Genomic DNA, 72,089 nt, shown 5'->3' on the forward strand with positions numbered 1-72,089 from the left:
TTGCGTGTGACCTGCGGACGAGGCACGTGCAAGCTTCCGTTTAAGTTGCGGGCGACATATACGTGCCCTGCGTGTTATCTATACTGCCAACCTGCGAGTTATCTACCGCCAACCTGCGTGTTACCTGCGTGTAAGATGCGTGCAAGGCGCAAGCATTGGGCAAATTGGGCAATCATCATTTCTATAGTAATTCCTATGAGTAAACATGCCTCGCGCTGAGACCATTGCCGATCGAATCGATACCGACCACGAGGTCGACGACTTGGATGCCACAGACAGGGGAGTCGCGAGGCCTTTTCCAGTGGTGGTGGGGGAGGGGGTGGAGGCTCTGATTACCGACAGATATCAGTACCGATTGCCGACGTTCGACATGTGGCATGGTAGGGTTCCTCATTAATATCAGTCACATTTTCTATCGTCATACCAAGGGACAGATCCAGCTCAAGTTATCAATAGAAGGGGAGGGGGCGGGAAAAAATGTTTCATCATATTTTCCCCGTTACGGCCGCCAAAATCTGATTTTTTTTAAAGGAATTAGTCCTAACTAAACTTTCATTCTTAGAAACAAGACAAAGTATTTCATGTGGTCTCAATAGAAATGACCACGTGAGCGCGAAGCGCGAGCTGAAAATTTTTATATTTCGACCTGAACATTCGATTGTAGAGGAAGAGGATAGATATACGATCTGAAATTTGGACATTATAAACACTAATTATGAATAATAACCGTTAATAACTAAACAATAATGTAATAAATGACTGTTTGCATTGACTTATGAATAGAATACATTTTTCACTAACCAAATAGAGTGAGTCCGAAGCGCGAGCTGACGGAAAAAAACAAATGCAGATATTCAAGTTGAAAACTAAACTGGTTAAGCACAGTTTAATAGATAACACAGTATATAAGCGAGTTGAATGTAATCATGAAGAAGGTGGGCATAGTACGAAATAACTTTTGCAAGCGCGAAGCGCGATCTAAAATTTCGTTTGTTTTAAAACCTGAAAATTTGACATTGTAAATAGTGTTTGTAATCATGAATTAAGTAATGCAAGCGCGAAGCGCGAGTTTTTTCTTCTTTTAGATTTAGACTTGAAATCGGACATTTCATGCAGTTTTTGTAATAATGAAAAGAAAGTGTATCAATGAATAATGCGAGCGCGAAGTGTGAGCTGAACATTTCTGATATTTTTAGTTGAAAACTTATTTCTTTTACACGAATTCTGCATATGTAGGCATAGTTGGACGCGAGCTGAAAGTATTTATTTACTGACCCGAACAGGAACCTTTAAAGTACTGTCCAACATTAAGGAAAATGTAAAGATGCTCCGAGCACGAAGTGTGAGCTCATTTTTTTTCACCTTATCCTGGAACATACTGTTGGATTAGTTGCGCGGGCTGAAAACTTTGATTTTACAACCTGGTCATTGAACATTCAAACACTTTTTTGCAATCTTGAACACGATGGGTATCTAATCAAACGAGTAATGTGAGCGCGAAGCGCGAGCTAGTTTATTTTAATTGTTATTATTTAGACTTAAAATCGGACATTCCATGGAGTTTTTGTAATCATGAAAGTATCAATGAATAATACGAGCGTGAGCTGATTTTTTTTTTATAATTTGACTTTAAATCTAAATCATTTACACGATTTTATATAAACAACAAACTCGGATATTCCGCATCTGTAATTGGACATGCTGTGTATCTCAATAAACATAATGCGAGCTGAATTTTTCTAACGCGAAAGGGAACTTCTGAAACACTTTGCAAAGACATGAAGAAAAATTGTGAAGAGGATATGGATCTTATTAAATATACATAGGCGGATCCAGGGGGGCCAAGGCCCCCCCCCCCCCCTATTGGCGGAGTAATAAAATGGAAAAAATGAAAAGAAAAGAAAAAAAGAAGAGAAAAAAAAGAGGAGAGGAGGAAGACGAATGAATAAAATAAGGTGAGGGGAAGACTTGGAAAATAAAAAAAAACTTTTATGTCATTTTATTAAATTTTCGCTCGCGCTTCGCGCTCGCATTGCCTGTTAGATGATTTGCATGTCTTGTTCAATATGGAGTTTAAATATCAAGTTTGGAAGTCAACATACAAAACATATTTCATCTCGGAAATCGAACTTTCATTATTTTGTGTGATTTACAAATTGATTTTAGAAAGTGCTATGTAAAAATGTTAGTTTTATGGTCTGAATATTAACTTTTTCTGCTCGCGCTCGCAAATTTTGACTTATCAGGTACCTATTATTTTCGTGTATTCCATAAAGTTTTCAAAATATCCCTTTTCAGATCTAATTGTCAAAACGTATCAGCTAGCACTGCACACTCGCATTTTGATTGGCAAGTTATGTATGTCTCAATATTGATTATACAACAAACTTCTTAAAATCCCCTTTTCATGAGTGTATACAAAATTTACGCTCGGAATTTACACTCGCATTAATGGTTAAAAATATATTAACTGATGCAGCCTATTTATAATTACAAAAGTGCTTGAAATGTTCAGTTTTCAGGCCATAATATCATCAGATTCAGGATAACAAACATTGCCCAGAATGTTCAAATTTTAGGAAAAAATACATACAAGATTTCCAAAAAATTTAGGTCGCGCTTCGCATTATATAAATAAGGATTATGATATTATATATTTTTGTTGATTTCTAAGAATAAAGCTGAGAAGTGACTATCAGGACTACCCCTACAAAGAAACAAACAAAAATCATTTTCGAGCGGCCGATCAGGGTAAATATGACTGAAACAAAATTCCGCCCCCCCCCCCATATTGGCGAAGGCTGGATCCGCCCCTGAATATATGATGCAAGCGCCGAGCACGAGCTGATTTTTTTTTATTTAGACCATTAACCTGGACAAACTAGTCATTGTCAGTACAGACGCGCGAGGTGAAAACCTTTACTTGTAAACTTAACATCCCCCTTAAAAAACCCAAACAAACTCAGATTCCTAATGTAATTGAACAAGCTGTGGATTTCATCCGCGAGCGCGAAGCGCGAGCTGAATTTTTTTATACCGGTATACATGTAGGCCTATACTGACCCGAAAGTATGCTTTTGAGGCTCTGTCCAACGCGAAGGAAAATTGTGGAGAGGATTTGGATCTCTATGAATCGGGCGCGAAGCGCGAGCTTTAAAAATTTTGAAATTAAGACTTCAAATCAGTACATTCTAATCAATGTCGATAAAGAGGGCTCACGTTCGCATCGCAAAAAATGACAATTTACGATAATTCGATTTGATATTTTAAGTTAAAAATACCGAGCAAGGACAAGGTACAGTTTTAAACAGCTTTGCGTTACCAGACAATTTGTCATTTCCCGACAGGCGTCAGTCCAGCAGCCCTGCGCTTGCGTAATAGAAACGAAAATTAAAACATATATATATTTCACTTTTCCAACATCTCAGCCACCGCATCCTTAGTTACACCGACTCAACGGTTTACCTATTCAAAACGTCGTCTACCCCGTCCCCTTCTCTTTCTAATGTTTCTCTTTTTTTCTTTCCTTTTTTTCATTTTTCTTTCCTTTTTCCTATTTTTCTTTTTCTCTTTCTCTTCTTTCCTCTTTCACTCTTCTTTTTTTTTCTGGCCCCCTTTCTCCATTTTCCCGATGGCAGCGCAGATTTACCGACGATATCCGGAGTAGTGGGGGGGGGGGGGGTGGCGCGCCCCACACGCCCCCCCCCCCTTAGCGACGGCCCAGGCCATGCACAGAGACCGACGAAATTATAAATTTCGACGAAGGTGAATCAGAAAAATGTCGGCAAGATTCAAAACTGTTTTATTATTATTATTATTCATCTCTCCATTAAATCAAGTATCGATCCTTTTAACAATTTTATTTTCAAAAACAAAATCATCTGCATACACTTTTACATAATTGGTTGCAGTATTGTGAACACCAACTATTGCAGACATAATTATATTCAGATCATGCAATATTGTTTTCACAATAATCGAGCTTGGTATAACATAAAAACACACTTTTAAAAAGAATTCTAACGTATTGTCCTAAACACAATTACACCGTGGTGCAATTTCTTAAAGTTCGTTATACATGTATATCTCAAGCTGTCCAATAAACAATCTCATCTTATAACTTTTAATTATTATTATGAAAAAATTAAATATTTCATTTCATAAATTGGCAAATGGATACCGACAGGAAGTAATTCCTCAAAAAGCTGTGAGCACAGGAATCGGTAGAATAGCTTTGCTGGAGTAATATAGGAGCGCCTTGAACAAGGTGGATACATGCGCCATATAAATTCTATATCATTATTATTATAATGTCCAATGTAGTTTATTTAAAAAAGAATGTGTCCAATTCTATTTAGAAATATCGGGTTAAATTAAATTTTATATATTTTTCACTGCATGTTTGTTGATATCGAGCAGAAATCCGCGGGCAATCTGCGGTATTCATGCGGGTGAATTGCGGCCGCTGCGGGTCTCCTACTGGTGTTCTGCTGGTGTGTTGCGGGCAGTCACCCGTAACTCACCCGTACAAAGTTTTGAGCATGTTCAAAACTTTTCTGCGGGCAACTCAGACTTGCGTGCGCCTCTGCGGGCAACATGCGTGTGAGATGCGTGCGAGATACTGTCAATGCGGGCGACCTGCGGGTAGCAAAAGTAGTTACCCGCAGGTCGCCCGCAAGGCTTGCACGGAACGATGTGACAGGGCCTTAAGGCCTTTAAGGCCTTTAAGGCCCTGTCAAACGCATGAAAACAAATGAAAGAAACCGCTGAGAAACTCACTTATCACCACGGAAAATAAGAACAGCGACTTTCAATATTGTGTCATTTTTCAACTTTTGAATTTTGACCTTGCCCCACATTTCAAGGCACCGCACCTCCATGTGAACCACAATCATATCATGTAGGGTATCATTTTAAAAATAATTGAATGATCCATTTATTAATATTTATTACTTATTGATATTCACTAAAACCGAGGAGAAATTATCGATCAAACTCAGATTTCCAAACTTTTTTAGGAGTTTAGTTGCCCGAATCTAGAAAAAAAAAACAAGAAAATTAATACATATCGAGTGATAGCAATTTACATCATATATCGACTTTTACAAAGTGCCACAAAAGTAACAAAACTTTAATTTGCTCCTCCATAACCTCCAATAAAAAAAATCTAAATTTTCTCACATTAAACACATTTAATAAAAAAATCTGATTAACAAGGAATCTGATTATAAGTTGCCATTCGCTCAATCACTTGCAAAATTCATACAAAAACATCAGGTTCCTTGTGAACTATCTGATTGTATGAACAAACACGCGGTCCTGTAATCAGTCCAGATTGGACCTTGGTGTTTGGAAGTTCCCTTTCCCAAAGCTAACATAGAGGACACATGTCTCCCAATCTCCACTCATGGTGGGGAGGGAAGAGGAGTGGATTGGCACCGATTAGAGGTTGGGAGACATGTGCCCTCTATGTTAGCTTTGGGAAAGGGAACTTCCAAACACCAAGGTCAAATCTGGACTATCCTGTAATATGTGGCGATCGGGGACTCACTTATCATTAGTCATCACAGAGGGGACGTGTGCCTGCATTTCTTTACACTCAGAAGTTTAAATTTAATCAACTAACGGGGCCCACTTGGGGACACTTCCTACCCCTTACACACAACTTGAAGTGATTGACCGAACATAATTATTATGCGCTCACTATATGAAATGGTTTGAAATGAGATAATGAATGTTTCTGGTCTGTGGACGTCCTCCATGGGTAAAACGTCCCCAGTAGAAGGTCATTACAAACTCGAACACCCACACTCTCACACTCTCCCTCGCATACTATGATACACACACGCGCGCCCGCGCTCAAAAAAAAACAGCTAATGTCCAGAGAAAACTTACAAGTAAAAAAAGTTGTCTAAATACCACCACCAAATAACTTATGTCAATACCGTCAACAGCACTATAAAATTACTTTTAAAAGTCTGCAAACCTTAATTTAATTAACAATTATTATTACTAAAGATGACATGCAACGACGAAGTCACATTATAGACATCACCTCAAAACCATTGTATGCCATAATCTAATACATATAGCACTGACCGGACTGAAGTTGACTGTTCCAAAACAGAAGAGAGCAATTCAGTTTTAGTTCACGCGAGATGGCGCTCTGTAATTATCGATACCAAAGCCATCAATAGAGAGATTACGGCCAACCCGGTTTCAATCATGGGTACACTGTTAAAAAAAACCTGATTTTACAGAAAAAAGAAGATTTTGCAGAAAGGAATAACAGAATCATTCTGTAAATTCATAAAGCAGATATTTTTCTGCAATTTAACAGAACAGGTCTGTTTAAAAAGGGAAAAAAAATTTCTTTAAGGAAATTTATAAGTTTCCATACACCAAATACCAATTTCCTGTAATTTTACATGATATAATGTAAGATAACGCAATCTGGTAAGATTATAGGTGTTCTCGAGACACTGCTACAGGAACTTCTTTTATTTTAAGGATAAATTTTCTAACAGTGTACCAACATGGCGCATAATGCTTTGTTAGGCAAGCCTAATTCAAAAGAAATTGTGCCACTTAATAATAATAATACAGAGTATTTCTAAAGCGCCAAATCCACATTGATTATGTGCTCAAGGCGCTACGTAAAGGAAATAAGAGAAAAATTACATGGAGCAGGAAGGGACGAAGATAAAAGAAGCACAGTCATGACAATGAAATCAAACTACTGCATGGAAGGCAATTTTAAACAAATGGGTTTTTAGAGCAATTTTGAAGTTATCGATATTTGAAATACTACGAATGGAATATGGCAACTGATTCCACAAGGATGGTCCCGCATGTGCAAATGACTTATCCCCCCATGATTTCTTGGATTTAGGAACTGTAAGCAACTTTGAATCAGAAGATCTTAAACGTCGAGGAGGATTGTATGGCATCAACAAATTAACATTATATTCTGGGGCAGATCCATGGATACAGTGAAAAACTCAGCTAACAATAATAACTTAAATACAATACGGTACTCGATGGGTAACCAATGCAGTGAGGACAGAACTGGAGTTATGTGAGTAGAGCGTCTGATAAGGGTAACAATACGGGCTGCAGAATTCTGTAATTTTTGTAAGCGTGAGAGTTTAGATTGTGGAAGTTGAAACAAAAGAGAATTGCCAAAATCAAGTCGAGATGATATCAGAGCATAGTAACCCAGTGAACCGGGTTGGCCGAACTCTCTCTATTAATGGCTCTGATCAATTCTGTAATTATTGATATTTTGGCTCACTAGTATCACTGATCATAAATATTATCTCCTCATCATTCTCCGCCTCGAGGACAATTTTGCAACCTCGTCATTGCCGATTGCACCAGACTACGATTTATTTTCCTTGGCATCGGATGTCTTGGCCTCGGGTAAAGGAGCTCGGGCGAGGCTAGGACTCTTGCTCGATGACCTTTTTTTTTCGATTTTGAAGACCCTGAATCGGGCTACAATTCTTAGACCTTTTTTTCAAAGATCTCTGAGTGTGCATTCAGAGCATCGATTCGCTACCCGAGACTTTCCCCTTTGATTTTTTTCATTGTCACCATTTCCGACGATGTCGATCTTGACTTGGAGGACGTCATCGAGGAGAGCCTACCAAAGCAGGGACAAGATTCCTTCCAGAGTATCAGGACACGCTTGTTGCAGACAAATGCAATAAATATGTAGACTCCTTGGAGAGAGTTGAGGATGATGAAGATATACCAGAGAGCTGTGACACCGGCGAAGGCAGCTATAAAACCCAATACCCAGGTGAAGCCAAGCAGAGTTGACATCTGTGAGAAGTTCAGGGAGATGCATATAGAGGGACAAATAAGATGACCACTAATTTTCAACGAAAATTAATCCCGACAAAGATAGAAACAACGGAAATATCCAGATTTATTAATTGGTGTGGTATTAGCCCCTGTTAATGCTCTGATCGGTCATTCGAGTCAACGGTGGTAATAAACGCTAAACATTTTAATTACATATTTCCATCAAGCAATAACAAAGAGGGGGGGGGTAAAGCATGGCAAGTACATTCACATATACCCCATCTCTTAACTTTATTACACATGTACCATACCTATCCCTCAAGCCCCATCCTTTTTGTAGCACATAGTGTTTAATATTTTTCCCTAAATGTTGGCCGTCATACCCAAAGCTTATGCAATTTCAGGACATTAAAAAAGTACTCACCTTTACATATATCACAAGGTCGGACGACAGTTTGGAGTCTTTGCTCTTGTGCTTGTTAACTGGACTAATTCTCATCTGATGAAGACCAACAACTACCATGACAAATAAAATAATATTGATGATGAGGAAACAAGCGACAGGGATTCCAAAGACATACAGATTGGCCAAACCATCACCGATCCAACAAGTTAGTGTACTGTAGCTGAGGGAGAAATGTTGAAAAGTTGTGCCAGTAAAATATATTCCAAGACAAGGACCGACCACAAGGACTGGGCACGCCCAAACAAATACAAGGAACCTTGCAAGTACCGAAGCGCCCTCATCGGTGTGGCCAAACTTTGCTGCGATGCCGAAACGACGTTGCAAATCAAAAGCAAGAGCTGTTGTATGTGAGAAAACTGCAATCCACATGTAGTGACCCATGATTGCAAAAGAGATGCAGATAGAAGAATTCAAGGCCGCTAGCCCACCAAATAAGATGAATAACTGGGCGACTATAAGGGTAATACAAAGACTCATAATCAAAATGTTTGAGGTTGCTTTCCGTAGAAGATTAAACTTGAGATAAGAAAGGAAAGTCAAGAAAAGTGCAATTACGGACAACGTAAGACCGACGGTACTTAGAATTGATTGAGCAGAAGAAAAATTTAGAAATCCAGAAGAATGGTTATTTTTCAATACGTAAGAGCAAACGAAAATTGTGTCGTTTCCAACTTCAAGATAGTCATTCGATGTCAATGTTCTGTTAAGAGGCAAATACAGGTAAGATCCATTGCCTAAGTCATCAAAAAGCGAGACGTTCTGTGATACCAAAGTACATGTTTCAGGTGGTACATTACACACTTGTAAATATTCTCGCTTTGAGTTCGTCTGCCCTGATATGATGTTATATTCAATGGAATAGATGGAATCGCGAAAGCTATATGCCATTTCTCCAACTAAAAACACCTGCCTTGTCCCGTTATCACGTGATTTTACGAAGTCATCATGTAGAACGACGTTGGGACAAATTTCTTTAAGGTTGCTGCATCCAATAGAAATTGTTAAAGTCATGTCACTACAAGTGACATTTCCGAAGTGGTTTTGAATGTTTTTGGACAAAATTACACTATCTAAATTTTCTTGAGAAACATCAACATTAATTCGTAGATATCCCCATATGTCCAGGCGTTGAGAACATACCGTTAAAGACCCATTCCCTATTGTTTCAGCTTGGAACTTACTAACCGAAAGATTACCAGATGTCATGTAGTTGCTATCGAATAAAGATATTATGTTATTGGGTAAATGCACATCAGGATTGCAGTTCGACCTATCTTCGATAGCGTACATGCACTCCACTTCAATAAGGACAGGAAGTCCTTCCTCGAACAAGCAACTCAAGTTTGAAGGAAGCCTTTGACAAGAGCTATTTATGAGACTATATCCCACTGGACACGAAAGGTTTAAACAAACGTTATGATATTGGTCATAGATTTTATTATCTCCACAGGAAATATCGAGTTGTTGTTCATGGCTAGGGAGATCGTTAACAGATGAAAAATCGAAAATGACAGAAATTGGATAATTCGGATAAGGGTAGACGGGCGCAATAATGGATTTATCAGTCGTGAAGGGTGGACATTTCATGTAAATCAAGTTTAAATAGATTGTATCGATATTTTGATTTAAGACCAAAGCGTTGTGACACAAGTAACAATGTGGGTTATTATAAACGCTGACGACACCTTTGTAGGACTCACATGCCTCAGCTAGTTGAACCATCGTATCATTGTCTTGGTCGACGTCGCATGATGTGCTTGGTGCATTATTACAATTTCTTCCAGCTGTTGATGAAAAGGGAGTCTCAAAGTTCCAGTCGCAATGTTTCATAATTCCAATGATTTGATCGTTATTGAAATTACTTCGTGATGTATTTGCGAACTCTGCAGACAGGCATGTTGCGTCTATTCCCCATGGTGTAACGCGGCTTACGTCATTCTTGAAGTTGCAAAGAACACAATATATATTTTTGAATGTGATGCTTTTCATGTATACTACAGGTATTAAAGTAAGTGAGTCTTCGCCCATCGCCTGACCTTCACATTTTGCTTTAGTCATGTCAGTCTTTTCATCATTCCATCGTTCATCACACTTGCTCACCATCAGATACTGATCATTATATTGTGGATTTCCTGCTGGTGTCACGCATGAGAACTGACTGGGATTAATGCCTTTGGTCGCCTCAGGGAAGTCATCATCAGCAAGATCTTCCACACATTCATTGAAAAAGTCGATACAACAGTCATTGAAGTAAAAGCAGTAAGGATCACAATAACACTGTCCATCTGAGTTGTACGGGGTAGTGGAACAGTTTTCACTGTTGCATGGTAACGAACGTGTACATACCGGGATCGTCCATCCATTTACGGTGTAATTTTCATACCATTCAACATCTCCAAACCCAAGTCCTGCAATCAAAGGAAAGCCAAATTATTCCACGATTATAATTATGCAATTACGAGAGAAATAAATTATGCGTTATTTTAATAACGCAAAATGCAAAAATGTATGCAAAGCATGTTCAAAGTATATGAAGAATGGCCCATTTCAATCGTTATAGGAGCCAATGGTTAGATCTAATTATAATTTCATGTCAAGAAACTGAGCTGAATCTCCACTTTTTATAGAGTTTATGAAACAAGATCTTCATTGAATGCATTTTTACAGGGGGCAGGGGGCGCGTCCCTCACTGTTTCAAAAAGGGGTACACAATATCAAATGCCCCCCACACTTTTTGTCGAAGGAGCAAAAAAAGAAAAAAGGGGGAAAGAAATTAAAAAAAAAGAAGGGGAAAGAGAGGAGAAAAAAGAAGAGGAAAAATAAGAGGAGGAAGACGAATGGATAAAAGAAGGTGAGCATGGTGAGGGGAAGACCTCTTTCATGCCATTATATAAAACTTTCGCTCACGCTTCGCGCTCTCGTTGCCTGTTCTCTGAGATGCATATCTTGCTCAATATATATATATAGGCTGATATGAAGTTTAAAATATCAAGTTTTGAATTCAATATACAAAACATTTCTCGGACATCGAGCTTTGTGAGTTGTTTATTGTTATGATATGATGTGATTAGATTTGGAGGTTACATGTAGTGTTTATATAAAGTGATGGAGGTGTAATTTCACTTTTTCATGTAATTGCTCAGGTATTTCAGACAAACAATTCAAACTTTCTGTTAGAGTCTTCATACAAAAAATGAGGCTGAAGTCATTGTCTTGTACAGTATAAACAATTTCGTTGTTTCATGCTTTTAATCAATTCAGAAGATTGAAAACAATATACATGTATGTAAATTACCTTAGGTTCTGATGATAATGCAGAACTAATTTGTGTTTTTTTTGTATTCCTCAATTTTATCTTGCCTTTGCACATGTTGCCATTTAAAGAAATATAAATCTATACTTTGTGAGTTGTTTATTGTAATGATATGATGTGATTAGATTTGGAGGTTACATGTAGTGTTTGTATAACCTGATGGAGGTGTAATTTCACTTTTTCATTTGTTTGATAAACAAATTGAATTTTTAGATAGTGTTCTTTTAATTGTGGAAATAAATTTAAATTGAATTGAATTACAATGTCCGTTTTATAACATATTTTGATTTATCGAGCACCTATTCTTTTCGTATATTCCATAAAGTTTTCAAAAGATATCCCCTTTCAGGTTTGATTGTCAAAAGGTATCATTTAGTATTGTGCACTCGCATTTTGATTGGTGCGTTATGTAAAACTATATTCTAACATACTTCTTAAAACCCCCTTTCATGACAGTTTATCAAAAAATTTGGCTCGCGATTTGCGCTCACATTATTTTTGTTAAAGATATATTAGCCTATGTATCCAATTCATAATTACAAAAGTGCTTAAAATGTCCAGTTTTCTGGTCTTAATATCAACAAATGTAACGCTCTCATTAGGCTTATTAGATCAATAAGTAAGATATTAACATTTTCATGAATTCCTACTAATCAAATTGTTCCTTTCGGAATATCGACAAGTTTCATCTCGCGCTTAGTAAGATGGATTGGAAGGCAGTCATCAATTTCATATGATGACAAAATGTACATAGAATTTCCCGGTCCTAGGTCAAAATGATAATTAAAAAAATCAGCTTGCGCTTCGAATTCGCATCATTTATTAAGTGCGATCCATATCCAATTCAGAATTTTCCTACACAGTAAATGAAATAGTGCTCAAATTCACTCCTTTTCCCCTTTTCAGATCGGAATATCAAATATTTTTAACTCGTGCTTCGCATTATTGATTTTCATAATTAAAAAAATTATTTAGAATGCTCAGATTCTAGGTCTAAATCTAAACACGCTCATGTTTATCGAGATACACAGCTTATTCTTTATCTAAAATGTGCTTAATTTATCCTGTTTCAGATTTTTAAAAATCTGCTCACACTTCGCGCTCGCATTATTAATATAGTTAGATACTCAATTACCCATCCTTTTCCTGATTAACATAACATGAATATCTGGTCCCGTTTTAAGTTCTAAATCTCAATTTTGATTCCGCTCGCGCTTCGCGTTCGCATCAATTGTATAGTTATATACCTATCCTGTCCATAATTACAAAAAGTGCTTAGAATGTCTAGCTTTTTGGTCAAAATGTCATAAATTTTCAGCTCGCACTTCGCAATTTGATTGTTCAAATATGTATCGTCTTCATGGGTAACTTCAAACAGTCCTCAACAGGTCCGTTTTCGATTAGGCCAGAACGTATGTTAAAAATTTCTGCTCGCAATAATTGTTACATACGCGCTTGTTCATGATCACAAACATTGCTCAAAATGTTCAATTTTCAGTACAAAAAACATGACATTTCCAAAAAAATTTACTCGCACTATTTGATTATAATACAATGAAATAGTGCAAGCTAAAAAAAAATTGGAAATAAAACAATATTGATATATTATATCAATATTTTTTAATAAGAATAAAGCTAAGAATTGAATGTATATATATAAATATAATTATATACACACACACATTCTTTTATATTTAAGAGCTACTACTAGAGATTTTTTTAAAAATACGTCATACAGCAACATTTGAAAGTCCAGCTACAAACCTGAAGTTTTAATGATTTCGAATGTTTTTAAACATGTTTGGATTTGGGGCTTTGGCGAGAAAACATTTTATGGACTCGTACTCTTCTTTTTCATGGAAGTACAATAATGGCAAATTAGCAAGCCGTTGATTGTGCCATCCAATGACCATGATGACAAGTCGGTACTTACATACTTGTACTAGTTCAACCAACATTTATTGGACTCTAATTTGAGCAATAATAATTTTTTTTGGCCGGGATGATTTGGATGGAATCTAGATACCATAATTGAGTAATTTTTAAGCAAGGATTTGTCTCATTATGAGCGCTTTTCAATAAGTTGGCGCTTATCCATACATATTACGTTCACTATTCATGAATATTGATGTAAACAATCATGATAACAGAAATGGGGTAAAAATTATCATTATTCATAATAACAAAAGCAAGTATTGCCGAAATATACCGTGAAAATATGAACACAGTACCCCAAACATATTGCGGGACAAAATGTGTCTTGAACGTCTCCACTCCATGACCAATGTGATATCCAAGTCTCATAATATTTGGGCGTAATATCTTGTGATTGTTATAGAATTTTTTTTTGTTGGGGGGGGGGGGGTTCTTTGCCTGATATAAAACTATACAATTTTTGTTCTTAAATGCATTAATCTTAATACAGTGAAACGAAATATGTCAACATTGAAAATAAAGTTTTGGATTCAGGCCCTTTTTAAGAATAAAATAAACATTTCAAATATATTTTTTATTCAAACCTCCTTAAACTCTTCGGCGTAAATATAGCAAGTATCAGGGCTATTTAACAGTTCAAAATGGTAAAAGATGGTTTAAACAAAAAATTGCAAGTAAACTATTCAAAAAGCTGTTGTACAACACAGACAGGACTGCCATGGGCCTTTGTACTGACACTAATCATGTTGATTATAGGGCAGTTTCTTCTTTTTTAAAGTAAATCCGACAGAGAGATTGTCAATATTTACTCATGATAACCTAACATGATGAAGGTCAGATGACTCGCCACATTTCCACAATAATCTGCCCAGAATAAATAAAACGTACCTCGACGGTGTTTCAGTCAAATATTAGCCATTTTCAATGTATTTTTGCTGACATGCTGACATATGAGGATAGAAAAGCAGTCATCTAAGCAAATCTATAATATTTGAGACTTTTTGGCCTCTTGTAAATGTTGGCAAATACTATACAAACCGTTAATAAAGATCAGAGTAAAAAGAAAGTCAAAGAAGTGACTGATCAGGAGAGATGTATGTTCTTTTTAGGATAACATGAATAAGATAATCAGCAGCAAAATAGATCAACTCACCGTTGGGCATGAAATTCAAGAAAAATAAACACAAAAGCACAATCCGAAGCCATGAAGCCATATGATCATTTCGATCTGCCATCCTTGGTCTGCTTTTCAGGACGGTCATATTGTACAGATTGAGATATTATGTAGCTAGAACACAAAGTTTAGAAATGCTTTGAAGCGACCCAGTAATATCTCCTTCTGTAGGCCGATGGATGCGTGAGCGATCGCAAAAAATAATAATTGTGCGGGGTTTTTTACATCTATATATTTCTTCCAACAAAGGCGTTTTGACAAATACAAAAGTTGTCATGGCCTTGATTTTTTCGCTAAGGTATTCAACTACAACACTGAAAATTCAGATATGTAAACGATAGTGACGTCACTTCTTTTGTCACTTCGAAACTACAGGCGAAATATAACACATAATAGAGTGGTTTCAAGAGCAATTACTCGGTCATGGTAGGAAGTGAGGGCATTGAAAGAGGTCAGGAGAGACAGAGAGAGAAGAGAAGAGAAGAGAAGAGAAGAGAAGAGAAGAGAGGGGAGAGAAAGGGAGAGGGTGAGAGATAGGAGGGGATAAAGGGGATGAAAAGAGGAAAGTGAAGAAAAACGTGATATGCCTATTTGTCTTTGCAATCCTTTTTACACTAAAAAACATGTACCCAATTTGGGTAAAATGGGAACATGCATGTTAATTGTTGGGTAAAAAGATACCAAATATTTTGTAAATTTTACGCAATGTGCCGTTGAAATTTTCCCTCAAACATGCATTTTGCCCAATATTGGAAGGAAATAATACAAGGCAAACATGCATGTTCCCTTTCTACCCAATATTGGGTAAAGTTTTACTCTCTGTTTTTAGAGTGTAAAGATCTCCCACCATTGATGAAACTCTTGATACTACAGAATACTATTATAAGAATATAGCTACTCAATTTTCCTGGTATGTCGCGACCGTGCAATATAGGTAACTGTATGATCTTTTGGTATATTACGGTTATATCAGGTAGCATGTGTATAAGCCCAGGGGTATAAACTTTCATAAGCTTCCCGGTTATATCCTGGGCGGAAGAACTTTAAAGTTGTATCAATATTAGCCAATTTCCAACTTTCGACAGCTATACTGCGTTACAATGATACAATCGACCCATCCTCCCCCGCCCCCCCCCCCCCGTCAACAAATGGTTTTATCTCATATCTTTGTAGGCTGTATATATTTCCGAAGAATATACAGAAATGTCTTATTTTTCAAGGAGGGCGTTTTATTTTAGCATCATCGAAATCATTGAAGAAGCTCTTTCAATTATGAAAGAAATGAAAGAGAAAATGCAGTAGGCTAAAGTTTCAAGAGAGGTTCCAGAGTGATGGTTAATATATTTTCAGTGGAGATGTCTTTATAGGAATATATTGGCTTCTGTCCTTTTTAAAGGACAAGTCTACCCTAACAAAATGTTAATATGAATTTTTAAAAAATCAAATAAGCATAACGCCAAAAAGATCATCAAAATCGAATGCAAAATATGAAATTTCACAATTTCACAATCATAATTATGCACAACCCCTTTTGTTTTGCTTGTCAGATTATTTCTTTTGTTTTGCATCCCCCCCCCTAAATTTTGGTTTGATAACCTTTTTTTTTTGCTTGTCAGATTATTTTTCTTGCGTTCCCCCTAACTTTTGGGTTGATAACCCCCCCTTTTTTTTTTGCTTGTCAATTTTTTTTCCTATGTCCAACCATAAATTTCAGGTGGACCCCTTCCCCTAAATTTGTGGGCTTCCGCCGCCAATGGTTCGTAGTTAAATCTGCCATTCCATTCTTGCACAAAATCACTCCTGCTGTAAACTCTGTTTCTCCAACTCTCCCCATGCACCCCCTTCACAAATACACGCACCCATGCACACCCCCACCCCCCCCCCAACACACCCTCACACAGACACACTTCTCATTTTTGCTTCAAACATCAGTTCGGACATAGACCCCAATCATAATTTAAAAATTCTAATATGTTTTTTTTTATAACAATCAATACTGACACTTGCAATTTGACAACACTCCAATGGTTGAAAGACAAAATATGGACGGATAAAAATATTGCTCATTGCTCAATTGTAGTTCAGAGCAAGAAACATTAACTCTATATGAGTGATCGCATTTGCCTTGTCATCCCCCAGTTGGCTACATGTAGGAATTTAAAAAAAAATCTTACTACATGATTTGTAAGTACAAACATATCTTATAGAATGGAAAATCTCAGTTGAAAACATGATTATAAATCAACATCTGCACTTCACGTGGAAAATGCCAGAACCACCCCCCCGCGCCCCCTCCAAAAAATAGATAAATATCAGTCACCATTGTACTGAAATAATGAAAACATAACGTAATAAAATTACATTCCTAGACATATTAACTGCACACATTGATGTTTGTAGAGAATCAGTTTTGACATCTATTGACACTATTGCCGTGAACGCTATTTAGACTCTACTTCGATTTTGGCTTTTTTGGGGGAACTCGGCGTGCGGATGTACAACTTCCGGTGCTTCAACACGGAATAGGCCAATCAGCGTTATTGTTCCCATCCAGTTAGTGGAGAGATCGGTGGTAGAAGTGGGTGGGGTGAGTGCGCTTGTGTGTCGGGATGTGTGCGTGTCCGCTCATACTGTGATATGTCTTTATTTCGGAAAGAAAACGTGGTAGGACAAACAGAAAGATATTTCAAGGCCTTTTAACTTTCGTTTTATTTTTTGTAAAGAAGAAAAGATTTTAAAAAATGGCAACTAAACCATGATCATTGATCAAAAACATCAATCCAGTCCAAGTTGGTAGCAGACCACGCGACCGAACCTAATATTGCAGTGAGGGAGAATTTGGGGAATAGGACCAAGCTGTAGTCAATCAAGTAGATAAAATGTCAATTTGTGATCAGAAAAGGGTTACTGTGAGGAGGTCCGGAGCTGGAAAAGAGATCGAGCTTTCAGAAGACGTCCGTCAATCATTATAATCTAATGAAAACAAATGCACAAGTTGACGATTGTAAACACAAAGTCATTAAGTATAACACATCAAAATATGAAATCTATTTCCATGAATAAAGTAAAACCGGGGACAATACACTTATTAGAAACGAAATATCTTGGCGGATAATGATTGATTGTGTGGTTATAGAGATCGTTCCGTGTGAGTGTTTTCATAGTTCTTTTCAGATTGCACATTCGCTCTGAATATCATTGGTTAGATCTGTATTATTTCTACACCTTCTACTCCAGTGCCTCCTTTCGTTTCGAGACAATGAACAGGGCACATGAAGTAATAGTTAAAAATTCCCTCGTTTGGCAAAGGTGGGGAGAAGATAAAAAAAAACGACTGTTCACTACTTCCTCATTTGAGAATATATTTGAGAGTATGTTCTGTGACAAGACAAGTCCATGGTCATATCGATATATTAATTCAAGAACATTCAAACGATTTAATTCTTCGATTCAAGATGGCAGCAAAGGTTCGCCTGCTGTTCTTGCTCATATTGGTGTTTCTTACACCTAGCGGTGAGATTTCAAACCCTTCTTAAAGTACTCATTAAGAATTTCGATATCATATTGCATTGATTTTGAAAGTATAATGTATTAGTCATTCCCAGCAATCCGATATGGATAAGGATTGAGTAGGGTCATCCAGGTCACAGGATGGAAGAAAATAAGAATGTCTATACATCTAGGTGTGTGAAGTCATTTTTCTACAGGGATGATTTTTTTTATTGATACTCACTATAGTTTTGTAATCAATCACCATGGCATAGAGTCATTTAATTTGATTCCTGTTCATTTGAATAATTTATTTTGGCCTTGAAACTATGTAATACCAAATAATTCAATTGAAAGAAAAGACTTCTACTTGACCCCGATAAAATAACCTGGCTCTGCCCCTGTTACAAGATATGATTTTGTTTGTGGCTTTCTGGTATGCAGTCGCTCAATAGAATTGTGAGATAAGTTGTTGAAGGCATTTATTTTTTATAAAGAAGGGGAGCCTAGTATCCCTCAAATGTAAAGTTTAAATTTTCACAGAGTCATCAGATGAAAAAATATATAATGGTCTCTGCACTTTTGTAAAATTGAACTCTTACTAAAGCTTGAGACAGACTTTAATCTTTAAATTGAAGCAGTATTAATGTAAGCATTTTCGATAAATTAATGTGATTGTACGCTTATAATTATTAGGTTTTTTAAATAATTAATTTTGTATTTTCATCCATTACAGAAGAAAGATTTGTAAACGTCACAATAGAAGGCTTGACCGTCCCCGTTTGCGAGTCCCACTCTCTGTGTAACCCACAAAATGGATGCACTTCAGTCAACCCTCCCTCGGATTTAACATGCCATTGTGATCCGCCTTGTTTCTTCTTCAACGATTGTTGCCCCGATTTCCTAACAACGTGCACCAATTCATCTCCTCTTTATAGCCAGTTTGTCAATGCAACCGAGAACATCGATTCTGACCAGCTGTCCTGTATGATCCCTCCTCACTCATATTCTTCGGGCAAAAATACAGCGTTTCTGATGATCGACAAGTGTGCATCAGACTGGAACAATGTCTTGGTACAGGAATACTGCGAAGGATTTGCAACTGAGTCTGACTTCTTCACCCTAGCTCCTGTATCTTTCGTGTCATCCATTAGTTTCAAGAATCCATACTGTGCTAAATGTAACAGGATAAATCTCCATGATGTCACTCCTTGGTCTTTCTTTGTGGAATGTAGCACTCAAGCCCCGGAGATACCCACTAATGCGACCTTTCAAGAGCGTGTTACAATATTGATGAAGAATTGTACTAATTGGTTCTTCGTGCCTCCATCATCTGGTATAACGGATGTGAGAATATGTTCCAATACAGAGTTTGGTACTTGTCGGAATACCGATGACGGAGAAGCATCATTTGCTATCCAACGTGCTTGTCGTTCCTATCTAGCAACGTTCATTTCGCTCAGAGATGGCCGTATGTACAGAAATCCTCACTGTTTTCTATGTGATAACACGTCCGACCAGTACAATATATCCATACTTCATTCCTCAGTGGGTGATGTAATACCTTGTACAGATCATCAGCAGACAGTCACCATCAGGGAGCCATTGACTACGCAGGTGCAAGAGATTGCCACTTACAGCCAAATGACACAAGTCTATATGACATATGTAGTTTCTCTAAGCATTGATGCCATCGTTGCTGAGGGGCCTTCTACAGACTTTGACCCTCTATGGTCAGGTACTTTCAATCAGGAGTCTTCACTACATCCCTTACCCCCTATATCAGTTTTGATTGATTTTACGTCACTCCATGACGCGCCATCCTTAGAAGAAATCGTGCCAGTAGCTTGCAACCACACACAGGTCTTTGACCCATCTATGCAAATGTGTATCGAACTCTCCTGCCCTGCAGGCTACAAACTCTTAGATAGGTCATGTGTCGTCGATTCAACCAAAGGTGACATGAGATGTTTGAATGATAGTCGAATACCTTCTACTGCCACAGTGAGTTGCGAGCATGAAGTCGTAGGAAAATCGTTCTGTGGCCCTTTGTGGCCCATTGCAAATGAATCAGTGTCGTGGTTCACCCTACATAGCAGCCTTCCCCAGAATATTAAAGTTCGAGAGATAAGCGCGACGTGGAGGAATGTGAGCTCTTCTCGTATTGGAATCTGCTTACAAGTTGTCACCCTCACTTTTGATTTGCCCAGGGGCTTTGTGCCGTTCAGACAACCATCTAAGATGGTCCGGTGGGTTGTCCCAGGGACCAGGAATTCGGGAGACCTGACATGCCGTTTATCAGAAGTCAATGTGCAAGTAGGATGTGTTAGAAGAGGAGATCAGATATGTAGTAACAATTCTGTCTGGTTTAATGAATTCCAGATTATGGGTGATTCTTCAAGGACAATTTTTTTTGTGAGCGAAACTAATACCTCTTACGCGATTGAAGATTCTCTCTTGACACAAAGATTTCGGTGGTATTCTGATAATTCCAGCAATGTAGATGCAGATCTTTTGGTTTGTATGCGTGAGAACGCGTCACGATGTGCGATGATAACGTTAGAGGTCGATGACTTTGTCATGTTAAGAAATGGTTCAGTTTTGTATAAACCACTCGGTATGATTTTTGATCAAGATAATTACAAATTGGTGAATAACGACTCCATTCAAGTCTGTTCCTTCCTAGACAGTACTGGAAACACCACCCGTGAATATTACCTAATCACATTTTCAAAAGGGCAGTCTATAACAAGTTTCATTGGTTGTCTTCTGTCGATTGCTTGCCTTGTGTTTACCCTTGTCACCTACGTCAAGTTTGGAAGCCTTCGAAAATCTATTTGTAGTCAGTTAGTAATGAGTACATGCGTTTCCTTGACATTGGCACAGTTAATGTTGCTCTTCAGTGGCATGGCGAAATCGAACCACATCTCTTGCACATGTTTTGCCGTACTCGGACACTACCTGTGGCTTGTTGTCTTTGCACATTCGATGGCCCTTGCATTTGACCTCTATCGCAGGTTTGGACTAACTCAAAAGGTCAAGAAAACATCCGAAGGCCAGAGACTACTGGTGGTGTTTCTTGTCTCTGCGTGGGGGTCACCATTGCTCATCGTCATACCCTGCGTGATAGTCCACCTCTGTAAGTTGCCCCATGTTGCACTGACTTACGGTACAATCAAATCCTGCTGGATTGGTAATGGCTTCATGAACCTCTATGTGTTTGGTGTGCCCATGGCCCTCAGTCTGATCTTTAATGGAATTCTCTTTGCTCTCGTTGTTGCTGGTCTTCGTAAAAGGACAAACCAAACCACGAAGAGAAAGTCATCGAAGCTGACGACTGAAGGTGTTGTCTATCTGAAGGTAAGATTGCTTCACTTTTTACTTTAATCATACTTTTAATTCCACGTTGTTCGATGAAAATGGGGGAAATTAACATGAAAATCGCTAAATATTTAAGATTGATTAAAAATCACTTAATGTCTTAAGTTCTTATTGATATGGCTAAAACATTTACTATTGATAAGGGCTGTAATCGCCAGACATGCGGATTTAGAGACATATTGTAAACAAAAACTCACTTCTATAGAAAACGCAAAATCCCAGATCAACCAACGACTACAAGAAATACGATACGGATTTTAAACTGTAGCATTATCAATAACCGAAGTCACAGTAGTGTTCTGAGTAATAAGCCATAATCATGAAAATGTGAATGGATACCCCTACAAGAGGGACGTTTTTTTTAACGAAATAAAGAACGGGTGCTAGAGAATTAGGTATTTATGACCACACCTTCCTCTTTATGCTCTTCTGTCTTTCGTCACGCTTCCCTTTACTTCTGATTCTTCCCCCTTTTCTCTCTTTTCCACACTTTGTCTCTACTTGAAAAATCAGAGGGAATAGCAACCTCACAATCCACTGTTCCCTGTAGCGCTATTACTGCCCTAAACCATGTCAACGTTTTCTTGTTTTCCCATTTTACCGCAGATGTCAACACTACTTGGATTCACATGGATATTTGGTTTCATTGCTGCCTTTGCCAACGTTACGGCTCTCTTGTATATCTTCATCATCCTCAACTCTCTCCAAGGAGTCTACATCTTTATCGCTTTCATCTGTAACAAGCGTGTCTTTAAGATGTGGCAAGACTCATGCTCGTGCAACCATTGTGCCTCATTCACCTACATATGTCAGTTTTTGCGATCCCTGTCGGCAGAGCAATCGTCATCCATCAAAACTTCCGAATCAACACGGACCTTGTCTTCTGTGTCGTCCACGAAGAAGGGAAATCCGGGTACGTCCATCTCTATGACAGAAACTTCATCTAGCTATTCTGTACGTGATGTGAATCCAGACCTGATTGAGACAGATTCCTCGGCCTTTGAAACACCGATGCCGGTCTTCGAGTCCCCGCCTCGCTCCACTTCGGCACGAAAAGACATACCGATTCCAATTTCCAGTCAACTCATGGATGAGCTGAAAGCGCAGTTTGGAAGAAAGGTGTAGGTCAAACAGATATGGGATTCATAAAAATAATGTGACCGGACATTTAAGAAAGACTGAGTAATGTTGCGGTTGGGATGTCGCGTGCTTCGACGCAATATATATATTTTTTTGTTTCATTGTTTCATTGGGCTACACATTTATAAATTGAGACAACGTACAAGCAGGATGGGACTCTAATCGTAATGGCGACATGTAGAGAAAAGACACGAATGTCGGACGGCGCTTTATAACACAGACACGAATGTCAGACGGCGCTCTATTGCTATATCTTTACCCAGACCCGAATGACAGACGGCGCTTTATTGCTGTATCATTACACAGACACGAATGTCAGACGACGCTAAGCTATAGGGTTACACCAGAACCGATTTCTTCCGCATAAATTCTGGCCGATTCTGCCCGAATGTGGCCTGATTTGGATGGTTTCGGTGGATTCTCTGATTCAGGAAGCTCCCCGAATAGAGACAAATTGGTCCAGAATAAGTCCCGATTCAGCGCTGAATCGCCAAGAATGGACACGAATCAATTTTGGCCATCCCGAATAAAGCCGAATGTCACCCGAATAGTGGCAAGAATTGAACCAAAGGTGCCTAGAATCGAGGCGAATGTGGCCCAATTGCTCCGGTTACAGCCGAATGACGACCCGAATCGGAACGAATATGGCCAAATGTGCCAAGCTCGGACCGAATCTGCCCAGTATACTCCGAATGCCTCCCCTTATCCAACCGAATGTCATCTGAATATACATCCCAAATGTGACCCGAATGAAATGTTGTTGTGGAGGGTATTCGGCCGGTTTTGAACGTATGAAAACGAGCCGAAGAAACATATTCTTAAAGAAACTATATGTGTATATTTTTATTTGTATTATCATAATGTGATCTACGTAGAGTATGACTTGGTGGATGATGGCTAGAGGGTCTCAGTTACACTCTCTTATCGATTTTGCTGGGATGCATTACGTTCATGCTTGGTATTCCCCTGGATTTTTCACTCGCTTACAGGAGCTTGGGAACGAGTTTTTAAGAGTTGGTGCTAGTTTGCCAACCCCCCCCCCAAAAAAAAAAGGGGAAGATGATTTTGGTCCTATTTCTAACATTTTAGCATACTAACCTGATTTCCAGGGGGTGCTGACTTTGGTGTATAACATACTCAGCACCCCGAGAAGAAATATGGTGGTGCCTAGGTCCCCCCTCCACTTCCCAGGGCAATGTTCGCTTGTCTTTTTATTATGGAATGAATTGTATATTTTCTTTTTAATTTATGAATTAATAAAACATTGCAGTGGGGAATTGGAAAAAAGGGTTGATCAATTACCTTCACCTGTGCATTTATATGTGTTGTTTAATGCACTGAATCATGTTTTTGCACTCCCCGCATTCTATCGTTGGCTTGTGATTGTATGATTTAGTAGCTTATGGTTTGTTGGGACTGTTTCTTATGTACGGTATAAAAATCAAAACAGTATATGCAGTACATGTACAAAATCAAGAATTACAATGGTGACTGTTTACATAAATGCTTCAAACGACACGGATAGATCGCTATATTCAGAGCCATTGATATAATTATAATGAACGCAAAATTGACGAAAAGGGTGATGTGTAAACTACTTTTAGTGATTTTGCTTGTGATTTTTTATTCCCCATATCCATGGGGCGGATCTAGCTTTTTCCCAAGGAGGGGGTTTGACCGAGAAATTTGACGAGCAAAAAAATAAGGGGGGGCTTTACACCAAAATAAAGGTCATTTTGGTACTTAAAAATTTGACACGAGGAGAAAAATGTGTCACTGCCAAATGAATGAAGGGGAAATCACTATAAAGTGAAGGTATTATTATTATTATTATTTTTTTTTTTTTTGGGGGGGGGGGGGGGGGGGGTTGGCGTCAAATGTCATTACTTTTTTTACTTGGCAGCCCACGGGGGGGGGGAACCATCTTATCCCCGTAGATCCGCCACTGCTAACTTCCTCGTCTGCTTGTTTTTTATCTTATCAATTATCATATCTTATTTCTTTTTTTTCCAATATGTCAAGATTTATTACCACATAAGACATTACCAATATTATAAATCAATATCCAAATTTATTCCATGAAACTAGACTCCGTGATTTATTTTATTTATGGAAATTCATAAACTTTTCAGCCGAAGAAAAATCTTTAAAAAATCCCCTTTTGATTATTTGGAACCAAATACCAGTAATGATAGATTTAATGAAATATAATGTAACTTTCAGCAATTGCTCAAACTTTATTTGTATTCGGTATAAAAAAATATTTTACCCGGTTTGTTCATCATTTCTTTGCTTGCTGTTGCTTTTCAGCCCTCTAAATTTGTGATGTCAATTATCTATTCTAATATCCCAATATCATTGTCTTGTTTTTAGTGAGAAATTTTATTTGGAAAAATTCATAGATTCAGGCTTTCCCAAAGGTTTTTTTTTCCTTTTGAATTATCTTGTTCGATGAAAATTACTTGTGTGTTACTGCTGCTAACATTTTAATATTTGTACTATGGACCTTTACATTATTGTATGCATATCTGTTTTAGAATCTAATCAATCATTCAATCAAGACTAATCAAACAATCTTTATAATAAATTTTGAATATTTTAACAATGGTGACGGTGAAGTGTATCAACAAGCTTAAGTTATGATATTGTTTGGGGTTAATGCATTGAATACGTCTTTTAATATTCAACACGCTCCCCTCCCTCGTTTTTCATGTACGATGTAATAAATTTTGAACCGAGAACCCGGTATTACTTGCTCAATATACATGCGCCTTCGTTTGATCATTAATGTATATATTTATTCATTCGTTTTGTCTGGTCTGATCGTTGGATTTCCTACAAAAACAAACATGATAACTGAGGTCGCGTTCGAGGTACATGAGACATTGAAATTAGTTTGACTCCGATAAACATGACAAAGAAGGCAATTTTTAAACAGAATGGTCATCGATGAGTTATAACATGTGAAGGCAGAAGAATCTCTCAAAAGGTGAGAATGATGTGGTTTTAGATCACACACACATACACACACACCCCTCACCCTTAAACACACAGACGCGACACACCAGGGCCCTGGGAACATTTTTAGTGGGGTGCTGATGTAAATTTGAAAAGAAAAACAAAAAATTAAAAAATATTTCACTACAAAATGGAAGTCAAATTGGTCCCGAGTGATTTGAAACGGAAAAAGAAAATAGAGGGTTTCATTACAAAATGAAGGTCATTTTGGCAACATTTTTCAATTTTTACACATCTTCCAGAATACCTGGGTGTGCTGCCTATTGAGAATGATACACGCAGCACCCCAAAGGAAAGTTGAGGATGCTTCAGCACCCTCGCTTCCTAGGGCCATGCAGCACACCCACACACACGAGCAAACAAAACTAGGAAAACAAACAAGTGATATATTGTATTATTTTTCTTACATTATTACATAAGAATATAATTACGGCCTCGAAAAAAAAATTATCTGCAGGGTATACAAATACGATGATTTCTTGTGATGGATATTCATTGCAATATTTGCATGACATAATGGACTCAGTGAGGTGATAAACGGGTGAAAGGACATTTGCTTCGGTCTTAATATCTCAGAGGGTATAGGGTTAGAGTTAGGAGTGTAATAGACTTTTTGGTTCAGAATGTTAAGATTAGGGGTTATTCATTGTTGGAGACTATTATTTTTGGCTTATAACGTGGAGATTTTACATCGGAGCAATTATCGCCGGAGCAAGTCATGAAATCGATATATACGTACGTTGAAAGTGGAGGCGGCTCGACTTAACACCTTCCCCTTTTTTTAAAGCCGGATTGACGCCGGCTCGGAACGTTTCTTTGTTTATCACCCCAAGTGGCCTCAGGCCGGCTTGATCACTGAACTAGAAAGAGGATCTGTAGCGAATAGACTGTGCAAGAACAAGGGTTACATGAAAAGACAGGTGTCTTGGTGACGCCTCCTGCCACGTGAATTGGCGACGTGAAGTATAAATGTAGATACACAAATGCAGGCCTAGGACCATGATCTCGAGGCGGCTCCAAATTGCAGAGTCTGACGTGAAGGTGACTCCAAAGCCGGCGTCGGAGTCGGCCTCAAACCCAACGTATGTGTCTCAGGGGCCCAAAGAAAGATTATATGAAGGACGATTTCCGACAAGATGAATGGGTAAATCCATTTACTATTTGGAATTGCTTTGTTATCAATGCTATTATACAACTCGATAACCAAAATGCATGATAAGAAATAATAAAACCCCTTCATATCTCACTTCGTAAATTTGTAAAGACCATCATGAGACATTGTTTACTCAATATATAGCTCGATCAGAGATAGGGCAGTGGAATTTTACTTGAATAGTACGGGCGTGATCTATTTTTTTCAGGGAATTTCATGTATTTTGTCCTGAAAATTGAACAGTTACCCATAAAAACAATACATATGTCAACAATCAAATAATGCGAGTGCGAAGCGCGAGCTAATTTTTTTTTTTACATTTTGACCTAAGGATAGGTATAGGTATATATATAGTAGACCGGCCAAACGTCAAAAAGTGCTCTAGATAAGGATTCGACGGCAAAATTTGTAAATGCTTGGCATCCCAGCTAAAAGTCTTGCAAAAATACCCAGGAATAGCGTACGGCCGGATGCCAAGCGCAATTTTGCGTAAAAGTGTCATTTTTAGCGTAAAATCTTAAAGAATGTCAAAAATTACGCATTTTGATATTGTGACGGATTATCATCATATTTTTGATTATCTTTGATATAGTATCATTTTTATTCAGAGTTTCAAGTTATAAGTCTCATAAATATGCTTTTCAAATTTGAATATTACACACACACATATGGCACAATGAAACATAAAACCGCGATTTCCTCAAAATAAAAGTTTGTGAAAACTGTCAATAGTTTGAAGTTTTTTTACGCAACTTAAATTCTTCGATTAAAATGCGTTTATCCATCGAATGTATAGTAAATGTTCCAATGCCACGAATATTAAAAGAATTTTCAAGTAAGATGGAAGATATCTCATTTTATGTTATCCGAAAGGAGACAATGTGCATTTTACCAGGTGTGCATTTTGAAAGAAAAATTGAAAATACCGTACATTATGTACATAATTACATGTATATATACATTCTAAAGCGAGTTTTTAATTACATGTATAAGTACATACTAAAGCGAGTTTTAATTGGATAGCACAATTTGTCAATTCTTTGCATCCCAGCTAAAAGTCTTGCGGAAATACTGAGGAATAACTTACGGGCGGATGCCAAGTGCACTTTTGCGTAAAAGTATCATTTTTAGCGTAAAATCTGAAAGACTGTCGAAAATCACGCATTTTGATATTTTGACGGATTATCATCATATTTTTTATTATCTTTGATATGGAATTATTTTTATTCAGAGTTTCAAATTATAAGTCTACTAAATAAGCATTTCAATTTGGAATATTACACACACATATATGGCACTATGAAATATAAAATCGTGATTTATTTAAAATAAAAGTTTGTGAAAACTATCAATGGTATAATGTTTGTGCTCCGCATCTCAATTTCGTCAATTTTAGCGCTAACCGAATAAATACATAATAATTGTTGCCATGTCACATATAGTGAAAAAATTGAAATAAAATACAAGATATATCATTTAATGTTATATGCGAAAGATAACAATGTAAATTTTATCGGATGCGCATTTCTGATAAAAAAAAAGCAGCGCACAATGTTACATCTATATTGCACATAAATGATATACTAATATTAATCAGTGCGATACTCGTCATATTAGGATTATGTTTACTTTTGTAGAGTTCGATCTTCTTGCTATTTCCGCGAATGAATTGGTGCTGAACGTAAATCTACCTGTGGCGATATTCATAAATAGGTCTGATATTTAATTTGCCGTTACAATGGTAACATTAATTTTATAGGAATATCTATATCCCAAAACATAGAAAATATACATGTATGAATAAAAAACGATTGAATTAGCATTTTTTAAACTACTCTTTCAATCTACATTTTACTTCAGTTATTGGATTATCAAAGTCTAAAAAAAATATGGCCGTTGCCACGTCAATGCCTAATGTTTGTGTCGCCTGCATAGCAGAGCAGGACTAAAGGGGCTACTTTTCCGGCGGAGGCGACAGTAGCTTCGATATAACAGCGTCATATCAACCATGAAATCTAACCAAGGTTACGTTTTTTGAAAAAAAAAAAAATAATAATGACACTTATAAAAGTATTACGGTATTACTGATCGTCTTGCACAAGTTTTAGATCACATGATTAAGGTCAGAGGTCATTTAATAGAGTCACTGAACTTTGGCCATATGGGGGTATTTTTTGAAATGTCATCATAACTTTTAAATTTTATTGATCCAGTTCATGATTAAACTTGAACATAAGGGTATTAAGGTATCATCGATCATTTTGCACAAATTTCAGGTCACATGATCAAGGTCATACGTCATTTAGGTTCGATGAGCTTATTATTTTATTATCACATGAATGGCGCTTTTGTGAATAATTATTAGTTTCAGTTGTTTCCAATGTTCTGCTGCTATAATTATTATGTGAAAATAGGAATAATAAATGTTATTTGGTCTTTTGCATTGCCAGTTACAATTTTTATTCAGTTTATTTTACTTCATTATCATAGGTCCATGCTGTTATATATCGTAGTCTAAGACGGGGGCCGAACAGCCCGACCCTGGGCAGCTCTGGACATACAATGACTGTATTGCCAATGCCATTTGGGGAAATGCAGTTGTACGACCATCTATATTACAATATCTGCGCTGGACGCTGGTCATTAGCCTTTAGATTTGTTTGTCATAATGGTCGTACGACTGCATTTCCCAACATGGCAATACATGTGATGAAATGAGCTTTTGGAATTAAAATGTGAACTTTAAGAACCTACTCTTTTGGTATTCTCCGCAGATGAAAACTCTTAGCTCATGCAAATGGTTTTTGACCGATCTTTTTTAATTTCTGGTCTAATGAACTGTTCAATTAACTGATTAAAGAGAACGTAGTTGCATGAAACAATGCCTTCTACATTCTAAAATTGGGAATATGAGCTACGGACACTGACGTAAGCCTTTTGATGGAAGATGCATGGAAGTGAAGAAAGTGGGAAATTTGCCCCCCCCCCAAAAAAAAAAAAAAAATCAAGAAAAAGCATAAAACAACAGAAGCAAAATAATGGAAAGCTCGTTGGGGAGGGGGTCATTTATTTATTTATTCTTTTATTTATTTATATGTTTATACATATATATCTATTTATTTATAATGACCTCAATTGAATGTAAATATTGTAATTTTTAATTTTTTTTCGTAATAAACACAAATTCTTCCCTAAATTAAGGCTTTTGTTAAAAAGACTTGGTCAGTCAGCTCACTGACCAGCAGCGTATAGCTAGGATTTTGTCAGCAGAGGAGCACGGGGGCGGGGCTTGGTATTTTGCAGGGTGTACCAAAATAGATTCATTTATCAAGTATTTATTATTAAGTACATATTAGCTTTATTCTCACAAGCACGATTAAGTATCCGTCAAGGCCAAATATATTTGAATAATGCGAGCGCGAAGCGCGAGCAGTTTTTGTATATGCCATGAAATTTAGAGCTGAGAGTTAGAAAGTTACACAATTCGTAAGTGTAATCATGAACATGATTCGTATCTAATTGTAATGTGAAAATTTCAGATTTTTTTTATATTCTGACATGAAAACGGAGCATTTAATACATATTTAAAAAAAAATAATATATAGGCTATTAATGCGAGCGCGAAACGCAATCTGATTTTTATATTCCAATCCGTAAACTGGACATTTTTTATGACGTTTTGAAATAAAGAATGTTATGTATCTGTAAAAAAAAAAGCCAGTACAAGCCGAGCTGGCTTTTTTTTTATTAAAAACGAAACATTCTAAGGCGCGATAGCTCAATCGGTAGTGAGGGGGATTCGGATTCCGGTGGCCTGGGTTCGATTCCCACTTGGTGCGCTAGTGCCAAGTAAGGCATTTTAATGCCTTACTAGTAATGGAAGTAAGGCATTTTAATCCTCATTATAGGTCCCTCGGAGAGTACCTTAAGCCATCGGTCCTCTGGTTGCTTGCTTAGAAGCATTCATGAACAATAATGCGAGCGCGAAGCGTGAGCTGAAAATTTCGAATTAAACGAATGATTTTAAACATGTTTTTAATGTAGAAAAAGATGAATATCTTACTAAATAAAAACGTTAGCGCAAAAACGCGAGCTAACATTGGGAGAGACTAAGAGCTAAAAATTTGACATAATTTTATAATGGACTGGATGCGTATTTAACTATAGTCCAGGATAGGCCCCATAGACAAGGGGTCGAACCTTGTTTTTTTAGATATACAATGTTTTTTGATGGTTTCTTGTCAATTCGAGGGTGCTGATTCCGAATCTGAATGATGCCACTCTTGTAACCTTGAGCATTTTCCGCAAATTGGCAAAATCCAATATGGCCGCCAAAATATGCAAATTACCCATGAAAATCATAAAATTGCCAACACATTAGCTATAAAATGCATGTAGTTGTTGTGCAGAAGTGAAATACCAATTGGAAACGCGATATTTGACAAAATATTTATTTTATTGATATTCAAAATGGCCGCCATAACCCCTGTATACTTTATTATGTAGAATATGAATGGGGAAAATATTTTTTCAAACAAGAGCACTATAATTGCATGTTATTGTGACCTGCGAGTGGACTATATACTGTCTGAAAACATGACTATTAACAAAACTATGTCATTTGTATACTATCTAATGTGATAAATGCTGTATTATGATATTCAAAATGGCTGTCATAGACCCCTTATACTGTGTACAATATATAAAAGGGGACAAATAATTTTCACAACCTTTGAATTTGTTTGACTTTAAAATGCCAATAACTGCGAAATATTGGTGTAACACTGTCTGACAACAAGGATTTCTAACGAAACATATCATTTCCCTTGCAATTTCGGTAATTATGCTGCATGTTGACATTCAAAATGGCTGCCATAGGCCCTATCTGTATCATGAACAAAGCGAATGGAGAAACTAATTTTCACAAGAGTAAAAACAATAAAATTAATGTAATTGTAATCTATACGAGTGAAATATTGTCTAAACACATGATTTGTGGCGAAACATATCATTTCATTTTTCATGCATGAGATAAATGATGTATTGTAAAATTCAAAATGGCCCCTATGGGCCCTTACAGTATTATCTACAATGTAAATGGGGACAAATACTTTTGAAAGAATTAGGATTTGCCTGACTATGAAATCCATATAATTCTGTTGTATAAGGAAAATATTGTTTGAAAACGTGATTTTTTAAATGAAATATAACATTTCCTCTCCCATAGGTGATAAATACTGTATTTTGACTTTCAAAACGGCCGCACAAGCCCCTACAAATTCTGTAATATGCGTATAGGGAAACTAATCATCACCAGAATGAGAACCAAAAACGCACGTAACTATGTGATGTATAGGTAAAATTTGGTCTTGAACATGATTTCTGACTAAATACATCACATAATGGTTGAGAAGGTAATAAAGGCCTTACTTTGAAATTCAAAATTGCTGCCATAGCCCAAAGTAGTATGTTCATTGTAACTGGGGACAGATAGTTTTGACAAAATTTTTACTATGAAAATGGCTTAATTTTGATGTAAGTGTTAAGTATTGTCTAAACCCAATGATTTCTAACGAAATATATCATAGCTTGTGTCATAAAGGTGATGAATGCAGCCTTTTAAAAATGAAAAATGGCCGCCATAGTCCCTTATCTTAATATGTAAAATTTGAATGGGGAAAGATAATTTCCACAAAGAAACATATTGCAGCCATTTTGAAATTTAAATATAGCATTTATCACCTAAATAACATAAGAAATGATCTATTTGGTTACAAAATCATATTTTCAGACGATATTTCACTCATACATGCAACACCATTTAGTCAAGCAAAGCCAAATTCTGTTAAAATTATATGTTCCCATTCACAAAGTACATAATAGGCCTACCGTTAGGGCCTGTAGCGGCCAGTTTGACTTTCAAAATACATTATTTATCACCTACCTGGTAGAATGAATGGTATATCTTGTTAGGAATTATGTTTTCAGACAATATTTTACTCTTAAATCACAATTATATGCATGTTATGGTGCTGACTCATGTGAAAATTGGTTTCCCAGATCGATTGTACATAATACAGTCAATGTCTTTTGGCGGCCATTTTGAAAGTCAAAATACAATATTTAACACAAATATGAAACCCGAATAATATATTTCGTTGCAAATTATATTTGAAGACAGTATTCCACTAATTTACCACCAAAAAATACGTTTTAGTGCTCATCTTGTGATTGTTTTTGTCCTCTCTCACATCGTAGATCATAATTTTAGGCGGTCATATTAAATATCAAAATACAGGGTTTATCACATACATGGCATGTTAAATAATAAATTTCGTTAACAATAATGTTTTTAGTCAGTATTCCACTCGTTTATCTCAACAAAATGCATTTTAGTGCTCACTCTTGTGATTTTTTTGTGTCACCATTCACATAGTACATAATAGTGTTAGGGCTTTTGAAGGCCATTTTGAATATCAAAATACAGGATTTATCACATAACTGACATAACAAATGATATATATCGTTAGCAATCATGTTTACAGACATTGCTTCACTCATAGATCATAATTACTTGCATTTCAGTGCTCAATTTTGTAAAAATTAATTTTCCCCATTCATATTGTACAGGGGTCTATGATGGCGGCCATTTTGATATCAAGAAAATAAATATTTTGACAAAAATCATTTTTTCAGATATTATTTCACTCCGGCAGCACAATTGCATGTACTTTATAGCCAATGTGTGGACAATTTTATGATTTTCATGGGTAATTTGAATATTTTGGCGGCCATATTGGATTTTGCCAATTTGCAGAAAATGCTCAAGGTTACACGAGTGGCATCATTCAGATTCGAAATCAGCACCCTCGAATTGACAAGAAACCATAAAAAAACATTGTATATATAAAAAAACAAGGTTCGACCCCTTCTATCCTGGACTACTAAACAATGTGAGCGCGAACGGCTAGCTAAATTTTTTTAATTTTCTAAGAAGTTGACACTTCAAGCATGTTTTTTTTAAACAGATAGCAAGTTGTTTATCTCATCTATTGATGCCAGCGCGAAGCTCGAGTCGAAAATTTAATTGTCATCTTTTTGTAATCCCGTATAGGGTGCCTGTCTCGCTTAACCAAAATAAAATATACACTCGAATCGCGAGCAGAATACTTTGGGTATATTATCTTGAAAATTGGATACTTTCAGCTCTATGTAATCCTTTCGGACACTACACATGACCTTAGGCAGCGGGGGGAGGGGGGGGGGGGCAGAGACAGTTGCGGCCAGACATTTTGTAACTCGTTTTAAGTATGTACTTATTCATTGAATTATGTATATAATGTACGGTATCTTCAATTTTACATTCAAAATGCCCCCCCCCCCGATAAATTGTGCATGTCCCCTTTCGGAAAATACATATTCCATCTTACTTGAAAATTCTTTTAATATTTGTGACATTAGAAACGATCGACATTCAATATATATGAACCAATTAAAATCGAAGAATTTAAGTTGTAAAAAAACTTAGAACTATTGATAGTTTTCACAAACTTTTATTTTGAGTGAATCACGAATTTTAATGCCATATTGCCATATATGTGTGTGTAATATTCCAAATTGAAATGCTTATTTAGTAGATTTATATTTTGAAACTCTGAATAAAAATAATTCCATATCAAAGATAATAAAAAATATGATGATGATCCGTCAAAATATCAAAATGCGTGATTTTTTACAGTCTTTCAGATTTTACGCTAAAAATGATACTTTCACGCAAAAGTGCACTTGGCATCCGCCCGTAAGTTATTCCTCAGTATTTCCGCAAGACTTTTAGCTGGGATGCAAAGAATTGACAAACTGTGCTATCCAATTAAAAACTCGCTTTACTATGTACTTATACATGTAATTAAAAACTCGCTTTAGAATGTACCTATACATGTAATTATGTACATAATGTACGGTATTTTCAATTTTTCTTTCAAAATGCGCACCTGGTAAACTGCACATTGTCTCCTTTCAGATAACATAAAATGAGATATCTTCCATCTTACTTGAAAATTCTTTTAATATTTGTGGCATTGGGACATTTACTATACATTCGATGGATAAACGCATTTAAATCGAAGAATTTAAGTTGCGTAAAAAAACTTCAAACTATTGATAGATAGTTTTCACAAGCTTATATTTTGAGGAAATCGCGGTTTTATGTTTCACTGTGCCATATGTGTGTGTGTAATATTCAAATTTGAAAAGCATATTTATGAGACTTATAACTTGAAACTCTGAATAAAAATGATACCATATCAAAGATAATTAAAAATATGATGATAATCCGTCAAAATATCAAAATGCGTGATTTTTTACATTCTTTCAGATTTTACGCTAAAAATTACACTTTTACGCAAAATTGCGCTTGGCATCCGGCCGTACGCTATTCCTGGGTATTTTTGCAAGACAATTAGCTGGGATGCCAAGCATTAGCAAGCATTAACAAATTTTGCCGTCCAAAGTATAAAAAATCGTTTTGGCCGGTCTATATAACTGGATATGCATATAACTTAACATTTCACGCGAGCGCGAAGCGCGATAATAACATTTTTTATATTCTGATATGAAACTGGATAATTCAAGCACGTTTTGAATAAAGAACAAACTGCGTGTTTATTAGATTTAAACCTAGAATCTAGGCATTGTAGATACATTTATTTTATTATGAAAATCAATAAAGCGCAAGCGCAATCTGAAAAAAAAATGATGGCGATCTGAAGAGGGTAAATTTAAGCACTATTTAAGCATCGTAGGAAAATTGTGAGGTGGATATGGATCGTACTTCACAAATGATGCGAGCGTGAAGCGCGAGCCGATCCTTTTTAAAATTATTATTTAGACCAAGCACCCGGGGAAATTCTAAGGACATTTTGTCATCATATGAAAATGACTACTTTCCTATTCCTCTTCCTAAGCGCGAGATATTGATATCTCATTCTGAAAAATGGACAATTTCATTATTAGGAATTCATATGTCTAATAATGCGATCTCGAAATCTATTGATATTAAGGCCTGAAAATCGGACCCTTTAAGCATTTTTTTTAAAATATTGTTTACGGCCTACTTGTTCACATATGGTAATCCTATGCAGAGCTAATCGGCCGTTAATGGAGTGCAGGAGATCCATGTGCAGGAGAATGCATGGGAGAATGTCTTCATGCGCTCGCAGTTGCGGTAGCATGGTTTACTACTAACAGAATGCGGTGCCACTGCAAGTAGGCCTGGGCCGGCTGTTACGAGGCTGTAAATTATACATGGGTATAATACCTCCTTTGTATACTTTTCTTTCTGTTTTTCAGCGTTTCTCTCAAGTTTAAAGGACATTTTTTTTTGCCAAAAAATAGGGGGCCGGGGCCGTCTAGGCCCCCCCCCTTGGATCCGAGCATGGCTCAGCCATGAGACAAAGGTGTAGGATCCCTTCAATAGAATATTTTTTAATAAGAAATATTGGTTAAATTCTATACGCTTCCGCAACCAATGTAATTTTGTGGGGGGGGGGCTGAACATGCAAAAAATCACAATCATATGGTAATTTTTACGTTTTTGTACACGGTTTTTGGAAAAAAACGCGGAGTGAGTTAGACGTTCTTTCTGAAACAATAAACAGCATAACAATATTTTTCATACTCTCACCTATCTATAAAGATGTGACCCAGTTGTCAATAGTCATTTGCTTCTGGAAAAAGTGCAAACTTTTACGAACGAGCGATGCGAGAAATGATAACATTTTACTTTGGAATAGTAGAGTTTTCCATCAAATACGACAAAGACCGAGATAATGAGAAGTATTTATACATTAGGTTACCTTACTCACATCATCTTTTAGCTTTAAAAACCATCCTGTATATTTAAAATCTTACTACCCCTCATTCACCTTACTTTCTAAATCAATTTGCTTTTTCAAAACAATGTAGTATTCTTATTTTAAAAAAAGTGCCGCGAACGAGGCAAACGAAATGATACTACCCGTTCGCCAGTGTACTCATAAGATGAATGATGGTATCCATGAAAATATTGAAATTTCGATCTCAACACACACACACACACACCCACCAACACGCACTCACACACACACACACCCTCACACAAAATCCGAATCACCTCGAAATTTTCGGCTGCTAACTGCAGCTTTCCGCCTTCCTCAGCGATGACCTAAGTGACCCGATTTGACCTAGCTGGTAAGCGATCGATAATCGAGTCGTTGCAGTTGCACATCCGGTCCGCCCCCCCCCCCCCGAGAGCCATAATCAAAATTTTGTGAACATGCTGTTCTTACACGAGTGTACCCCCCACCCCCCCCCCCCCCCGTGGAAGTACTGGATCCACCTCTGGGTCGAAGACACTCGGAAGCTTGTGTTTGAACGCCCGGAAGTAAATCGCTTCTTTCACACCTCTCTCAAAGTACATGTACCGCGGCTCCCAGTCCAGCACTTGTAACTTGTTGATGTCCAGGGACATCACACAAAGAGCGATCAATCACTAAACGAATCGACCAATCAAGATCAAATCATTGTTACACGCGCATTTGGCTTAAAATACTGACCAGTAACCAATCATTAGTGTTATTTCATATTTCCTATTCATCTCAACGCTTTGTGTTACGGGGCCCTGGTGATTCGATGTGAATGTGCCGCGATACTTCAGAAGAAGTGGAGCTAGGGCGTCGATGTTCAAGGAATCGACCAACACTGATAGATGAACTTTCATGATCGAATCGATGGTAGAATCTCTTGAATCCCTCGCACCCATCAACTTCTAGAATATAATTGTAATCACGAGGATATACATAATCATGACAATCTATATTAGTCAGGGGCCTTAGCAAAATTTTGGGGACAGAATTTACAAAAGCGCCATTTTTTGCATGTGGGTCCCTGGTATCAAAAGCATTAATTCTAGATAGGGTGCCCCAAAATCGGTGAAGGGCACCCTATTTTAAAATGCTAATTTATGAAAATTTTATGCAAAAAACTCATAATTCACCATATCTCACTAAAAATAATTATCAAATGCCCAATTTTTGTGTATTTGGGTCTTCTTTTGCTAAATATTCAACTGCAGGTCAATTTTTATAAAATTGGTGAGTATGAATCAATTCTTAAGGTTAATTTATGCAAATTTTATGCAAATTATATGTAAAAACACATATTTTATTATATCTCGGCACATAGAATTGTCAAGATCACAATTATTTTTCCACATGTGTCACTGGCACCAAAAGCATTAATTCTTGATAGGATGCCTCGATATCAATGACTGGAATCCTATTTCAAAGTGCTAATTTATGCAAAATCACACTATTCACCGTAAATTACTATATGTATAGTTACATGTATGTATTGACCTAAACTTTTCTAGAAGCATATATTTTTTTTTTGGGGGGGGGGGGTATTTGGGATTTATTTTGATGGGGCATCAAATCTAGATTGATTTCTGTACAATTCCCGAATAAGAATAAATTTTCAATGATAATTAATGCAAATTTATGCAAAATTACTGCAAATATGTGTAAAACACATCAACTATCATATTTCGAGGTTTTAAACTGAGGGACGAGCATAACACTATGTATATGAGACACTGTTACACAATTCATTCATTATGGTGACTTTCCATGCGACCAGAGGAGGGTATCGTGTTTAAAATGCAAATTTATGCAAATTATAAATCCTGTGCATACCCTTTACACAATTAAAAAAGGCCCAAATCATATGGTAAAGATAAACGAGCATATTTTTTTTCAAAGCAATTCAAGAGATCAGATTAATTTTCCAAGTAGAGTTTTTCCCCTGTCAGAAAGAGGAGGGTATATGGATGGTTCTCATGTCAGAAAAAGCTGTCCATGTCTGCCCCTCTGACAACTGTGTCCATTTTTTTAGAATAGGGACACATCAGATTTGAGCAAAGAGACCCGATCCTTCTTCTTTTTCTGGCGTCCCTTGGTTGACGGTGACCTGAATAATTTCAGTGATTTTTCTTTATTGGCTTATGAATAAATAAATTATGAATAAACACCAAAACCAAATTCTCCCAATCAATTTCAGACCGAATCAGAGTCAAATCGGTCTGGAATAAGTCCCGAATCAGAGCATTATTGACTTCCCAAAATAAATGTCCAAATGCCTCCCTAAATTCAACCGAATTCCATCCCAATACATCCCGAATGTGGCTCCAATAAAATTTGTCGTGGCCACAGTCGGGAGTATTTAGGAGGATATTCGGCTGGTTTTAAAAATTTCAAGACAAGCAGAATCCCTCCACGAATGTTCTCGTATATGGGGAGGGAGAACAGAATAGTCAAGGATCCTTCCGAATCGATTCCGGGAGCTCCCCGAATCGGAGACGAATGAGTACCGAATCCAGGCCATTTTGGGCAGAATTGGTCCGAATTTGTTCGGGAGAATTTGAATTAGGTGTAACCCTTGCTTAAAGCTAGGGTTAGAACGGAACCGAATCAGCTGCGAATCCATACATATACACGTACATGACGTATTCGGGTGGTTTCAGGAATATTCTGTTTTGCCTTCGTAAATGCGAGAAAATTCGCGAACATTCGCTGAGGAATTCAGCTCATTTTGAAATGTTCAAGACCAGCCGCTGCTGCCGAATACTTCCAAAATACTCCCGAATGTGGCTACGACAAATTTAATTCGGGCCACATTCGGGATGTATTTCGATGGAATCATTTTGGGAGGCATTTGGGGTATTCTGTGAATTGTGTGGAAAGCTTTGCATTTGTTCAGTAATCATATTTGCATCCGTATGATTTCTTTTGTTCTCTTTTTCTTTCCTGTAATACATATATGTACGCGTATAAGAATAAGTCTACTATACTTTTTTCATTTCCAAGGGGGTTCCACACTTTACAAGCTTTGCTTTTTAGTGGATCCCCCTCATTTCCATTTATGCTCTATATTATACTGTTTTTTCTGGGTTTTTTTACGAAGTAAGATTGTACTTGATTTGTATTACTTTTTATTACTTTGTATTATGTTTTGAATGGAAATGAAAGAATTGAATTGAATTGAATTGAATTCTAGGAAGATTAAGACCTAGTCGTATTAGTCGGAGAGTAAAGGTCCGACTCTTGCCTCCCCATATCGTACGAATCATTACTCGAATATAGACGAGTGAGACGAATTGGCCAGAAAATAGAAAAATGGCATCCGAATAGCTGCCGAATCGGTCAATTATAGCCCATTTCGAAAGAATCTGGCATATTTTCGGGAAATTCGGTGGCGTACTTGGCGAATTCGGGCAGAAACGTTCCGATTCGGGTCTTTATTCAGGTCGTCATTTGGCAATAATCGGAGGATTCGGGCTAAATTCGGCTCGATTCTGACCACCTTTGGCTTGAATGTTGCCACTGTTCAGGTTGGCATACGGCTTTATGCGGGACAGTCAATATTGATTCGGGTAAATTCTTGGGGATTCTGCTCTGATACGGAACGTATTGAGACCTATACCCCCGTCACACTTATTCGGAATCAGCAGGAATCGAGCAGAAGCTGGAAAGAAAAAATATTCAAAAAATCTAGAATTTTTTGGGAGGAACTTCTGAATTCATCAAACTGGAGATGAAATTCAGTAAATTGACCAGGTGTATCATCATACACTAGTCAAAATGAACCGCAATGGAGTCAGATTGATAATTCGTGCTACGTTCTTGGACATTCTATGGGCATTCTAAATATTCTGACTGCATTCTGAGTGCATTCGAAATATTTTTGTCATTCCTTTTGGCCGTCCCGAAGGTTTTGGTCATGTTCAAAACATTCGAGGGGTATTTTCGAACGATGTTGGAAGTAGATTTAAATGACCAATCGGTGGTCAAACAATAGTCCTTTCATTCAGGTCAATTCTGCTTGATTCGGAATAAGTGTGATGGGGGCTTTAGCACCCCGAATAGGTTGCGCATCCACCGAATTCATCCGAATCAGTCCAAATTTATGAGGGAGAATTCGGTTCTCGTGTAACCCTGGTAGAAGTATAGTCTCGATCAGACTCGTTGCTTGCTGCTTGAATTATATCTTGGTCTACAATCCCTCCTCACGGTGAAGCTACAGATTTCGATATTTACTGAAAATCATTACTTTACATCCCAACAATTTATTTACAATATAGGATAGGTCTCTAATCGAAAGGAGATAGTAATAATGTACAGATTTATAGAATATGCCTACGTATACATTGCCCATGTTGTGATTATTACACAACTTGAAAGAGATTTTTGGACACCATTTTGTTTCCCAACGACTGAAAATTTGATTTACTGTGATCCATTTATACTTTATAGCTATTGAGAAAATCAGACTTTAACTGACAGATAGTACATGGCTATATACCTCCTTATACATAGCCTTTGGTGTGGGGTGTCTCAAAAGTTTAGAATTTTCCTGTCAATATACTGTCAATATACTGCTCCGACCGGATTTACGCCAGTGTGTATAGGGAGTGAGAATGGGGGACAGGATTTAAAATTGACATCCCTTCAAAGAGGGTTCTGTTTCCCGTAAGATGAATTTGCGTCAAATTTGCTTCAATAAGCAGCACTTATTATTTATGCAGAATTATTTCCATGAGCAGAAATAATTAGCATATCATAATTAGCAAAATAGCATATGCTTTAAATGAATTTGTTATCAATAGCATACATATTTTGTGGGAAAGATGCAGGCTTTCTTCCAAATTTCGGCCTCTTTTCACTGTAAATATTTGCTTAGTCATTGAAATACAGCTTTATACATAAAATATTGTTAATTTTAATAATATAACACACTTTTGCATGGAGAAAAAAGGATTTTCAATAGCATGTTTTGCTGGTGAAATTGAAGCTTTTTGAGCTGATAGAAGAACTTCAAAAGTTTGGCCCATTTCCACTGTTAATATCCATTGAAATGGGACTAATTTATACATATAAAATAATTGCTAATTTACATAAATTAGCATATTTTGCATGAAGACGGGATTTTCAATAGCACGTTTGATAGGAAAAATTAAAGCTATCGATCTGTTAGAGATTTTCTTTAAGTTTGGTTTCTTTTCATTCCTTTTTACTAATTTTTACTATTCATGCATAAATTAACAGCTAATTTACATAAATTAACATATTTTTGCATGAAGACACAATTTTCAATATCATGTTTGTTAAGGAAATTTAAAGCTATTGACCTGAAAGAGACTTTCCTAAAGTTTGGTATCTATTTACTTTTATTAATTAATTCCTATTGGCATATGGCTTCATGCATATTACTGCTAATCTACATAAATTAGCATATTTTTGCATGAAGATGCAATTTTCAACACCATGTTCTGTGGAAAAAATTAGAGATATTTACCTGATAGAGACTTTCCTAAGGTTTGGTATGTTTTTTATTAACTTTTATTAATTAATTCCGATTGGCATATGGCTTCATGCATAAATTACTGCTAATTTACATAAATTAGCATATTTTTGCATGAAGATGCAATTTTCAACACCATGTTCTGTGGGAAAAAATGAAGCTATTGACCTAATAGTGACATAGGGAAAGTTTGGTGCTTTTATAAACTCTGTCCCCAAAACTTCAAATTATGAAGGCCCCTGACTATATTACAGTGCACGAATAAATACTCTGTCTTTGGCTTGGGGGTTAGATAATCCCCGAGATGATACATTAAATGTCCTAAGAGGTCACAAGACGGTAAATATTTGATTTGTCCGGTTATCACGTATTGGCGAGTGCCTGCCTCAGCAATTTTCAAGTAATGACAACAGGGGGGTAGCAATTTAAATGTCTATAAATTCGTGGTTTTTTAATATCTTGGGCATTCTCATCAGACGAGTTCAGAGTTTCATGTTGGGTTGTAAGTTTCTTAGTCGTTCAAGATGAAGATGCTGATGCTTTTTGCCGCTCTGTGCGGATTGGCGATGGCCACCCCTTTCGACCAGGCTGCGTACATGCTGCAAGAAACTGCACCCATGGGACTTGTGGATGAGTTGTCAGCACTGGGATACACCAAACTTGTTGGATTGATTGAGATGGCTGGGCTTAAGGAGACCCTCAACACTGGAGGTATTTTCTCTTCATTATTTATATAATATAAAGTCAAAGGGATAGAGTTAATTGTACCTGTTCCAATAAATGCCAGTCTAAATTTTAAACTTTTCCGTGCCATGAATGGCGACCAGTGACGTTCTGAGACAATTGTTTTTTTTGTGGGGATGTATATATGGCGTATCGCGTAAAATTCATAAACATTTACAAGCGAGCGAATCGCGAGAGCAATAATTTCGACATTTTTATCACAAAAATCCCATTTGTGATAGATTTTTACATGATATTCAGAAAATGATATATTATGTCACCCTTCCCTCTTTCCTTTCCTTTTTGTTCTTGGTCGTTATTTTTTTTCGGGGGGGGGGCAAGAGCCCCAAGCCCCCCTCCCACATCTGTACGCCACTGATTACGACAGAAAATATATTAGCCTCTTTGTTGTAGTGACAGTTAGCAGTGGTGATGGAGGTGACATGCAGTAATAGGAGCACTACCAGTAGTAGTAAGTAGCAGTATTACAAGGGCGCATGCAGGCTGGTTTGAGCATGGGGAGGTGCACATCCTGGGGAGGAGTAATATAAGTGATGTGGGGGGTGCACATCTTAGGTAGGTGGAATTAAACTTTGGAAAATCAACTGTTGAAAGCAAAAGAAGGGGTACAAATTTCGTTTTGCTTGCCAGTGTCGGAACTCCTCTGTCTCAACGGGAGGGTGCACCTTGTAGTAGTAGTAGTAGTAGTAGTAGTAGAAGTAGTAGTAGTAGTAGTATAATTATTATTATTATTAATATTTTTATTATTATTATTAGTAGTAGTAGTAGTAGTAGTATAGTAGTAGTAGTAGTAGTCGTAGTAGTATTGGTAATTATTTTACTGAGAGTGCATCTCGTATACCACTTGAACTATCTTACAGCATTGACTCGACGTTGACGCATCAAAATGACGCATCAAAACTTTTTTTGTCTCGCACAGGCCCCTTCACTATCTTCGCCCCTAACAACGATGCCATTGCTGTGCTAACACCTGACATGATGAACAACATGACACTGCTCGTCAACATCCTAAAGGCCCACGTGATCGAGGGCAAAGTGATGACGACAATGATCAGGGATAATCTGATGGCTGGAAGCCTTTTGAAGGGAGTCCAGATACGTATCAATATGGACGTTGGATGGCAGGTAGGTATACCAAAAGTGGAATGATGACATTGTCTTAGCCAGTTGTGGCGCCGCGAAAGAACGACCACCAAAGCTATGGGTTTAAAAAATCAAATCAGTAATAAATAAAATAAATAAAGAATGGAAAATAAGTTAAATCAATACAAAAAAAAACACGAAAAAAGCTTTAAGTAGACGGACGTTTTGTAAATCTATAAATAACCCGATTATTTTATAGAAAAAAATGACGACATAGTTTGTTTTGCTCCTTGTATGACCTTGCACCACTTTTCATTTAGTTGGTTGTAGAGATGGTTCTAAAGATAGAATTTTTGCGCTAGAGATTAGTAAGCGAATAGCTTTTTTAGTGTGTTTATATATGAAAAAAAAATATTTTGTGATTAGCGTATAAAATCAATGATCGTCATATCTCTCAGTTCATGATGGTTACGTTGTTTCCTATAAAATTCTGCGTGGGTGTTTTTTATTTCTGGATCCATGATTTTTAAAATGGCGTGGCTAAAGTGAATATAGAGAAGAGGTGAATGTATTCCGAAGTCGGGTTTAATTTGGACTCTGGTTTAGAATTGTGGTTTAACTATGGATAGTTAAAAGTGTCATAAATCTCTGACAGTGGAATTTCAATTTATCTGCTCATTTTTCTCTCAAATCATTCTTAACTGTTTCGGAAGGAATAAACAAGATAGCTTTTTCCACCATTCACGAGTTAGGAAAGAACTCAGTAAACATAAAAAACATACAATGTAAGGAAAGTTTTGTTGACATTTTTAGCTTTCCATAATTTTAGCACAGAGTTTAGACAGAATATGGTGATAGATGAGAATATCATTTGCTCTTCGAAAACGGCAATTGTCTTGGTCATTTGTATACCTATAGTTGCAGAAACAATAAATGAAAATGTAAAAAAATAAGTATTTTTTCACTAATCTATTAATGTTTGTTTCAACAGCGCACTTTTATTGCTGCTAACGGAGCACAGATAATTATGTTTGACAAGGAGGCGAAAAATGGCGTCATACATGGTATGAATAGAGTCATCTACCCAATCCCAATGGGAAACCTATTGGATGCTATGAAGATGATACCTGGCGTAAGTGCTACCTTGAAGTTAATCGAGTTTGCTGGTATAGAATCCGCCCTCACAGGTGAGCATGATCAACTGTATAACACAATATACAAATAATGAATGTTTATGAGTGCAGAATACTTTATGAGGTGAAAGATGAAATGATCCAATCAATGAGGAGTAGCCGAGTTGAATGGATCATTTCATCTTTCACCAAAATTTGACAATTACAATCTTACATAATAAATCACAGAAGTTGAAATTACATCGAAAAACAAGTGGGATTGATCATTCAACGATGATTTTAATACATAGAAACTTTAAACACTGTTGCCACAAAACCATTTACTGAAATAGTAAAATAATTGAATCGATGAATATTCTGCCACGTCAGGCCATCAATAACTGGACTCATATATCCGTTGTTTTCATACCCTTATCAATATTTTGACAAATTGTATGTCTAATTTAGGCATATAATTTGTCAAATGGTATGATTCGGTATCTAAAGATCTTGATGATGTTTGGGATCATAAAAAGCATGCTATAATTTTCATTTTACAAAGGGAACCTTTCCATGGTTTTCTTACGTAAACTATTAAAATTTGATATCCAGGGGGTACCCATCTCGACGTCCACATGTGATTTTTGAGTCATGAAAAGAATTATTCATAATTTCATTTTCTCATATATTGAATGCCCCAGTCTTCAAGGTTTGAGTATGTCTGGTGTATATTTTGCCTGTGCTATTATTTTTATTAGATGTATTTCCCAATTCATCTTAATGATAGCAGTTTAATCATAATTTTGCTTTTTGAAAATTATGCTATTTTGTGACTAAGGCTACGTCGCGTCTGCCCTTTCTGCCAATAGTATCGATTTAAGGGATTCTAGTTGGAAGCCTTTCGTAAAACGTGTATAGTAAGATTGCAACTATAACCCCGTAGTTGGTGGACAAAGATATGACTAACTTGTCCAGGTGTTGAGAAATGTGCCCCTGGGGAAATTTCATTAAAGGAATTGTTGGACATTTTTTTCCGAGAGGTCTTATTCAAGGGCCGCAGAACGGTTTTCAAAGTGGGGGGGGGGGGGGGGGGGCTGGGCCAAATAGGGGGGGCTGACCATGCAAAAATCACAATCATAATTCATTTTTACGTTTTTGTACACGGTTTTTTGAAAAAGCAGCCCCCCTTCCCGCTTCCGCGGCCCCTGCTATTTTATCCGATAGTTACCATAGAAACAGTGCTTGTCAGCCAATCCAAATCAAAGAAAGTTGTCAGATCTGACTAATTGTCGGACGAAGAGTGCATGTTATAGAGCGGTACATCCCCGTATGTCAATAATAATAATTATGTACAGCATTAATGTGGCGCCGATTGTTATAGTCGCCTATTCAATGGCGCACTTACTATTACACCGACTGTAGCTCCAGCTGCTAAAGGCGCTCGGTGCATTCATGGAATTATCCTGCCGGTAACCCATTCACCTCACCATGCTCACCTAGGTTGAGTGCCGCACAATGTGGGTAAACTTCTTACTGAACTTAACACGCCATGGCTTGAATTTGAACCGCTATCCCTCCGATTGGAAGACAAGAGTCGAAACTACTAGTCCACAAAGTACCCCATACACTCATATCAATACACTGCGAGCATGAGCACCCCCTTCCCTCTCTCCCTCAAAAATATATTAGTAATTGTCGGACATGTTGAAGCGGTTATGGATCATTCTGTTTCGAATCTGTTTGCTGGATACGTTTTACACAGGCAGAGAATGCAGAGGAGGGGGCAAGAATGTAAAAAAAAAAAACATTGTTCATCATACTTATAATATATATATATTTCTTTTCCAGGTGAAGGCCCATTCACCATCTTCGCCCCTTGTAACAATGCCTGGATGAAGATTCCTTATGAAAACGTTACGGCTTTGATGGCAAATAAGACCGCACTAACAGAGCTCCTGACCTATCACGTGGCTCCAGGTGCCTGGTACTCTACGGTCATGAGGCCCGGAACTGTAATCCCCACCCTAGAAGGGAAGAATGTGCTGTTTAACCCAATGACACCGGAGAATTTAAGGACTGTTACACGTAAGTACAAATGAGTCTTAAAATTGTGGGTTTATATACCCATATCGCCCCCCCCCCCCATTCCTGTCAAGCAACCTAACCAAGTATGACCTAGCCCATCCTATTTTTATGCTACTGTGTATTCTAGAGGAGCATTACTTGACTAAAATATGATTTTATTATTCATTTACATATTTGACTTTACCAGGCATTGTGGTTTAAGTATCTCGGTCTAATCATAGACAATAATCTTTATTGGGATGAACATGTATACATATTATTTTTAGAACAGATTTTATTACAAAACTATACTTTTTTAAAGAACAAGAGATTATATACCTCAAGATGTAGCAATAGATGTTTAACAAAACAATATAACAAAGTAAATTAGATTATTGTGACGTCGTGTGGAGAGACATGAAGAAAAAATCTGAAAAGAAGCTGCAATTTCTACAAAATAGAGCACTCCGAATTATCAGTTTCGAAAGTAATCTATTTATTCGCAATTTCAACAGTTAAAGGTTAGATATTAGATACCTTAGATATTAGAAGATATAAACACACTCTTCGCATGGTGTATAAAATTGTTATTCCAAATTGCCGAGATTATTTGCTAAATTCATTTGAACTAACGCATTTTAATTACGACGTGAGAAACCATTCAACATTTTGATATTACCGAAATTTCCGAAAAAGAAGAGTTTTAGCCATATTGAAGCAAGATAACACCTTAACGGCGAGTTACCAGAATTTCAAACGTAATCTTGATAAATACATGCTTGACAAATCACAAGCCATTCATGACTATACCCCCTCCAAACTGTTTTTTTTTTCATTTAGTTATTTATAGTTATTTGTACCTCTATTATTTATTTCTTAGTTTCTTAACCCTCTATGTCATTTTAATTTGTAGTTTTTTTAATGTTTAGTATATTATAAACGTTATTTGTGATTATAGTATCTATTTTGTTTTATGTTATATAAATTTGTTTTAGTTTGTATGTATATCATTTGCCATCATGTTGAATGTTGTTTTATATTTGACATGTTATTTTGAATTGTATACTTAATCTGCACGGTGCTGCAGAAGAACAGTCTACTGGCTGACGTAGGCCCCGTGCTTAAATGAAATGAAATGGTTGGTCATTTTATTTGTATATTACTCAAATATTTCCCAGCCGAATCATAAAATGGGATATTGTGTCTTTCTATATAGTGAGCCGCTTGACCTATGTAGGGACGCATGACCATGATACGCAGCAGGAAGGGCTTTAGGAGCACGGAGAGTTGCCCCAAAACATTATCAAAACTAACAACTTTTCATTGCAAATCATGGCAAAAATCAATATTGTGCATCATCTCTCTTTTTCAACGCTAAAACAAATATTTCTTTATACTTTTTCTTTTTGTTCACAGCATTGCCAGTCTTCCTTAACGTGAACGGAGCGGAAGTTGTCTTAGCCGACCAGTCGGTCGCCAACGGGGTCATCTGGGTATTGAACGAAGTCATCACAAAACCGTCGTATCTACCCAAATAGACCTCATCTGAAACCACCTTCAAGAAATTGAAAAGTCTCATCTATGCTTCAAGAAATTTTATTGATATCACACTAGTTCAAACCTCTGGATCCCATCAATGCCTCATGCAGTCACACCTGCAAAACCGAATCCAGACAGACCAAATACATTAGATTTACACTATATAATGGCACTCGGTTTGGAGTCGGTTTCGGTTCTGTCAGTATGGCTGTCGCATGTGGTGGCCGCAGAAAGTGGAGAATGTTGGGTGCAGGAATTAAGTAACCACAAGACAAAAAAAAAAAGACTTATCTAGCTAATTTTGATGAAACGAGAAAGAAATTCCTCACTGATCACTTTTCGAAGGAACTGATTATCTGCACCCATTTTTTTATTTCATTTTTTATTCATTTATGTATTTGTTGTATTAAGAGTTTTTATTTTCATAAACGAATAGTAAATACATTTATACGAAAGATGAAACAGAAAATAGTAGCCACTGACGGCGCACGTAGGCCTATATAATATCATTCATAAATTACACCATCTTATCTGAATTTAGAAGTACTCTTAGCCAATAGCTCCATGCTTTGACGGAGGAAATTCATGTTCATGTCTAGTTCTCACTTATTAAAAACTCTCCGTGAGAAAGAATATTTGAAAAGAGTGAACTGTCTTTATTTTGGGGAAGATTATTTGAAGGGATTTAAATCTTTGCTCTAATTTCCGAGTTAGACTGTATGTAAACTTGTCGAAATCCCATAATAATAAAATAACGTTTTTGTCAATAACAAGCTAGACGTGATGATTCCGAAAAAATCCCAACCCCCCCCCCCCCAAAGTGGGCACAATGCACGACAAATTTGTAGTTAATAACTGGCGGGGGATAACAAATTGCAATTAAAGGGTATTCACTTTTCAACAGGTTGTAAAGGGTGAATGGAGGCCTATATTTCGCTAATCACTAAAATATATGATACAATGGCGTGGAAAATATGACGAAATAATTTTGCATTAGTGTTTTTGATATCAAAATATGATTACTTGCATGGGCGTACAGATGAAAAAAAAGAAAAGGAAAGGGATAAGGGTGAAATACTGTTTAAAAAAAAAATCTATCACAATAAATGTCGAAATTTTTGCTTGATCCCTTCACTCGCTCGCAACTTCTTATTGATTTGACGCGATACGCCATATCGAGCCCCCTCAAAATTGTTGGCTCATTACGCCACTGATTAGTTGCTTCTAGGGTCCATTTTAAAAGTCCATGCATGAGCGTGGTGTTCACCATGGATAGTGCACTTCCCCACCCCTTCCTGGCCCTCGGAGTTCATTTTGCTCTCGATTCCTTTCAAGACTCAAATCAATATGCAACATTTATATAGCGCTAAATACGAATGTTTCTAAACGCTGATGCTATTACACCGGCTTTAGCACGGCTATCCTGACCGATCGCTTGAGGATTCAAGGAATTCCTCCCTTTACCGGGTACCCATTTACTACACCTGGGTGGCAAATGTAGATACAGTAAACGCCTTGCCAAAGGACGATAGTGCTGCGGTGGTTTTGAACCCCGGAACTTGTGGTTAAAATTCCGGAGACTTATCCACTGAGCCACAACACCTCTACAAATTAGTGTTATAAGTTATCAAGTTATGCAATTTTGACTGGTCATTCATAGGGAAGATACTAGAGAGAGGGGATATAGAGAAAGAGAGATAGATAGATAAATAGATAGATAGATAGATAGAGAGAGAGAGGGGGTCGAATGAGAAGGGTGAATAGTAAAAAAAGAGAGAGAGAGAGCTCCTTGCCGTGCAAGTATATACATCCATAATTCACTGATGTAATTAAATCAAGAAAGAATATGCCCCCATCAAAACATATCCCGTCGCATCACTATAGTCTCACACCCCTCTCCCTTTATGGCACAAACGATCAATACCGTAAACAAACAAGGTTCATTTTGCACCCCCAACTAGGGTGTCAGATTACACCTCAAAGGGTGTTGTCGAAGTTACATTATTGGTGCAAACTTGAACCTTTATTTCTTACTGTTGACATGACAGCGTCTCGTTGCAGAAAAATGTTGTTATACTCAAAATTAAACATATATTTTTGTTTAAATAAAACAAAAATTGGAGCCCCCCCATGGGGTGTGGCAGTATGGGTACGCGTGGCCCTTATACCCAGAAACGTAATGAGCCAAACATTTTGAGGGGGTCGAAAATGGCATGTGGCTGAATATTTCTTTTAAAAAAATTGCGAGGAAGTAAAGCAAGTCGGCAAAAAATTATAAACTTTTTGATTTAATTCTTATAAGCCTCCTATTTCCTAGTAACTTAAATACTTCAGGGTAACGTTTCAGATTTTGGGGTCGCACACTCTTACAAAATCCGAGTGCCACCCCCCCCCCCCCCCCAGCGGGCCCCCTGGTAAAATCGTGTTACGCTGCTGTTTCTCTCGATGAAAATTAAACTTACTCTCCTTAACAGTTATTCGTATTCAACAATGTACTCTTATCATCGGTCTCTCAGCTCCCTCATTAGGTGATGTTGAACGTGTCCTCAAATTAAAAAAAAAAAGTTTTTTCGTAACTTAATTTTCCCAATTTTTGGCTCAATATTCCACTGCTTCCAAGTTAATCCCAAGGCAAGGCAAGACAAGACAAAGTGAAGCAATCTATGTTGCGGGTAGAGGGGCTATATGGAGGAGGGGCCGGGGGCACTCTATAAGCCACTGGCGTAAATCCCGGGGGGGGGTGGGGGGATATATCCCCCACTTTTCGAGGAGGGGGGGATGGCCTGTACAAACATCCCTCCCCCCACTTTTTACGAAAGAAATGAAAAAAAAAATCACAAGAGATAATTGTTTTATTGGTGAAAATTCTTCCTAAAATACCGCTTAACAAATAAAACAATATTATTGAATCATAAAATGCAAATAAAGAGCCATTTCACCATTTCCAAACGAAATACTTATGTCCTTATAATAACATTAAAGAGAAACCCCCTTTTTCTTCCAATTCATCAATGTTGGGGTCTTTGGGAAGGGATTAAGATGGAATGTCAAAAAATTTTGAATGTAATCTCTAATAAAACCATTAAACCATCATGGGGTAAAAAAAGATAATAATATTGGAGGGGTATTTGCCATATGGACATACAGTGGCGTAACTACGGGGGGCATGGGGGGCACACCCCCCCCCCCCCCCCATCGGCTGACAAAAAACCGGGGAAAGGGGGAAAGGAGAAAAAAGGGAGAAAGGAAGAGAAACGTAGTGGGAAAGAAGAAAATATTATTCATTATAATGTTATATTATATTATAATTATGTTATGTTACATTACAACATTATGAAACATAATTTGCCCAGGGCCTACGTCTTTTTTTATTGTTCCTGGTGCTCGCATTGTCTGTTTAACGAGATATATAATCCTGTTGTACTAAAACATCCCGTTTTCAAGTCAATATAAACCAAATATATTTCCTAGCACTTGAGTTATCATTGTTTTATGTAGTGACATATGCTTCTTTTTCATGACTCAAAAGTGATTGCCCCATTTCGTATATATGAAACATTTCCTGTCCGTGATTACGTTCGCATTAGTGGATTGGTGAGATATGTCTGCTCTTCATGAATTCCTAAAATCAGTCCTTAAAATGTCCCTTCTTCTGATCTGAATATCAAAAAATTTCAGCTCGCGCTTTGGGCTCGCATCATTTGGTTAATGAAATACGTATGGTCCTAGTTAATTCCTACAAAGAAACCTTAGAATGCCCCACTTCAGGTCTGAATTATCTAAGTTTTCAGCTCGCGCTTCGCGCTCGCATTGTTTAGCGAGACAGGTACCTATCATGATTACACAAATTTGATTATATTGTCCCTTTTTAGGTGTGAATATAAAAAAATTTCAGCTCGCGCTTCGCGCTCGCATTATTTGATCAGTGAGATACATATCCGTTTAATGACATTGTCCTTAAAATGTCTCTATTAGGTCAGTATAACTGGCAACTTAGCGCGCTTCGCGCGCTCACTAGCGCACTCACTTAGTGCTTCAAAAATGTTGCTGGTGCCCCCCTCCCCAATGCCGTGACCCACGGTACGCCACTGTGGACATATCAATGACAATTCCTTGCATATCTAAAAACATGATTGCAAAAAAATGCCAAAATATTTCAGTCATCCCCCCACCCATCAACACGGATTTACGCCAGTGCTATAAGCCTTTGTCGAAAAGGGCCCACTGGCCGGTACCCAGGAGTTGACGACTTGGCAGATGTCGACGTCTTTTTGAAAAAAAAAAAATATAGGGTTGCTAATTTCGTCGTGCAGATTATAGGCCTACGCCTTTTGAGTCCAAACCGTGCAAATTAACGTTTGTTAACAATATTGGGGGTCTGTTACAGAATATCAAGTGTTTTCTTAGTGAGCCTCCAGTCTATGACTTAATTATTGTTCAATAACATCAAATCATTTTTAGGAAGAATCGATTGGTTGCATTGTTCGATGAGTGGCCTATCAAACTAACAATTTCATATTACGCTACTCAGTCTGGTCAGGTAGGCTACATCTTTCTATATTTGGTTACTAAATTATGCCGGATACGGGTAAGGAGGCCGCAGATCTGTTTATTTTCTATATTATTTTTTTTTTAATTGAGGGGCTGCCTCCATATCGAAAACTTGCATACATGCAGTGTACTGGACATATAAAAACATAGCAGACTACGTAGTCTGTAGACCTCGCGATCATCGTATGACTCATGGTGCAGAATGTTCCATAGCGGCTTTATGGGGGTAATAGCATTACAGAGGGATAAAATGTATATACAAATAATGTTTCAGCGTTGATTCGCAATATTTTTTGTCGATTTCATGAATTATCGTTGTTTTGACCATTATTATAAAGTGAAAGGTATAAACAAAACTTAGTTTTCAGACTTACATGTACCTATGCAGTGATATACATAATGGACCCGTCGCAATATTCAGAGATATATCCAACTTTCAGAATTGATTTGTCTTGGCAAACATAATGGTATCTGATATATTTATATCTAGTTCGAATTGAAAATGTATATATATTTGTATATTCCTCATGCAATGTTCAGCACAGCAATGGAAAGAGCAGAAAAACCGCTGTGACTCGAACAACACACGGACGTACACAAAAGCTCTGACCAGCCATATTATGTTGAATGCACGTCGCGTGTGAGTTTGCTCTTTGGATCTCCCCTGAATTGATGACAAAAGTGTCATATTTGGGAATGAAACCTTTGGAACAAGTAGGCTTGTGTCGAAAGAGAAAAATCAAAGAATAAGAACAAAGAAAGAAATTAAAGAGCAGATATTGAACTTTTTAGGCATGTGATTTTCTGTTTAAAATTCAGATACCCCCCGCCGAATGAGTTTTTGGTATCCTTTCTTCAAATTGTTTTTGCTCACTCATGCGTGAATAAGGAATAATCTAAGTGATTTCAGATGAAAGAGGAGATTCTAAGCTTTACAATGGTAGGTCATTTGTCTATTATATTAGTGATTACGTTATGATAAATCATCGCTAAATCTCGGTTTCGTTTTTTCTGGGACGCACTGTATATACCAAATTCTGTGTATAGGCCTATACATCATGTACATGAAAATTGAATGATGATATATAAACCTGGATTGGTGATGTATTCTGAATGATTCATGATGTAGTATCATTGTATATACAGAGGCGTCGATCCGGGGGGGGGGGCAGGGGGCGATCGCCCCACCAATGAAAACATTGGGTGGGCAAACATATCGTTTTGCCCCCCCCCCAATAATTCCGCATGTGCAAAAATAAAATAAGACGGTAATGTTACAGAGAAATCAGCAAGCGAGATTGAGCTACACAACTCGTTTTTTATTTAAAATCGTGCTCGAATTGTCCGCTTTTCAGATTGGAATATAAACATTTTCAGCTCGCGCTTCGCGCTCGCATCATTTCTGTAGCAAAACCCCATACTTTTCATGATTAAATAGGTGAATAGAATGTCCCGTTTTCAGTTCTAAACCTTAAAAGAACTCCCGCTTCGATTTGCAATAATATTTTGTTGGATATAATCTTGTTCTCTATTAAAAACGTCCATTAAACTGTCATTTTTTCAGATCGAAATATCAAAATTTTAAGCTCGCGCTTCGCGCTCGCATCTATTGTTTTTTTAAGATACCAATCTTAATCATTGGTACCAAAAATGCTTAGATTATCAATCTTTCTGGTCAGAATATAAAGAAATTTCAGCTCGCCCTCGGCACTCGCATTATCTGTGTAGTGAGATATGTATCCTCCTCATGAGTTACTACAAACAGTCCTAAACAGGCACCTTTTTCCTGTTTTCAGGTCAGTATACTAAAAAATTTCAGCTCGCGCTTCGCGCTCGCATTAATTTGTTGGTGAGATATGTGTCTCTATCTCATGAGTCATATAAATAAAGATATATATATATATATATATAATATGTATATGTGTGTGTGCGTGTTTGTGTGTGTGAGTTTGTTTGTTTTGTGTGATCGAGTGCCTTTGGAAAGTTGATTCATGATTTTGCCCCCCAATCTTAAAAAAGGATCGACACCCCTGTGTGTATATAAATAGTAAAAAGAACTTGTATCTCAATTAATATACAAAAGTATTGGCCTCATCGCAATAAAAGGGTTAGTACACGAGATTTTGAAATCGCACATAACATGCATAATTTGTGTTACTTTTTGCTTGTTTCTTTCTTTAATAAGTTTTTCAATCTCTCTCTATATATGTTTTAGAAAGATTATATGTTTAAATTGATGTATATTTTCTGTCATAATGAGATATGTATAAGTGGACTTCAGGGAATGGTCGTACGCAGCAAGGGGGAAGGGGGGGGGGGGGGGCAAATTCCCGATCAGCTGTTGTGAAAACACATTTTTTTCCTTAACATTTCATGAAAACTATGAAAAATGTGCAAATGTGAGATGTGCACCAAATACTTTTATTACACTTGTAAAAAAAAAATCGCCCCATTGAGCAGCTCGGTCCGTTTACTCTATCGTTTTTATTTTTTTTTCAAAAATATGTTCGAGTCTTGTCCCCCCCCCCCCCGGAAATATTATCTGCGTGTGGTCATGCAAAATGGCGTGACTGGAAATCCTACATTTTGAAAAGAGCATTTGACAGGGTCAGACTTTACCCCTTTTTCAACATTTACTTTTATGGCGCCGGTGAAGTGCAAAAATATGTGCGCCGCTCGGCAGTGCGCCCCCCCCCCCTTTCGCCAAAAGCTGGATCCGCCTATGATTGGCAATGCGACAAGGATGTGTGATGTCACATGTGAACAACTTTCCCTTTGATGGACTATAAAATACCCTCAAAATGTCTCTTTTTGCTTTTTCTTATGGTGATACAAACTCTTTATCCATGATGTATTCTTTAAAAATCTGTATTACATGCCCTCCTATAGAAAGAACACATGATCTACTCATAGAGCTATAGCTCCATGATCTACTGATAGATGTGATAAAACAGGCAATTTTTAAATGAAATATATACTAAAGTAATGGGGAGAGTTGTTCACACGTGACGTATTTCTAGTTCAGTGGACATCACACATCTTTGTCGCATTGCCAATTTGAGGATCTCCATAGCATTATAGTGATCGCAATATTCAAATGCTCATAACTTTCTCATTATTTGTCCGATTTTTCTCAAACTTTTGTTGATCTGTTTCTTTGATTTTTCTGTTTTCACACAAGCTATCTTGTTCCAAAGGTTTCATTCTCCTTTAACCAATCCCCATGGTTCTTTCACGAGTATTTGCCTTACAATGTACCCTTAATTATAATCCCAACGGAAATTCTCGATACCATCACCTGTCGATTTGACGACGGATATAATCCACAATGGGCGGAAATCTCTCCTTGAAGGTAGGGGGGGGGGGGGGACACATACACACACACACACACACACATATATATATATATACATATATATATATGTATATACATACATACATACACACATATATATATATATATATATATATATATATATATATATATATATATATATATATATATATATATATATATACAGTACATATTTCGAAGAGGGGAGGTATTCTTAACTAAAGATGACGGGCCTCAATAAATAATGCGAGCGCGAGGCGCTAGCCCAAGTATGTTGATATTTCAGAAATTGAACATTCTGAACATTTTTTGAGATCATGAACTAGATTTGAACCTATCTAAACCATTAATGCGAGCGCGAAGCGCGAGCTGAAAGTTTTTGAATTTCCAACCTAAAAACTAGACATTCGTGACACTTTTTCAAATCATGAACAGGATAGGAATTACCTAAAGACTGGGACATTCGTAATACTTTTTCGAATCATGAACAGAATAGGAATTTAACTAAATAATAGCTGCGAGCGCGAACTGAAATTTTTTTATTTTCAAACCTAAATACTGGACATTCATAGCACTTTCAAAAGAATATGAACATGATATTAATCTGAACAATTAATGCGAGCGTGAAGCGCGAGCTGAAAGTTTTTGATTTTCCAACCTAAAATTGGGCATCCTTAGCACTTGATAATGAACGGAATAGGAATCTAAACATTGAATGGAAGCGCGAAGCGCGAGCTGAAAGTTTTTTTTTATTTTCCAACCTAAAAACTGGACTTTCATAGCACCTTAAAAAAAATATGAACATGATAGGACTCTAATCAATTACTGGGAGCGCGAAGCGCGAGCTGAAATACTAAACATTCTTAGTACTTAAATAAGGACAGGATAGGATTCTAAACAATTAATGAGGGCGCGAAGCGCGAGGTGAAAGTTTTTGATTTTCCAATCAATACTAGACATTCTTAGGTCTTAAAAAACGGCTCGGTGTAAAAATGGCAGAGGTTAAATTGGCAGAAGTAAAAATGGCAGAGGTAAAAATGGCAGAGGTAAAAATGGCAGAGGTAAAAATGGCAGAGGTAAAAATGGCAGAGGTAATAATGGCAGAGGTAATAATGGCAGAGGTAAAAATGGCAGAGGTAAAAATGGCAGAGGTAAAAATGGCAAAGGTAAAAATGGCAGAGGTAAAAATGGCAGAAGTAAAAATGGCAAAGGTAAAAATGGCAGAGGTAAAAATGGCAGAGGTAATAATGGCAAAGGTAAAAATGGCAGCGGTAAAATGGCAGAGGTAAAAATGGCAGAGGTAAAAATGGCACGGGTTATAATGGGAGAGGTAAAAATGACTGCTCTAAGTAAAATGTGGCCAGTCTTAAACCCCCATGCAATGAATTGTCAAAAAGCCCCCGCATGTATATAGATTAAATTAGAAGTGCATGTCACGGTTAGGCATTTCATCATATCATTGTCTTCATCGGCCTAACAATGCTATTTACGAATTCGTTGGAGGTGTACCGTGAACTCTTTTTAAAAAGAAATCAAACAACAGATATTTTTTCATTCAATTTATCAGGAGCAAAATGGAACTGCACTATTCTCATTCATCATTTTATAACATTCCTTTTTGTCTGGCTGTTTTTTTTTTATATCTAAAGTTTTGCCAGGTTTACCGATACAAAAAGGAGGAAGAGTAGACATAAGAGAGGTGGAGAGACAGAGAGGGTTAGAGGGCGGGGAAAAACATAGAGAACATAGAGGGGAAAGATTAGACGTTGAAATTGTCACGAATGATTGTGGTTAAATATTATGTAGTTATTTGTAATGTAGTCTGTACTATTCTTTTTGAATATTTGAATGACAATAAGCATGCGTTCCCAGGCTTGGCACTGAATATGTAACTGATTATGAAAATCAATAATAATCTTGTTTTGACTGGTAAACCAATTTGGGGTCGATCGAGGGGGACCGTCTGGTTCAGATTCTTTGCATAAAAGAAGGCCCTGAACCTTTACCACTGCATCCAATATGATATAAACGGCTTGATGGTCATAACCCTTGGAAGTGGAAGTGGAAGTGCTGTTGGGTATTTTGTACACCATAAGCAGCACCCTCTTGGTTTAGGTTGGTAGACTAAAATGTAGAGATTTGATACAAATCTCTGTTATTTTTCAAACAGAAGAAAAAACATTGTTTATTACCTAATTGTCATTATTTTTGTTGTCATTCTTTTTCTGACCTAAAAGAACTCCATTTATTTGAAATAATTTTTTGAGACATTTCCCCCCTTAACTAAATCCCATAGGCGGATCCAGGGGGGCCCCGAGGGGCCCGGGCCCTTCTATTGGCGGAGCAAAAAAAAAGAAAAAAAAGGAAGAAAAAGGAGGGGGAAAAGAGGAGAAAAAAAGAAGAGGAGGAAGACGAGTGAATAAAATGAGGGGAAGACTTGGAAAATAAAGATAATCTTTCATGTCACTGTATAAAATTTTCGCTCGCGCTTCGCGCTCGCATTGCCTGTTAGGTGATTTTCATATCTTGTTCAATATGGACTTTAAATATCAAGTTTGGAAGTCAATATACAAAACATATTTCACCTCGGAAATCGAACTTTCATTACTTTGTGTGATTTACAAATTGTTTTTAAAAAGTGCTCAGTAAAAAATGTCAGTTTTATGGTCTAAATATTAACATTTTCTGCTCATGCTGCGCGCCCAATCTTTTATCAGGTACCTATCATTTTCGTGTATTCCATAAAGTTTTCAAAATCTCCCTTTTCAGGTCTGATTGTCAAAACGTATTAGCTAGCGCTGCACGCTCGCATTTTGATTGGCGAGTTATGTATGTCTCAATATTGATTATACAACAAACTACTTAAAATCCCATTTTCATGACAGTTTTTAGAAATATTTGGCTCGCGATTCGCGCTCGCATTAATGGTTAAAATATATTAACTTAATGCATCCTATTTATAATTACAAATCTGCTTGAAATGTCCAATTTTCAGGCCATAATATCATCAGATTCCGCGCCCTCATTCATGTCATTAGGCATTAATGAATAAGATAATGATTTAATAATTAAATTTTCCCTTTGGTTTCATCTTGCACATAGCAAGAGGAATAGGAAGATAGTCCTCATTTTCATATGCATGACCTAAGGATGTCCCGGTCCTATGTTAAAACTCAAAGTAATAATAATTGAAAATATTTTTTAATATTAGATATTTCAAATAGATATTTCAAGCACAAAGTGCTTGAAATATAGAGCTAAAATTGATTCTTTTTTAAGATCGGAATATCAAATAGTTTAAGCTCGCGCTTCACGCTCGTTTTCATTTCCATGATAAAAGTTGTATTTAGAATGCCTAGATTCGGGGGGGGGGGGGGCAGTAAACATATTGCTGTACACACGCGTGACCAAAAAAACGCGTTTAAAGGGGGTGTTTTTTCAGTTTTGGACGCGGTCCGCGCGTGGACTCGTTAAGGGTATCAAAAACACCGATTTTTCAAGAAAAAGGGTGGTTTTGAAAGACTGGTCAATGGTCAATCGCGGGGTCAAACGTATTTAGGGTATGTTTTTTCCCCAAAGCTTTTTTTTAGGACTATCCAAACGTGTTTAGGGTATGTTTTTTTCCCCGAGGTCATATTTTGGCGACAACTTATTTAGGGGCCAAATTGTGTAAATAAAGCCCGCAAAAAACTTGTTTAGGGGGTTATTTTGCACACAGACAAAAACTCGTTAAGGGGGTGTTTGGAAATTACATGGTCACGTGTGTGTACAGCAATATTATTTGACTGCCCCCCCCCCCCCGGGATTCTAGGTCTAAATATGAATAATAAACATGTTTATTCAGATAGTCAACTTGTTCTCTATATCATTATTCAGTTTCAGATCACAATATCACAAATTTTCTGCTCGCGCTTTGTGCTCGCATTATTAATGTAGGAAGATCCCCTATTACTCATTCATTTCATGATTTACAAAACATGAATAGTGTCCCGTTTTTTAGGTCTAAATCTCGATTTTTTCCGCTCACGCTTCGCTCTCGCATCAATTGTTTAGTTATATTCCTATCCTGTTCACGATTACAAAAATTGATTAAAATTTTACATTCTTTATGTTGAAATGTAAAAAATTTTCAGCTCGCGCTTCGCGCTCGCATTATTTGATTGTTGAAATATATAACGTCTTCATGGCTAAGTGCAAGCAGTCCTTAACAGGTACATTTTCGATCAGTTCAAAACGTATATAAAAATTTTCTGCTCGTGCTCTGCGCTCGCATTATTAATGTTAGGAAGTTCTTCACTTACTCATCCTTTTCATGATTTACAAAACCTGAATAGTGTCTTGTTCCGTAGGTCTAAATCTCGAAATTTTCCGCTCGCCCTTCGCGCTCGCATTAATTGTTTGGTTATATACCTATTCTGTTTAAGTTACAAAAAGTGCTTAGAATTTCCGTTCCTTCGGTAAAAATGTCAAAAAATTTCAGCTCGCATTATTTGGTATTTAAAATATGTAACATCTTCATGATGAATAACTGCAAGCAGTGTTGAACAATATCTTTCCATTAGTTCGTTTCTGCTCGCGCTTCACGTTCGTAGTAATTATTCATTTGCATCCACATCTTTTTCAGGATAAAAAACATTGCCCAGAATGTTAGAATTTTAGGAAAAAATACATAAGATTTCCAAAAAAATTTAGCTCGCGCTTCGCGCTCGCATTATATAAATAAGGATTATGATATTATATATTTATGTTAATTCATAAGAATAAAGCTAAGAAGTGACTATTAGGAATACCCCTTCAAAAAAAAACAAAAATCATCTTCGAGCGGCCGATCGGGGAAAATATGGCTGAAAAAAAATCCGGCCCCCCCCCCTATTGGCGAAGGCTGGATCCGCCCCTGAAATCCCTTTCATTTTGGAGTGAAAACTTTTTTTCTCGGCGTTTTAACAAACCAGCACCCCATATCTCTTTCATTTTGCCTCTGCCATCTTTACCTTTGCCGTTTTCAACTCCGCCGTTTTTTACACTGTTAGAAATTTTATACTTAAAAATATAAAATTCCTGCAACAGAGTCTGGAGAACACCTGTAATCTTACTGCACTGTGTAATCTTACATGCATTTGTGTAAAATTACAGAAAATTGTTTTTTGTGCGTGTACCCTTACAAATTTATTGTAATAAAACTTTTTTCCCCTTTTTTAAACATCTGTTCTGTAAAATTGTAAAAAATTGTGGAAAATCATCCTGTTATTATAATTTACAAAACTATTTGGGTTTTTTTCTGTAAAACCTGTTTTTTAATTTTTCTTCTGTAGAATCTACTGTTTTTTTTTCTAATAGTGTACCTCGGCCACTTTTACCCCTGCCATTATCACATCTTCCATTTTTATCTCTTGTCATTTATGCCTCTGCTCTTTTTACCTCTGCCGTTTTTACCTCTGCCATTTTTACCTCTGCCATTATTACCTCTACCATTATTACCTCTGCCATTTTTACCTCTGCCATTTTTACCTCTGCCATTTTTACCTCTGCCATTATTACCTCTGCAATTTTTACTTCTGCCATTTTTACCTCTGCCATTTTTACCTCTGCCATTTTTACCTCTGCCATTATTACCTCTGCCATTTTTACTTCTGCCATTTTTACCTCTGCCAGTTTTACCTCTGCCATTTTTACCTCTGCCATTATTACCTCTGCCATTTTTACTTCTGCCATTTTTACCTCTGCCATTTTTACCTCTGCCATTTTTACTTCTGCCATTTTTACCTCTGCCAGTGTTACCTCTGCCATTTTTACCTAGCACCTAAAAAACGAACAGGATAGGAATCTAAATAATTAATGAGGGCGCGAAGCGCGAGCTGAAATTTTCTTCCTCGTCCTATTTTTCTTCTTATTTGTCTCCTCACCTTCCTATTTTGTGCCCCCAATAGGGGGCGGGCCACCGCTTCGCCCCCTTGATCTGCCTATGATCCGGGGCGGATCCACGATTTTCCAAAAGGGGGGGGGGCCAAATTTTTCGGAGGAAAATTTTGACAAGCCCCAAAAATCACAAATTAAGGATATTTCATACCCGAAAAAATTTGACAAGCAAAAAAAAAAAGGTCTTCTGTTTTAAAGGCATTTTTACATTACAAATTTTGCTTCTCAAAGGGGGGGGGGGCCCGTGCCTCCAGTGCCCCCCCCCCTGCATCCGCGCCTGCCTATGATGACCCATCCCACGGCAGGAATTTCGTGTATAAATGGAATATAAAAGTATCGTTAATAGAGTATTTAAAAACAAATTTGGGGAATTAAATATAGTTCAAACTCATAGCGAATGATTCATCATAACTCATGAAAACTATTCTTCTTACTGAGTACGCGAACAATGAATATATCTTATATTCCAAGGAAATGTGGAATAAAGGGAAAATGAATTGGTTTAACAAAGGTATGTTCTTACGGGGTATGGAACATTCTCGTCTACTATCTATGCACTAAATTTACTTATAAGTATCCAGAGGTGATTTTCTTTTTTCGATATTTTTATTAGTTATGAAATTGACAATGGCCATCAAAGTCATCACTCTTTGGCTGGCATATAGGGCTAGATGCGAGTTCAAGAATAGTCGGGCCGGTATGCCTTTTTCCTATCCAAGTTCTTAACAAAAGCTATTTGTTTATACATATTTCGAAATATGGTTTGCTTTAAAGCAAAACTCCCAACATTTGTTGTTTTAGAGATAATCATACACACAAGAAAAGTGTGTAAAAGTGTGCCTTGTAACGTCAGTTACCGTGAAAATGCCCATGTGTATAATTTCGATTTTGAATTATGTATTTTTTCCATAATAAAAGACCACAAATAGTAGGGGGACATTTGATATTATGTCTCCCCTTTTCAAAATGGTAGGGGGGACGCGTCCTCCCTGTCCCCCCTGGGATTTCCGCCCATGTAATCCGCCCGGGTACAATAAAAATGTTCCTAAACCCACAACCCCATTATCCCAAATATTCCTGACTTTGTATAGTTTTGAGTGATTTTAATGAACAAAGTGCTATATTTTCCCCCCATTGATGTAAATAAAGTTGTGATCATTTGATAGAAGAAGTTGTTAACGTTCACTTTAGGGGGACGGAATCTCTCTCTGACTCAATTCTTGTCCTTGACACACATTTTGTTTGTGAAAAAAGGGTATGATGCAAGGAAATTCTGCGTGTTATAGGGTGCGCGCATGCAGCGAGGACGTTCTGTCCGTTTAGCAGCGGCGTAACAGGGGTCGGTGGCCAGGGGGGGGGGGGGGGGCTGGCAAGAGCCAAAAATTTTCCGGTCATATCATGGTATGAACAGGCGTAATGGTGTAATGAGGCGACTATTTTGAGAAGGCCAGATATTGCGTATCGGGCAAAATTTTATCTTTTAAGAAAAAGTAGCGAGCGAGCGAAGCGAGCGAGCAAAAATTTTGACCTTTTTAATACAAAAATCAAATTTTGTGATATATTTTGACATGATATCCAAAAAATAATATATTTCAATCTTCTCTCCTTAGATTCCCTTTTTGTGGTCTGTACACCACTGTGAAAAGGATTTTTTGCGGCAGTAGCATAAAGAGTTTTTAAAAAAAATACGAGGGGCACAGTATAGCACATGTGCTAAAAAGCTGCTATATATAAGTCCCGAGCGAGCGAGAAAAAAATCACCTTTTCATGAGAATCTAACTATTTTTTGACATTATATTCAGTAAATAAAATCATATCCTACACTTTTCCTTTGCGTTTCTTTCCTCCTTTTTTTTGCTTTTGTTTGTAAAACTTTTGGGGGCCATGGCCCAACCCTTCCATACGCAGTGCTGTACGGGTGGGGTCCGGGGCGGAGCCCACGGAACTTCTTGATATCAAAGCCATTTAAACGTTGCAGATTGCCGCTATTTTAATCAAATCGCGGGCATATAGAGAATATAACTTTTACATAACACATTTATTCAACCCAGTTGCGTAATGAACCAAATATTTTGAGGGGGCAAAACAAAGCAATGTGGGAAATTTGTAAAAAGTCGCCAGCGTGCAAAGCGAGCTGAAAAAAAAATTGCCAATTGAAATTAAATTCTAATTATGTGATAGATTTTCCCATTATATGCAACAAATAACACATTTCATTGTTTCCATTCATTTCATTATACGTTGTCTCTATTTCCTCTTGGGTGTGGAACCAAGACCCCCCCCCCCCCCCCCGCCTGTATGCCAGTGATTATAGGGCTTTATAGAGCCATTTGAAGGTTATAAATGAAGAGCCCCTATTGCGTGGGATCTGGGGCAAAGCCCCGGTAGCTTATTTACATAAAATTTAGCAAGCTTGTAGCACAATGTTGTATGCATGTCCATCTTTCTTACCGCTCTTTAATTTCAATCATCGGCAGCCCGGTTGTGTTATTTTTGTTCTTGTCCCTTTTCTTTGTTTTCCAATTTAGCTTTTGACTAATTCCATTCTACCTTCGTTTCCCGCTATTGTTTGCCAATTTGTTATCTTTTGATTTATTTCCCATCGTGCTATTGCATTACATAGGCCTATTTCGGAATGATTTACTTTCTCAAATGTTCTTCTTTCGTACATTTTCCCGCTTTCCTTCTTTTTCCATTAAAAAATATGTTTTTTTCGTCGTTTTCTTTTCGCTTTTCCCTTTCCCTTTCCTTTTCCTCCTTCCCCTTTCCCCTTTTCTCCCCCTTTCCCTTTCTTTCTCCATCATTTTTTTCTTTTTCCCGTTTTTCTTTTATTTTCCCGGTGAAATCCGCCAGGGGGGGCAGCAGCTTGCCCCCCTGCCCCCCCCCGCCTGTTACGCCACTATCCGTTAGTTTTTCCATAATTATGTAAGATTAACGGCCTACACGTTTACTGGGGGAAATATGGTAGACCAAAAACAAGTATTGGCGTGTGTAACCCTGCCCTTAAAAAGTATTGGAAACAAAGCCGTACCCTTAAGATTAGATTGAGCGAGTGAGCGGAGCGACCGCGCGAGAAATTTTGCATTTTTGGAATGCAATATTTGCCAAATTTAAGCACTCTGACCGCCTTCAGTAGTATTAATCATTTGATGATTTAAAAAAAAGTGGGGGATTATTGTTGACGCCCGTGGTTTAGTACCGTCCCACCTCCACACCTCGCTCAAATTGGACTCTAAACACGAAGTGTTGGGGAAAAAAAGTGCGTTTTTGTCTTTTTTTTACCCTTGCAAATTTGACCGTAAACACGTATAGCTTTCCTAGCGAAATAAATATATACCTTTTTAAAAAGTATTTTAGTGTTTTTGATACCCTTATTACGTTACGAACGTAACGTGCCCAATCTTGAAACTTTTTTACTCGTTTCTTTGGTCGCGCGTGCATGTTATCAATTCGTCCGATGGGGGGGGGGGGGGGGGGGGGGGTCAGTGTCTGAAGGAGAGCGGAAAGGAAAATTCTACTTCTGAATAAGTTTAGTCAAAATCGTTGAAGTAAATTTATTTCGTTAGATTTTTTGTTTTAAATAAAATCGTTGGAGTAAATTTATTTCGTTACTTGTTTTAAATAATATTCTCTTCCCCTTTAAAATCAATAAGTTTACAAGTCAATTCATTCATAATAGTCTGGTCTGTTAGCGGAATTATGTGGACACGGTGGACAAAAGCATGATTTTTTCTCCAGACCTTTGTTTATGTATGAGAATTAAAAATGGGGTATGCTCCAAAAAATCTGGCTGCAGGAACAGTGAAAAAATGGGTGAAAATGTCAGAATTTATGAGTTTAGATTGGTCTGATATATAGACTAGCGCTAGTGCAAAACTCAATAGCAGTGCATTATTTTGCATTGGTTTAGTTCTTGAATTCAGACCCTTTTTGAACAGATATTCTGTTTGTCCTCACATCTCAATGCACTAAATATCTGAATGCAGATGCTAAACAAGCCGAAGGGTGGTGATGGAGGGGGTTGAATGTTGGTGTGTATGTACATATTTTGGTCTTGGGGTAAAGATGTGCAAGACACATTTTTTTGCATGTGTTGGAAATTGTGTTGCCATGGTAACAGTGTATTATGGCAAAATAAGGTTGCAAATCTTGCAGTTAGAACTACTTCCTCTGTTTTCATCCGATTCTCATGAAATTTGGCACACACATTGGTCTTGAGGTGAAGATGTCTAAGACACATTTTGTGTGTCTTTCAAAAATCTTGTTACCATGGTAACAACATATTATTTGGTGAAAATTGGGGGAAAAATTACAATTCAAACTGCTTCATCAGTTTTAAATCAATCCTCATGAAATTTGACACACACATTGGTATTAGAGTAAAGATGTACAAGGCACTTTTTGTATGTGTTTCATAAATTGTGTTGCCATGGTAACAACATATTATATGGCAAAATTTAGGTAAAAACCTTGCAATTTGAACAACTTCATCAGTTTTGAACCATTTCTCATGAAATTTGGCTCATACATTTGCTTTGAGGTAAAGATGTGCAAGAACCATTTTATGTGTGCATTTGTCAGAGTATATTGCCATGGTAACCACATATGATAGCCAGAAATGCAGGAAAACTCATTGTGGATCAAACAACTTCCCCTTTTTTTAGTCAGTGCTCATAAAAGTTGGAAGAAATATTCATCTTTGGGTAAAGATTCATATTAAATTCTAAACTGCATTAAAATATATGAGTGTGGGGGTATTAATCACTTTCAGTAATATTTCTAGGTTTTGGGGGAGGAGCGGGATTGGTCCTTAAAATCTGACCTCAAAATAAAGGTTAAAGGCGGTGTCCATTAACACTCTTGAAATAAGCATCCCCTCAAGGGCATAGGCTGGGGGTACACTGGGTGAATGTGAAACCTTCCGCTGTGGCAAAGGAGTTCCAGCACTGGCAAGCAAAACAAAATGTGTACCCCTTCTACTTTCAACGGCTGATTTTCCAAACCTTAGTTCCACCTTCCCAAGATGTGCACCCCTCCCCATACCACTTCTATCTCCCTATGCTCAACTAGTCTACGCCTTTGCCCCTCAGGGGTCTTTGTATTTAAAAGCGAGACATTACTCCCTTTTTTTTTGGGGGGGGGGGTCTTTAGAAAATGACCTCATAAAAGTAAAAGTTAAAGGATTATGACTAAGAACTTAACCCCCCCCCCGCAAACAAATGGGGCTGATATATTTTTTTAGCAGAAAAATGCCCCCCCCCCCCCATTAAAAGGTAAGAAGATTCATTTGCACTTCAGAGTTCAGACCATTCATTTGATGTTTAATGCATTCTGCTTTGGTAAAAAATTGTTTACAGTAGCCAATTAATCATTGTTTATTTATATTCTCATATTCAGTCTTTTATTCATATTCCATTCCTACTCTTTCTTTTTAACTATATCACATCACTCTTGATTTTGAGCTTCACCATACCATCTTATGTTTCCTCTCTCCTTTTTTTACCCTCTCTTCTCTCCAAGTATATTTTTTCTGACATATTATAAAGTGAACCTTTAATCATGCAACTAATTATAGAAATATATATATATATATACACAAATCTCTGCACTTGTTTTAGAAATTCACTTGCAAATCCATGACTCAATAGCATACCATATCAAAAATATGCATATGTGCTCAATAATTTTTTGCCTTCAATTTTATTTCATTTAATTTTTTCAGTATAATTGTCAAAAAATGAATATTATGTTTCAGTAGCAAAATTGTTGGATGCAAGATCTGACTCTTACAAAAAATGCAAATAATTTTGCATTGGAGTAAGGACGAACGTATTCACTGTTCATTGAGCAAATGATGACTTCTATTTTTCTACATATATTCTAGTCATATCCCTTTCAGATGGTGGTAACTGCAGGAATGGGAAAACTCAGTGATATAACTAAAATTTTCACAGAGGATTTTCGGAAAACAACTAAATCCATTTTTTTTCAAGCAACAGTTATTCCATTCTGAATGCTGCAACTATGAAGTATGAATTTGATGCACCTTTACCGAAATATATCATGACAGCCATTTCTTAAATTCTTTAAACTAGACATTAAATATAGCTAATAGTATTATTTAGGACAGAGTGTAGCCAAAATAGAGTTTAGAAGATTATGAAGAAAAGAATAAATGTCATGGTATTATATTTCAGTGTAGGTGTAAGCATTCAAAATGGAATAATTGTTGCTAGATAATAATGAATTAAAATAGCAAAAAAAAATGTAATTAGAGAGGGAGAAAAAGAGGGGGGGGGGGAGGAAACAAAACAAGAAGGTATGGTAAAGCTCTAAAGTGCAAAAAGTGCAAAAAGTGATGTAAGAAAGTCAGAGTGAACACTGAAATGAACAAAGACTGAGTAGAAGGAGATAAATAAAACGTTGATTAATTGGGCACCGGAAATGATCTTTTATCAAACCAGAATGTTTTAGGCTTTAGATTAATACGCTGAAGTGTAAAGGATTTTTCTTCCCCCCTTTTTTTTTTTTTTTTTTTTTTTTGGGGGGGGGGGTCAGTTCCTAGTTGTAATTATTTCCTTTTACTCTTTATGTGGCAATTTTCTAAAGGCCCCCCCCCCCCCAAAAAAAAAAAAAAAAAAAAAAAATGGAAGGGGTGCTTTCTTTAAGAGTGTTTATGTTCCTAATGGCCATGTCCTTTAACCTTCTATATTTTTATGTTGTCAGTTTTTAAGGACCTCCTCCGCCCCCCCCAAAAAAAAAAACCTATAAATATTATTGAAGGTGATTAATACCATGAATACCCTGCGCTATTTTATGATGTTAAAGGGGAATCCAAACCAAATAAACACTTGTTTTTATGAGGAAAAGAAAAAATCAGACAATAGGTCAAAGTTTGAACAATATCGGACAAACCATAAGAAAGTTGTGAATATATAAAAGTTGTAATCATTGGTAATCACTATATACCCATGAAGACTTCAAATTGGCCGCACATGTGATGTCAGAATGATGTAAGGGAAGGACCACTCTTCCATGTACAGAAATAATTAATTGACTAAAATGTCTTTTTCAAAAGTTTTACTTCAAATTGTATCTTTCTTTCATGAGGACATAAAGCATTATACTAACAGGTTTATATTACGGCCCCAATGAAATTTAGGAGAAAACCAAAAATCAAAGTACAAGGCCAATGGGAAAGTTGTCCTTGCGGCCTCACCCCTTGTCATAATTTACTTACCCATTATCAATTTGAAATCTACATACTAGTAGCCTTAGGGATCTTAATTTTAAAGCAGCCATAACTTTATTTTGCTTGTCCGATTGCTTTCAAACTTTCACCATTCTTATTTTTCTCCTTTTCCACACAACATTTTATGACCAAGGCTGGATTCCCCTGTAACAGGAGGCGCGATAGCTCAGTCGGTAGAGCGGGGGACTCGTATTCCAGTGACCCGGGTTCGATTCCCACTTGGTGTGCTAGTGCCCTTTGGTAAGGCATTAATCCTCAGTACCAGGTCCTTCGGAGGGGACCTTAAGCCGTCGGTCCTCTGGTTGCTTGCTTACAAGCATTCATGCTTTCTTAGCAATCAGGTAAAAAAATCACCACCAATCAATCACGTTGATGCCACGAACGAACACTGAATGTGAATCTTTACCCAAAATGAATATTTGTGTAAACTTTTCTGAGCACAAGCTGAAAACTGAGAAGTAGATTGATCCACAATTGATGAGTTTTCCCTGCATTTCTGGCTATATGTGGTTATCAAGGCAATGCACTCTCTGACAAATGAAAAAAAAAAAGTTCTTGCACATCTTTATCTCAAGGCCAATGTGTGAGCCATATCATGCATGAAAATTGGTTTGAAACTGATGAAGTAGTTCAAATTGCAAGGTTTTTACCTAAATTTTGCCATATAATATGTTGTTACCATGGCAACACAATTTCTGAAACAATCACAAAAAGTGCCTTGTACATCTTTACTTTAATACCAATGTGTGTGCCAAATTTCATGAGAATTGATTTAAAACTGATGAAGCAGTTTGAATTGTAAGGTTTTTTCCCCAATTTTCACCAAATGTTATGTTGTTACCATGGCAACAAAATTTCCGAAAGACACACAAAATGTGTCTTAGACATCTTCACCTCAAGACCAATGTGTGTGCCAAATTTCATGAGAATCGGATGAAAACAGAGGAAGTAGTTCTAACTGCAAGATTTGCAACCTTATTTTGCCATAATACACTGTTACCATGGCAACACATGCAAAAAATGTGTCTTGCACATCTTTACACCAAGACCAAAATATGTACATACACACCAACATTCAACCCCCTCCACCGCCACCCTTCGGCTTGTTTAGCATCTGCATTCAGATATTTAGTGCATTGAGATGTGAGGACAAACAAAATATCTGTTCAAAAAGGGTCTGAATTCAAGAACTAAACCAATGCAAAATAATGCACTGCTATTGAGTTTTGCACTAGCGCTAGTCTATATATCAGACCAATCTAAACTCATAAATTCTGACATTTTCACCCATTTTTTCACTGTTCCTGCAGCCAGATTTTTTGGAGCATACCCCATTTTTAATTCTCATACATAAACAAAGGTCTGGAGAAAAAATCATGCTTTTGTCCACTGTGTCCACAAGTAGGGTGTTTTTGACGCTAACAGACCGGACTATAAGTTTTGCACATTATGAAACAAGTAAATATATCAATATCAATATCAATATCAATGAGATTACAAAAACATTTTACATACTGCCCAATTTCTCTAACTTCACAATGTGAAAACAGAGATATATCAATGAACAAATAAAAACAGACTTTGTGAAAGATGATTTTTTTTTCTTTAACAGAATCTCTTATGCACACAATTGTAAAAGAAAGAAAATTTTTAAAAATGATAAAAATTTGTTTTTAAATAATATGTTAATTAGAGGAAGATTATTCTGCCCTAAAACATCTCTACACACTCACCTGGCCCCATACCCCCTCCCCCTCATCACTCTCCCCAAACACCCACACATGCCCACTTTTCAAAACTCACGGCCCACAACCCACCCCCTTCCCCCAGTGCCCATACAAGTGCACCCAGCTTCCCCTTTTTAAACGCTATTTGATATTCCTTATCTTTATATTCTTTAGTCACAGTCATGACTTTGTGTCACTTTCTGTACGGTTTGCAATATTCCCTGTTTTCTTGAACTAAAAATAATATACTATACAGATATCCCCATGAAAATTGTTTTCCAACTGTCACTGCCAAGTTAATTCAGTAATATTTACCATGGGCGGAAATCCCAGGGGGACAGGGGACGCGTCCCCCCTACCCAAAATAGTAGGAGTACACAATGTCCCTACTATTTTTTGTCTTTTATGATGAAAAGAAATACATCGTTCAAAATCGAAATAAAACATGTATTTTGGACGAGATGACCTTACTCTTTGGTTGATTACTTTTTTTTTT

At 37.1% G+C, this 72,089-nt stretch overlaps 3 protein-coding genes across 3 annotated transcripts; 2 read left to right on the forward strand and 1 right to left on the reverse strand.

The window, feature by feature from the left end:
- Positions 1 to 5,595: 5,595 nt before the first annotated feature.
- LOC129273497 (uncharacterized) lies at positions 5,596 to 15,070 on the reverse strand. The gene is made up of 3 exons (XM_054910537.2): positions 14,677 to 15,070; positions 8,234 to 10,683; positions 5,596 to 7,827 (listed from the first exon to the last, which is right to left on the reverse strand). Exons 1-3 carry the CDS (start codon positions 14,783 to 14,785, stop codon positions 7,558 to 7,560), a joined length of 2,829 nt encoding a protein of 942 aa, XP_054766512.2. The 5' UTR covers positions 14,786 to 15,070; the 3' UTR covers positions 5,596 to 7,557.
- Positions 15,071 to 18,121: 3,051 nt separating this feature from the next.
- On the forward strand, positions 18,122 to 24,547 carry LOC129272910 (uncharacterized). Its single transcript, XM_054909996.2, has 3 exons — positions 18,122 to 18,210; positions 18,923 to 21,546; positions 22,174 to 24,547. Exons 1-3 carry the CDS (start codon positions 18,153 to 18,155, stop codon positions 22,690 to 22,692), a joined length of 3,201 nt encoding a protein of 1,066 aa, XP_054765971.2. The 5' UTR covers positions 18,122 to 18,152; the 3' UTR covers positions 22,693 to 24,547.
- An 18,089-nt stretch (positions 24,548 to 42,636) lies between these two features.
- LOC129272911 (transforming growth factor-beta-induced protein ig-h3-like) lies at positions 42,637 to 49,446 on the forward strand. Its single transcript, XM_054909997.2, has 5 exons — positions 42,637 to 42,982; positions 43,935 to 44,140; positions 45,090 to 45,285; positions 47,059 to 47,295; positions 48,691 to 49,446. The coding sequence occupies exons 1-5, from the start codon at positions 42,796 to 42,798 to the stop codon at positions 48,810 to 48,812; spliced, it is 948 nt and encodes a 315-aa protein (XP_054765972.2). The 5' UTR covers positions 42,637 to 42,795; the 3' UTR covers positions 48,813 to 49,446.
- The last annotated feature ends 22,643 nt before the right edge of the window (positions 49,447 to 72,089 follow it).

The sequence above is a fragment of the Lytechinus pictus genome, chromosome 12 (genome assembly GCF_037042905.1).
Source record: "Lytechinus pictus isolate F3 Inbred chromosome 12, Lp3.0, whole genome shotgun sequence".
Lineage (NCBI taxonomy): Eukaryota > Metazoa > Echinodermata > Echinoidea > Temnopleuroida > Toxopneustidae > Lytechinus > Lytechinus pictus.

What these genes read in the sequence shown, in the direction of transcription:
- LOC129272910 (XM_054909996.2), top strand. Translation starts at nt 18,153, where the DNA reads ATGGCAGCAAAGGTTCGCCTGCTGTTCTTGCTCATATTGGTGTTTCTT. An exon ending in GGTGTTTCTTACACCTAGCG is followed by an intron (nt 18,211 to 18,922) that starts GTGAGATTTCAA and finishes CATCCATTACAG; the next exon opens with AAGAAAGATTTGTAAACGTC. An exon ending in AAGGTGTTGTCTATCTGAAG is followed by an intron (nt 21,547 to 22,173) that starts GTAAGATTGCTT and finishes ATTTTACCGCAG; the next exon opens with ATGTCAACACTACTTGGATT.
- LOC129272911 (XM_054909997.2), top strand. Translation starts at nt 42,796, where the DNA reads ATGAAGATGCTGATGCTTTTTGCCGCTCTGTGCGGATTGGCGATGGCC. An exon ending in TATAGAATCCGCCCTCACAG is followed by an intron (nt 45,286 to 47,058) that starts GTGAGCATGATC and finishes TTTCTTTTCCAG; the next exon opens with GTGAAGGCCCATTCACCATC. An exon ending in GAATTTAAGGACTGTTACAC is followed by an intron (nt 47,296 to 48,690) that starts GTAAGTACAAAT and finishes TTTTGTTCACAG; the next exon opens with CATTGCCAGTCTTCCTTAAC.
- LOC129273497 (XM_054910537.2), bottom strand. Translation starts at nt 14,785, where the DNA reads ATGACCGTCCTGAAAAGCAGACCAAGGATGGCAGATCGAAATGATCAT. An exon ending in CTTGAATTTCATGCCCAACG is followed by an intron (nt 10,684 to 14,676) that starts GTGAGTTGATCT and finishes CTTTGATTGCAG; the next exon opens with GACTTGGGTTTGGAGATGTT. An exon ending in ACCTTGTGATATATGTAAAG is followed by an intron (nt 7,828 to 8,233) that starts GTGAGTACTTTT and finishes AACTTCTCACAG; the next exon opens with ATGTCAACTCTGCTTGGCTT.